A 72,089-nucleotide genomic window follows, 5' to 3' on the forward strand; every position below is an offset into this window, starting at 1 on the left:
TTCTTGAAAAGGCCTGAAAGATATTGGTTGAAATTACAGTCATCTGCACTACTTTACGATAATCACCAATTCATGTTGTGTCAGTTTTCTGGCATAGAATATTTCAGTCCAAATTGTTCAGTTTTAGAAAAGACTTATTCTATTGAAAATAGGACCTTGGTGAGTAATGAGAAAAGGCAGTGCTAGCAGTCCTGCCAATAATATGATTAAAAGTATTAGAACTAAAAGAGGTTTAGAAAATTGAATTCGCTTTACTGAGGTAGGTTATAAAAACTTGCAATTCTGTTGATATATTGCAATGGTACCTTGAAATGTTTCTCAGGACATGTTGTAGTGGCTTCTTTCAAACAAAAAGTGGCGAAGAAAGCATTTGGGTTGAAAAAGCTTTAAAATAACTACCCTTTTGAGGAAAATACTGGAGCCAGGAAGAATAGATCAAGAACAAAAATTGTTCTGCTGCTTTAATTTAAAATAATTAATTTTATGTTCAGGTTTACTTCCTGCTATTGGACATTTGAAATAATTGAGGTAATTTCTTCCCTCCAACTAGACTCTTTGTAGGAGCAATTCTAGTTATACCTTAAACTTTATAAATAAAGAGATGGTCTGGTATTTTTTACTATAAAAAGTAAGATTTGAAAGGTAGAGATTAAGAAAACAAGAAAAAACTTACTCCCAAAACATGAAGATTTTGATAGCATTTTTTTAAAATATTTTTTTCCACATACTCTGGCGTTGTCAGAAGGTGAAACCCCTTGACTGTTGGAAAAATGGCAAGAAGGATAATGATGAGCATTTGACTTTCCTGATCTGCTTTGCTACTAGGCTTCATGTGCTAACTCTGAGTCTGATCTAGAACAGGAAATCATTTCAAAAAATTTGAGAAAACAACCTTCTGTCATCCTCAGAGCAGTGGTAAAGAATATAAAGTACTTAGTACGCATAACCCCAAGGTTTCATAAGACTCTTCTTGCACTCATGAGTGCTCTGTGGGAGACTGTGGTCAGTCTTTCTGCAGCTCATGACCAGAAGAGTGGAACATATGTGCTAATTCACATTATTTAATGTTTCACAGGGAAAAGCAAGTTGCTAACTCCCTACATCCCTCCCACACTCAGAGTGGACTCCTTGCCTCTGTTATTTCACACCATCACATCCCAGTGCTGCAGCTGCTGACTGGCAGTCCAGAATTTCTTTCCCACAGTCTTCAACAGGATCAACATTCATCCCGGTTAAAATATTAAAACTTGCTTCAGATCACAAAGGAGCTGAAGACTTAGTGGCAGGTGGCGGGATTGTGCCTGCCTAATCCCAGCTTGATGCTGTTGTCAGGAATATTGCATAAAGGAAGGACTTCAGCATATTTTAGGGAGGAATTCACTGAAGCTTGTTCGGGAATACTACTGTTGTTATTTTTCATGCCAGTGGACCTCCTACTATCTATGAAACGTCTGTCCATGATTTTCACCCAAATATGCTATCTTATTTATCAGCAATCACATACCCTAACATTTCTCAGTAGCAAATGCAATATCAGGGCTGGAGTTCCAAAGGCCTCCTTCTGCTTTTTCTGTATAGCATATTTCTTGACTGCCAGGAGTTAGGTTGGTATAAATACAGTATAGGTATAAACCTCACAGGCTAAGGTCACGCAGGGCTTGTTTCATGATTGTGAGCTGTGAGGAAAGGTGACCTTCCAAGATGTATTTTCATGCTTATCCCCACTGATTTATTTTACCAGCCATCTTCATCAGAGGGGTGCTCCTGGGCAAGAGGAAAAGTCCACGCAGACATGGCAGTTCAGCAGATGAGAGGGAAAATTTTAAAAAGCTGCTTCTTTTTTGGTCAGGAAGAGTCTTTCTTTCCTGGGTCTGGCTGGAGGTGTCTCCTTCTACCAAGGTCTCCAGTGTGGTTGACGCACTGCCGCTTAAAGTTGTCCAAAGGAGCTTCCCATGTAAAGGAGGACTTTCCAAAGCACTAAGATGAGAGCACGCTGTCTTCTGGAGCCCTCTCTGAACAGGCACAGTGCCTGGGGAGATCCCAGTGATGCAGGAGGCCTGGTTTGAAGCTGGTCAAGCCAGCAAAGGCAGTGACCGAGGCTGCTCACTGTTGGAGACAAGCATGCAGGAAAAAGCAGGGGAGAGGGTTTGGGGACTCTCGCAGCTACTCAGATTAATTTGATGATTGGGTTCAAGTCGTCCTGAGGTAGTCCAGTGCCATGGCATTCCTGTTGGCTTCAAGAAAAGGATATGAATTTGATGTAGACCACCTCTTGTGTTTAAGTGTCTTTGGGGCTAAGGTAGCTGGTGAGTTTCAGGCAAGCCAAAGGGATAAGAGCATGTAGGCAGTGTGGGAGACTGGGATTGGTCATAAACTCTTTCCTCAGTGTCTCAGGGACTCCCTGGGAAACCACTGCAGCTGGAGTAATTTAAATAAGCTTTCACTCATTTTAAAGACTTTTTTACTGAGTCCATGTCATTGTCAAAACAATATTTAAAACTAATAGTTTCTAGGCTCTACCTGAAGTATTGAGCATACAATTAGCATAACCAAACATTCAGACAGCAGGAAAATATTTCCTGGCTGAAGATAGATTAGATTTTAATGGTAATGTGAACAACAACCTTGTATTATCAAATCATAATAATTCTCTGTGTGAAACCAGATACATTTTCTTATAGTTCCTGATAATAGTATTTTGTAAGCATCAATATAAACACTGATTCCACTTACTTTCTGTTCATGTAGAGGAGCGGTAGAGATTTCCAGTGCCTTCAGGGCAATGTGCTCCTGACTGCATTTTGAAATTGAGACTTTTTGTGACTGCTATCTGTAACTCAGGAATTAACCCAAAGGAAATGAAATTTCATTTATCTGCATGCTAACTGTAACAGATGTTATTCGCACTTCTTCAGAGAAGTAAACATAAAACTGACTTCTGGAAAAAAATTCTTCAAGATAACTTGTAAATTCTGTTAGAAGTTCACAGTATAGACACTGCTTATCATTCTGATAGCTGGCTTTGACAAGACTTTCTGAATTAGGAAAAAGATATAAAGAGGTGAATTTAGTGAATGGTGGGAACTTAGTTAATAAACTTGCAAAAATCTTGACCAATTCATCTAAGATGTATGGCCTCAAAGTAAAAACTGTCAGGAAAGGTGTGAAACTTTACATCTAAAAGGTAGAAAGAAATCACTTAAATGTGATAGTTTCATTCAAATATGTTGCATTTCAACAAGAAACATAACAAAAGTAATGCATTTTTAAGTGACTCTTAAGATTACATATCTGAAGGACAAATGTAAAGATTAATTTCGTTTCTTTTTGGGGTGGGAGGTTTTGTATTTACATCATGCACTGTAATGACAGGTATAAGAAAATTAAAAGGCTTTACAAATATTATAGTCTTTAAAAATGCAAAAATTCAAAGGAAAAATCTGCTACAAGTTATACAGAATTTTATTAGAAGTGTATGTATTTGGTCGGTGAGAATGTTTGGGGTTTTTTTTCTGGAGAAAGATAGAGAATGATTTTGCACTTAAAGAGAACAACTTGTAAATTACTTCACTTTTCCCAGATATCTGATGGTTTGAAAGTATTTTAGCAACACTCAGCATTTGAACAAATTGCCCATACAATGCATTTTACGCCTTCTGAGTGCTCTGGGACATCACAGCTGCCCCGCAATATGTAACACTCATTGTCCTTAACTCTGGTTACAGACTTACCCCCTCCTCTCCAGAGACCTATCCTGAGGTCTAACATGGCACATTTGAGAAACCTGGACTGCAAAAGATAGAAGCTATAGAGAGGATAGGATCGTTGAGATGAGAGCATCCATAGCTCAAGCAGCCATATGCTTTCACCCACTGAGCATTGAAAGCAAGTAAACAAGAGGGAAAAAGGAAAGTCCAGAAGTCTGTCTGTTTACCAGAATACATTCTTAACAAGATAAATAAAAGAACCCTTAAGGAAAATCACCTCATGGTAAGCTGTAATGAATTCTGTGATGGCAAGCCCACAAGAGAACCAAATCTGCTGGTTTAAGATAACACAGTCTTGGAAAATGAACAGGAAACTTCAATAAAAATGATATCGGGGTAACAGAAGCTGGGTTCTCTGAAGCATGAATATAAGGACCTACCTCATATTTCAGAAACCCATATGCATTTTTCACAGTGCCTCCTTTATTTATGACAGTATTGCACAATGCAATGAATCCAAAGAATCTTTCCTACATACAGTTCTTTGCAGACTTTGCATAGGTAAAGCCAGTGCCAAATGGAATTTTTTGTTCATTTAACAATTTAGAGCATTGTCCACATTTTGCATGTTATAGCAGAAGCAGTTAGAATCTGGCATGAATTTACAAAAATAAATATAACATGTAGCCCACATAGAGAAACAATACGAAGGACAATCTTGCAAAGCTTTGAAATCATTCTACAGGCTTGTTAAATCAGTACAATTGACATATACGTAGTGTGGTCATCTTGTGTCTCGAGTTGTCAGCTGAGGTGTGCAGGCTCTTCACAGTGCTCAGTGGAGATTCTCAAGGGAGTTGTCTACCGTGTGTACGAGCAATGACTTCAAATCTTTATTGTGATTTGGGGCTTACCAAAACTGAACTTTTAGGAGTCAGATATTGAGTAAGGAAAAGAAACAATGGGGAAAAGATTAGTATAGCAACTTTTAGATAACTAAACAGATGCAACTATTTTTATAGAAAAAGCCTAACTACAGATTCAAAGACATTTTGTAAGGTAATCAGCATTGAGAATAGAACATCTGTTTTAAAATTCTGAAATTTACATCAGGTACAGTTGTCTGTCCTGCCAGCACAATAAAACTGTTCTGAGAACATTGTTAGCATCAGTAAAAAAAAAAAAAAAAAAAAAACCACGGGAAAAGAAAGTTAATAGGTTAAGAGGTTTAATAAGCCCATGTATATTAGAAATCGCACCATATTATCTTTACCTTATTTAAACTTCCCAGTGTATTTGTATTCCGCTATTATAGACTTGCCTGAATGCAGTAGTCGGTAGAGGAACTTCCTTCTGGTGGAAAAGAACTGTTTGGTTTGAAATCTACTGATGCTCTTATGAATCAGTCACAATGCTCTTTCAACATAATGATTTGGAGTAATTTTCTGTTTTCTTATTTAGGAACAGCTCCTTATGTTTGCCTTTCACAGATTCCACTAGAGATTTTTATTTGGTAATAAGAAAAGGAACAGTCCCCCTAATGCCATATTTAATGAGGATGCCACCATTTCTGTTGCTGAAGGATTTTTCTTTTATTGTGCTCTAATCTAGTTGACGGTCCCTTCTGCATTTGTACATGATCCAAAAGATAAATAAGTCTGGCAGACAACCAGGCCTTAAAAGAGACCTAGACACCTTACTGGGATTGAAATATACAGGATCAGATTCCATCCTGGACACAACGTACCATACATCAGTTTTATCTCCACCTCTACTATTTTGTCCTTGAAGCCAATGTACTTCTGCATCTGCTTTGTCTCCCAGCATTTCTATAGAACTTGTCCTTTCTTATGACCTGAGTTTTCATTTTAGCTTGAAGGGCTGCTCCAGTTTCAGGATGCATTTGTGACTTTCTAATTACCAACAGGATCAAAAATATCAATTGTCCTTTCTGCATGCTCTCAATTTGCCTTCAGCAACCTCACAAGATAATTTCATCCTCAAATCTAGTTCCTTCATTAAAGACAACTTCCTTCCCTTCATCTTATTTTTCAGCTGAACAGGTAAAGATTTGGGTCAGTAACCTAAGTAAATGACCAAGAAAAACATCACAGCACAAGTCTGTGATTTTGGAATCTCTGTTTTAGTATCTCTGTATCTATACTTGTGCAAACCTAACAATCAGAGGAAATTCATATTCTCCTTCTCTTTTTTTTCCCCTTCATTCACTAAAAGAAGATAAACAGTTTGGTGTTTTTTTCTGGTACACTTCAATAGAGTACTAATGGAAGCAAAAAGGGAGGAATGAGATTTAGGGCTTTCAAAGCAGTGTCATTTCTTCAGGAATTGTGAGTTGGACAAAGGGATGAAAAAGATTTTTTCGTCAAAGATACTAGTGTATCTAAACAGAGCAAATGAGGTGAAGGATCTGTTATCACTAGTTCCGATCTCAGAAAACTTCAACAGTTGTTGCATACGTGTTTCTGAAATCATGGCACTGAAAATGTGAAATATACATTACTGCTTACTCAGCATCATATATGAGACCACTTAAACACTTCTCATTTATGCTATCCACCTGTCCATAGCTCAAAAATCTATCTGTGTCTGCTTTGAAAGGAGAGATCTTAGCTACAACCCCAGAAGAGTTTCAGCATTTCAGAGCACCAGCATAGGAGCACAGCAGAGCACCACATCAGGCTGAAGTATGGGCTTATTTCATTAAGCATAATGTAGTCATCTGCAATAGTTAGTCTGGTCACACAATGCTAGGGAACCTCGGGCACCAAAGAAATAGCAAAATGTTCAGATGCTGCCTGTTTCAAGGTCAATTAATATACAAATGGGGACATTTCAGGGAAAGAGTTCAAAGTTAAGCCAGAAATCCCCAAATCAATGTTTTGTACAACAGCCTTGGCATCATGTCAGTTATGTGTCCATCTTGTCAAATTTTAATCTGCCAAAAAAAATCTATTTAATCAATCTTGAATAGATAAACCCCCTGGAGGTCTTGTGGGCTTTTGTTGATAATTCCTTCCTGATCCTAAACTGCGTTATCAGAATAACTTCGAGTGCCTAATTAGACCCATCAGTCAAGCACCTTCAAGCACTGTGCCACCTCAGAATATGGGTACCCCTCACTCAATAGACAGCTGCAGTCAATTGCTAGTACTTCAAAAGAAAAGATGCATGTGTGGAGGAAGAAGAGAATTTACAAGTCAAATTATGGCTCTGACTCTTACAGCTGATCAGCTGAAGCCCTGAAGAATGAGATCTGATTATAATCACAGTCCTAATGCAAGACTGGAAGTGTGATGAGGGCATACTCAGGGCAATGAAATCTATCCTGTCCTGTTTGGGCGCAGTGGATGAAAAAGGAAATAGGATGACTCAGTCCCCATGTGTTTTGGATGCAGGCAGAAGAAAGCCTCCCCATAGTAAGGTTAAAGAATAACGTTGAACAAAACGTTGCCTTGCTTTACTGTTCTGATTTTAATATACACGTCTTTCTGTAGATGAAAAAAAGAGATAGGATTTTAATGTTAATTGTCTAAGTATGTCTTTTGCTTTTTTCCCTTTAACTGGAAATGGGGACAGAGTGAAGGAAGGAGGGAAAGATAGAGGTGTATTCTGAAAATGTGTGATGTACTTGAGTTTGAAGTTAGAAATCCCTGATATTTCAGAACAGGCTTGTCCATTTAGTTCTGGCTTTCTTTGTTGCTTGAACACTGCATGTTTTGTGTTGCTGCACGTCTGTGACTCTGTTCCTGATCTGTTCTGTTTGTTAGTTCTATTTAGACACATCTCTCCAACTGGCACAGTACAGATGAAGATTTTACTGCAGGTAATTATTAATTAGGCAATTATTGATTGCTTTATTGCAGTAAATGAAAGACATTTGATCTGGACCAGCACTAGGAATTGTTAGCCTTATATTGAGGCACAACATGTAATTTAGCCCTGCTCCAGAAGGTTTGGAGTCCAGTCATGAGACGAGAAACAAGCAACAGCAGATGAATAACAGAGACAGTTAAATTAATGCTCATGCAGTTCATTGTGCAGAAAGCACTGTTTATCTGTTGTCAAGAGTTTTTTAGGCATCCTGGCAAAATGGATTTTTCATGTGTTTCAAGGCTATTTGCTCTTGGAATTAATGCCTGTTCAGAAGAACTGTGTCTAATGGAGGCCAGATATAAACAGAACGTGACGTTTTCCCATCTTTCTCTTAAATGTATTTTTCCAGAAAAAGATATTCTTCTTTTACTGCTCTCCTTTAAGTAATATTTGTGCCAATATTTATAATAATGGGAGATCATGTATTTTTTGAAAGCTCCAACAAGAGATGCATATGTTCTTCCTACTATTTATCACATAAATTACATTCATCTTTTGTCAGCCTTTTGCCAGTCTGATGTTCAAAATGTGCCAGGCAGATTTTAATGCCAACTGACAGCCAACTTTTGAAATTATTTAACCAGGAAAATATTCTGTGACACACAGGAATACATACCAGCTGTCAATCAACCACCTACGGTGCTAAGTCTATATCAAAACCATTAGGAATGGAGAGTCTACCTAACAGACTTTGCACTGTGCTACTTGTCTTCAGGGGAGTGATAACCGAGGACAGCCGCAAGCTTGTAAAATTACAAGTCATGTTAGGCCCAAAATAGTGTCAGAATAGCATTGTCTTCCTTCAAGAAACATCTTAATGCACTCTGGATGTGGTGTTAAAACAGTAATAAGTTTCTGTGAGCCTTCAAGGTCCTTAACCAACCATGACTTGTCTGCTTAAGCTCTATGTATGTACTTCAGAAGAAACTTTCCAAGAAGTACGTTCAAATGTATGAAATAAAGACATAGGATTTGTTGCTAATTTGCTAGTAACCTAATAAAACTATAGAAGTAGCAATGACCAAATGGGAAAGGATCCTGGTCCAACCTTCTGCTTGCTTTTTCTTTTGGGATACTGAATCACAGTTACCACAGAGCGGCTGAAGTGGGAAGGCCCCTCTGGAGACTGTCTGGTCCAGCTCTCTGCTCAAGGATCACATACAGTAGGTTGATCAGGCCCATATCCAGTCAGAGTTTTAACATCTTCAAGGATGGAGACTCCACAATGTCTCTGGCAGATAGCCTCTTCCAGTGTTCAATCACCCAATAAGAAAGTATTATCTTGTGTTCAGACTGAATTTCCTGGGTTTTAATTTGTACCCATTGCCTCTTGTCCTTTCACTGGGAACTGCTAAGAAGCCTCTGATTCCCTCATCTTCATTCCCTTCCATCAAATATTTGTACACATTGATGAGATCCCCTCGAGCCTACTCTTCTTTGAGTTGAGCAGTTCCACTGTCTTAGCTTTTCTTCATAGGAGAGATGCTCCAATCCCTCCATCTTCTGTGTGGTCCTTTGTCAGGCTGCCACCATTATGTCTGGGTCTCTCTTGTACTGTAGTGCCCAGAACTGCAGACAGCACTCCAGGTGTGGAGTACAATCATTCCAGTACATTCGTGCCTTTCCTCCATTCAAAGTGCTCTAAGGATTGTGCTAATTTTTAAAAAGCTTTGCTATTAAAAAAATTCTCACCTGAAAATAGTAAAATAATTCCATGGTGAGGTCTGGGTAAAGACTGTCTATAGGATGATTACAGCATGCTTTCAAAATAGTGGCACTCATTTTTTACAGGGTGTTCTAAGAAAAATCAGTTTGCTTATTGATAGTTTGGGTATTATCAATCCACCCATAATAGTCATATTTCCTATGTTTATTTTTGTGACAAACTCCAAGGGAATGATTCATCCAGGTTTTGCTATATAAATTACTAGCTGTTATTAACTGTTAGTCTGACTTTTCCGTCAAGTAATGAAGCCATCGATTGGAAGTTAAGAAAAATACCTGTGCACGAATTCTAGATCTCCTGCAGCAAATCTTAACCACAGAAAGCTGAGGTTCAGGCAGGAACAATCAATAACTCAGTTTGGACAAACAACCACATTTACAAAACTCCTTTTCACTGTTCTGCTTGAGGATGTCAGACAAGGTGTCTGTGGCCTTCTACAAAAGTCCTTGCAAATGCCAATAATAGCTGAAGTTGTAATAAGAAATGGTTAATCAATGACAGAGAGATGTTTCTCAGTTATGCTCCCACTCCCAATGCCAAGGCAAAGTAATAAAAGAGCACACATAAAAAGCCATGCATTCATTTTCTCCAGACCAATGGATTTTTATTCAGCTTTTCATTTTTTGCACAATGTATAATGAGAAATCAGATCAAACAATAAAGCTCAGAATTTTTTATTTTATTAAATGTATTTTGGTTGTTTGCATCTAGATAACTTGTCAAGTGCAATAATTTGATTATTTGAATGGTAACTCTCAGCTGTTCCTTTTTTCTTGCACCATCCAGATCTGCACGCTATATATTTGGTTACCCGCAATACATTTGATCAAAAAACTTTTAAACTTCCTGGATATATTTCATTATATAAAACTTGCACTCCTTCCTGTTGCTTTTTTTTCCCTCTGTCAGGTGAAGATTGTCCATATAACTGTTAATTTTAGCACAACCCAAACCAAGACAATCTCATGCTCACATAGGTATTTCAAAACAAAGTTCTCAAACAGTCGATTTTATGTCTCTTTGGCATAAGCATAGTCATCCTCTCCTTAGTCTTTGGGTTAGTGCCAAGCATGGAAACTGTTGATTTAATGAGTCTGACAGTATATACTGAGATTGTATTAGGATGGCCGGGGAGAGAACATTTGGATTTATTTGGCAAATTAGTGCTAGAATAGGAGCAGATTAGGGACAGATAGATAAGGTGATCAGGGATTGAACAGATATTATAAAATTTGTACCTGAGACACAGGACAAGAATAGATGTCAAAGGAAAGGTTTATTTATTTTAGCTAAATTCACAGCAAATTTAGCTTGCAGACAAATGGAGAAAATATAACTCGATAAACAAAATGAAACTGTACAGAAAGCAAAATGCTTGGCTTAAAAAGAAGAAGCTATTACCTGATTTTTAAAAACATCTCAAAAGAATATTCCAGTATTACAAAATATCGTATTCTTCTAGACCTAAACAACGTTTTGAGGAGATAGAGTCCTGAAGTTTTCTTGGAGAATTAATCCGAGTTCTAAATGTCTCACACACTTTTACAATCCAAAAGAATGCATCAAATAGCAAATGCAAACTGTTACCTGTGCAGAACAAAACAATGATTTATCTACTGTATGATTTATCTACTTATATACACTTAATGCTCTGAAGACAAAATAACAAAGCTCAAATACATGTAATGGAATGCTAAAGCTTACTGTCGGTCCTTGAACAGATCCTAATCATTGATGTCAGTGGATGCTCTCAGAGCTCACAGGTCTTTCAAGAAGGCATTTATTCTTCCATACCAGATTAATAAACAGTTTTGCTGTTCTGTGTTTCTTTTTTTCCTGCTGGTTTTGTAAACTCAGTATTAGTGACTTTGAACCTGGCCTTTTTCTTCAGAAAAGTCATTATGTACTTTACCAGCTCTTTTGAAAGAGTTTACCATATGAAGACATACTGTGAAATTCTTCTGGGATTTGAGGAAGCCTCAGTTCTCAGCTCTTCATTCACTTTGTTTTGATCTTAGTTGCTTATGGTCATACAGTCTTAATTAGAAATTTTCTTCCCAAGATTGGTTTATCATTTTCTTTTCAAAGCATAAAAACTATGTGCAGTGGCTCTCTACCTCATCCCTGCTCTCCTGGACTGTTTTCACCCCACCAGTAAAGCATGATTTCTGGTAACTGCAAGAGTTGATATTTCATTAAACAAAAATGTAGAAGCAAGCAATCTACAGCTAAAGTCACTCATCTTATTTGAACAATTTTCTCAGTGTGGAATCCTTGTGATTTCTCTCCTGCCTATAGGAGGAATACACAATCATAAAGCATTTCCTGACTGCATTTCTCTGCTGGGTCCAGGAATGAAATTATGAGAAATTTGAAACAAACGCCATATGTATGCATGTACTATGTTAGTATTGTACAAGCTGGTACTACAACTCTATCAATTCCCAGGGTGGCTTTATATTTTGAAAGCCTGCACATCAAAATTTTGTTGATTATAACAGTTGATCAATACTAGTTTCATCTGCTGTGTTTTTAATATGAAATGCTGGCGTTCTTTAAAATGCCTTTTACTTATGAAAACACCAAAACACCCAGAGCAAGTTTTGTTGCCTAATGAGAAATCATAGTATATTATACATTTACATAGATAATTTTACTTTGAAAAAAAAAGCTGATTTAGAGGAAGAATTTTGAGGCAGATCTAAAAGAATACATGTAATCTTGTTCTTTTTTATTATAATTTATGGTAATATTACAAAGTATCATTCTTCAGGCATTGAATTTATATTTATTTATATTTATATTTTACTTGTGTGGTTTTCTGTGTGGTAACTCTGCATTGTGGTAACTCAACAATTCCCATAATAAACAGGACTGGACTTTTTCTTTGTTAGATCTGATACTTGCTACATATGTTAGCTTTGTGATATACCAGAAATAATTGGCTTGTATGTCTGAATGCCTGCTGGTAAATGCAAGAGTAGAATTATTGTTCTTACACTCTCTTTTCTTTTTTTTTCTTTCCTTTTGCAAGGTAAGGAATATATATATCGCAAGACCTTTTACCACCTTGGTCACTCTTCACTGGACATGCTCTTATAGTCTGACGACCAAGGCATCCAAAACTACACATATTAGTCAAGGTGAGGCCGCACCAGTACAGTGCAGAGTGGGATAACTAACTCCCTTGACCAAGTATCTACGCTGTGGTTGATGCATCCTAGGATACAGTGGACCCTTTTGGCTGCCAGGGCACGAGGTTCACTGATATTCGTCTCACTATCAATCCAAACCCCTGGATCTCATTCTGCAGGTCTGCTCTCTAGCCTTTCGTCCTCAAGCTTGTACATACAACCAGGACTGCCCTGTGTCAGGTGGAGAATCCAGCACTTGCTCTTGTTAAATTTCATATGGTTGATGATTGTCCACCTCTCTCACTTATCCAGATCTCTCTCTAAGGCCTCTCTATCCTCAAGGAACTCCACAGCACCTGCTAGTTTAGTATCATCAGTAAACTTTATTGCAAAGAAGGTTCAGGACTTGCAATTAAAATGATGAATGTATATAATCCATTTAAGATATAAGTTTCTCTAGTCGGAGTATTTGAAGCTTTACAAATTTTCAGAGATCATGGTATTTTTTTCAACAGACCTGTGGGTGTCAGTCCAGTATCCCACAATCTGTCAGCTTTGCATTGATTTAAGAAATATTTATGTAAAAAATATTTCTCCTTGTAATAAGAGTTCTCTGAGCTACCAAGAATATATTCATCATTATCTGTCAAGCTCTGCTTTAAGTATTAAATAAACAATGAAATAATCCAGAGGGAAAAATTGCAAAAAAACTATGATTTGCTTTTTTAGGCAAAATAACCTTCAATAATGTCTCTCTTCATGTACAAGAAAGCAAAAAATCAACTTACATTCTGAAATGATGGTTTTGGAATTATCTGAGCAGAACAACATTTTCTAGTGTGGAAATTCCTACTATCTAGGCTTATAATTGTTATTTAGTATGAAAATTATTTACATTCTCTGTAGTGAGGACTGGGAAGCTGATCTGTGCCTGAATCAGCAAGTAAATCCATACCTACTCAGGTTTGGCAAGCCAGGTTTATAACAAAATATAATTCTGGGGAAGGAGAAGGAGGATGAGAGAGGCAGGTTCAGCATTATATAGTAGAAAGTGGAGGAGAAAAGAACAGAGAGCAGGAGAGCCACAGTAGATGGAGTGGAATGAAACAGGCCAGAGGTAGAAGAGGATCAATATTTTCAATGTGCCACTGAAATAGAGTTGAAAAAAAGTTGATGTCTATTGGTAAGCACTGTTTGAAGTGTTTTTCTGATGACAGCTTGTACTGTCAGTAGTTAACAAAAATGCAGAATAATCCCACTTATATTGTGAGAAGGTCACTATGATATTCACCATAAAAAAAGAAAATCTGTGCATGGCAGATTACTCTGGGTTGACAATGCTTTTTGCAAAAGTGTCTGGAGGCAAACAGTTATGTATCTGCACAACTCTAAGCAGTAATAAGTGAGTACCTGTATTTAAAGAACAAAGCTTGACATTTATCTTCTGTGAAAAATAAAAAGATTGAACGCAAGTAGTTTTTCTTGACAGCATTGAAAACTCTTCATGATTACCTGGAAAATGAAATTAAATATCATTAAAAGGTCGTAAGAACTTGTGTTGTCTGAGAACTAGGGGAGCACAAGTTTGATAAAGAGTCTTGGAGAAAAATATTTTACAACTAGATGTGTTAGCAGGTGAGATTCTTCTTGGAAGGCAGGCACTGATATATATGAGGAAGCATAAATTGCCTTTTGTTTTATTTTGAAAAAATCTTTATATAGAAAAAAATCTATCATGAATCATGAAGTACCTTTAAAGTAATGTGAATAGCTGCACTGAATATCAAATCAGCCTTCATTTTGTTAAAAGTGACATTTCTTAAATAATAAATCAACACTTCATAAAATCTCCATCTCCATGTAGTGCCTCGGTTGTCCACAAATTACAGAAGATATTTATATTTTAAACTGTCTAAGGATAATTTCATGGGGTTGGCTCTACATAAGCCTTCTTTGTATAAATATAAGCTCAACAACTTAGTATTTTCATTGTATATACAAAAATGTTTTGACACTTTATTCTCTACAATTTAATTCAGGTTCATTTAATAGAAAAAATATATTTTTTCAGAGATTCTCAGTATTTTCTGGCTTATTAAAAAAGTCTTTCAGAGACAGGGGAAATATCTTTCTTTTTCAGATTTAGGAGGAAGCAAAAATAACTCTAAGGACCCTCAGTTGCTGGAAATTTAAAACCTTTATAGTAAATACTGTTAACACAGAATAAGTTAAAAGTAACTTGATTCAGGTTGGTAGAAACATTTTGTTGAAATAAATGTGTTAATTCAGAATTTATAATTCAGTTAGACTGCAAAAGTATCAAAAGCCTTCAAATAAAATTTTTAAACATATTTGTCAGTGGATTTCCCAAGAAAATGTGAAGCATTAAGAAACTTTTATAAGTCTATAATAAGTTAGAAAGCAAGATTTCCCCACGGCATGAGTCTTTAAAGTTTTTAACTCAAGACCTTCTGAAATAGTTTCTTTTTGTTTTCTTTAATGAAAAGTCTTAACAGATCTCCATAAATACCAGAGCGTGTCTCCATTAAAACAAAGAACAAAAAAGCATGGGCTCAGAACAGCAAATTATCTAATGACTAAATGCTTTGCTGACAATAAATTTGTCTAGCTCTTTTCTGAACCTGAAAAAACTGTCTCTTTCCATAAACTCCCATGACAGTAAATTTCAGTTGTCATGAAGTATTGTGCAAAATTATACTTTCTTTTGCCTGTGGTTCAAATGTCACCTTATACAACATCTTCATGGGTCTGGAAATCGCTTATCATATATTTCTTCAGGCTTTTCCTCTTATTACACATGAATGATCTGAGGTTTTCCTGAATTTCTTCTCCAACTTGCAACAAGCAGCCACCAAATGTAGTGGAGCATCATCTGAAAGAGACCTTTCATTGTACTCCTCCCTCTCCAAGTGACTGTAGAAGATGCTAAACAATGCAGCCCTTCCCAGCATGCATCCCTTGTGGATGCAAACGACAGCGCCTAAGCTTATAGACAGGTTAAAAATGGCTAAGTAAAGAAAAATAAAGAATATGCTAAGACGTGACTTTGGAGCAGTGGTAAAGATCCTTTCTCAGGCACTTTATAGTGCATTTCACTGCGGTTAAAGCCATAAGCTATCTGTCAGTTGGCATGAACTCGATTTTACAAGGAACCATGAGGAATAAGTTTCCAATACTAAACTTTTTTAATGGAAAACACCTCTGGAAAGAGTGACAAAAAAGGAGTTCAACAGCTAATCAACACAAACCTGTTTCCTCATTTGCTTACACATTTGGAAACAAAAATAAAGAAAGAAAAAAAGAAATGTAAAGGAAAATTTCCTGAAACAAACTTGTTTTAATTTTTATCACCCCTCTCCCTTTGAAGCCTTAACTGACTGGACAGACCTGTCTGCCTGCTTTTGTCTTCTAAATATTCACTACAAGTCTTGTTTCTACGGAGGAGTCTGAAATTACTCTGTAATTGCATCTGCTCACTTTGAAGAGGGTTTACATTCAGTTAAAGTTATACATGTTAATGTACATTTCTGAGTGTCTTTTTATTTCTTTGTATTGTATTCAATCTATGAGGTTTTCTGCTAGCTGACATGATCTTGATGATAACTGTTAGTTTTATGCATGCACAGCTGGTGAAAATTCCCCAGTAGTATGTAAAACTGATCATGACTTGAAAATACTAATCCCTGATAGTCTTGATTAATTTTTCTACAGGCTAAAAAACATTTTGCTAAATTATTTTTGCAGAATTGGTTGACTTTCATGAAGTGTTTTTCTTTTGCATAACATCAGTAAGACATCAATTAGTTCAAAGGACTCTTGCAAACTGGTTTGGAAAATGTTATCTCTCTTTTTCAGATGGAGAAACCAAGAAGTTCAAGAGGCTTCCTAAGGCAATAGGGCAAGATGAGGACAGACCTGGCAATTTGGATCTCTAGTGCCTGGCTCGTAGTCTAGAATTACAAGTGCCAAATAAGCTACATAGTTAGCACATAGTTCATAGTTTGGGTAATACTAGGTATGGTTTTTCTCATGGAGAAAATTTAAAATTAATACAAAGTCTACAGAATTTTATGTCAATCAGTTACTATGTCTGACATTTTGAGCAGATACTCAAAGTGTGGGAGGAGAAGAAGAAGGGTCATTTTCATCTTCTTGCCAGCTTATAGTCAAATAGCTTTTTTTTCACTGTTGGCAGTCTTAGATACTGTACAGAGTTCAGCTGTAAGGGAAATTTTGTTCCTGATTTCTTATAATTCATATTCAAACTTTTACATTATTTCATTATAGTTCTCAAGTGTTAACTTACACGTTATTGAAAAGTATCAGAATAACAACCCTGGAGAATGAAGTTTCATATTTATACCTAGATTAGATGTAGTGCAGCTTTTTCAAAAGGTGGTTAGCTACAGGCTTAAAAATGACCTAGATCAAGAAGAAAAGCAGTGATCAAAAGACTAATTGTCTTGGATGTCAGACATTCTTCTTAATTTTGAAATGAGGTACTAAGGGTTAATTTCCCTGTAATACTTGTGTTTGAAAGTATTAGCTTTTCCAGAAAGACATGAAGTAGTAAAATTTAGCTAAAGTACTCAGAACCACCTTTTATGTAGAAAATTAGGAACTGCTAGAGTCGTTAAGTCAAAGTTCCTTCAACAGAAGCATGGCTTACTGTCGCTCCAGGGTTCACATCTGACCAAAGTTTACCTTAGGAAAACCATTAATCATTAATAATCTTTATAACAATAAGCAATTATTATAGTATATTATAAAATTATTACTCAAATATCATAACTTGAGTGTTATTGTTTCCTAAGATCTAATTAGTTCCACATATTGAGAATGAAAAAACCAGGAAAAAAATCACTGCCTACAGGAAAAAAAATACTTGCATAAATGAGCACAGAGGCAATGTTTACCATCTCTGGAAACAGATAGAAACTGAACGACTGTATATAGAGAATAATATTAAACCCAAGTATAAGAACAGAGGAAAAAACATGGAAAAATAAAAGAAGTGAACTCATTCTACTTCAGCTTCTGGTCAATGCAAAATGAACACTTAATTGTTCTACTTGTTGTGAAAGAGGAATCACATTTTAGTATATGTATAGGAAAAAAAGGTGATGGTAAAACATGGTTCTACTTATTATTCATAGCTGCAGGCTCTTAAAAGGCGAAACTGAAAGAGAGAGGAACATGGATCATTGAGTTCCATGCAAGTATGCTCATGCTTTGTCAGAAACATTGTGAGTGTGGAAGTATTGCGTACAATTTATCAGCTACTGAAATAGGTGCTGGATGGTATTTCTTTTTCCTTTCTTTTGGACACACTGAGGAGGGTTTGTCATATGAAGTCCGTAAGAGAACTGTTTTTACAGAAAAGCATATTCATATTCTTCTTAAGAAGTCTTAAAAACCAACCTCTTTTGAAACAACTCTTTTTAACTAGTAAGGAGGATGCCAGCATTGATCTTTGTACAGCATTATACAAGCTCTCCACTTGTCTACCATTTCACAAATGCAAATTGGCACGCCCAGAGCCACAGATTAATACATTCCTCTAAAGAATTTTCCTGTGGATAAAATGGTCATTATGGTCAAAGTCCAGCCACTAAATTGTACCAAGAGTTTTCATATAGGCAAGTCAGAGACAGAAGCTGCTGCTGCTTCTGGTGGCCCCACTGCAACTTCATTGTGCCCTATAGGCCTGTGCAGAGCAGCACGGGCTTCCCAGGTGTGCTCTTGTGCCTTGCCTTTACCAGGTGGTTAGTTAGTTGCACAGGAGCTGATACACCAGACTGCTTCTCAGCGGCCATAAATGTGCAAGAATTTGAAAGAATGAAAAAGCAAGACTAGTCATGAAAGAGTGGGTACGATGCAAGAGTGCAGGATATAAAGGATAAAATCCTAAAAACTGCACCACTGGAAATCACTTCTGTTGCTGAATTATTACCATGTGATATGATATCATTATAAGCTTTCATTAAGGACTTGTCTGTGAGCATGAGTGAGACTTGGTCTTGCTTACTCTGCTGTACTTGATGTTCATTTCTTGTATCAGAGTCTATTAAGAGAGAAAAATAAAGTATTGGTTGTCTAAATTGCAGTGGCCTACATAGGGAACCCCATGCACCTACAGTCTGAGTTAATTTGTGGTCATCAGTAACATTGACAACATCTGCCTCCTAGATTTTGCCATGTGACATGTTCGTTCTGGATGTAGAATATAAGGCTTATAGTGAATCTCATATTAATGTACCAACTATTTTTTCTTATTATTGACAAAAATCACTTATTTTGTCTTGTTCTTGTTGCATATGTATATATTCATATTCTACACTTGAGGATGATTCCTTCTCCTGATGAAAATAACTGTTATATTCCTGAAACAATATCCTCCATAGGTAAGAAAAACAAATTAATCACCTTACTTAGATGTCAATGAAAGCAGAATTTAGCATTTCTTTTATTTTAGGCAGATGTACATGGTGTTTTCCATATGGTATTACACATAGGTTTTGCAGGTTATTATAAAGCAAACTGAGAGTGCTTAATGATAGCATAAAGACCTAGAACATTCACTGCATATAACCACTGCATGTCTTTTTATTAAAACTGGTGCGCTGTCATCACAACATTTCTGTTCAGGTTACCAACACCAGAAGCTTTTGCCCACAACAAATATTTAGCTAGTGGTATGTAGGTGAGTTCAAAGCAATAGTTGCTCTTTGATCAAGACACAAATTTTGAAAGACGTAATTCATATTAAGGCCAATTAGAATCTTTTCAGTATGCAGTACGTAACGTGTTCTAACAACACCAATACTTTCATCTATTTAATCAGAGGCATGAATCTCAGAATTAATTATTCTACTTAAATAGTGTAAAGGACCTTAAGATCAAAGAATACAATAAAATTCAGAATAATACTTTGCATCGTTAGCAAATGTCAATCTGTGATTAAGACATATTTTTGATTACTAACACTTGATCTAGAAATTATTTTGGCATTATGATAGGTGGATAATTAGCCCAAAGATTTTTTGCTGTACATAACATACTGTTACTCTCTGAGTGCTGGCACAATTGCTACTACCTTATGAGTAATTAACCTATGCAATGTATGACTTTCTTCTCTGCTCTCATCCTTATCTTTCATCTACTTTTAACTCAGTCTCATTTTACCAGAAAAGCAACAATTCATTGGTAAGTTCAGCTAAATAAATCTTACTTTTTTCAAATAAAACTAGGGAATGCCTTGGTAAGCTTTCCTATTAAGTTAGTCCCTCAAAACAAACACAATCACATCATCTTCTTGATCATAAGACTTTGACTGGAGAGAAATCCTTAACCCTATGTAGGCATACAGAGGCCATCTGCTGAACTGAATCATTTTCTGTAGTCATTTCACATGGATATATAGTATTCGGACTTTGTAACATACCAAGGGTGTGCACCTATTCTTCAATCACCATGAAGGGAAAACTGTATGCTAAGTTAGAGCCTTCTGATCATTTGAGCATGTCCTGTGATTAGGAGATCAGCGTTATTTAAACATTTATTTTTATTGGCTTTTAATGATAGAGGAGCTTGAGTAATTAGATACAGTAGGCTGTAGTAAATCAGAAATTAAACAGAAGATATAGCTTTCTTGGGCATTTGACTCTCAGTTCCAGAATTAAGTCTCTGTGAAAAGGTTTGGAGGACATTTTCTGCTTGGAGAACTGCAGAACTGGTAAGAAAGAGCTTGCATTTCTTCCTACAGAAAACACGCCAGAGGAAGGTAGAAATGACTGGAATCACATTTACCTTTCTGCAGGAATGTCTCTTCATCTATGTAAAAGCAGTCAGTTAGGCAGAAAACTGTATACTGGCATTTTGTGCTTTCACCTGGAAGAAATGGAAGAGTAAAGGCAAGTGATTAGAAAACGCAGCTTGGGGGTTAAAGAAGGGTGGGGAAGACAAGACTCAGATAATTTCATTTGCAGCCCTTGAGATAAAACAGATGACTTAAGTTGCAAATACATTCACTAAATGGACTTGTCTCCAAACCAAAAACATCCATGACATTTGCAGGTAAATTGCTCAGAATAAAAATTAGACAAGGAAGATTCCCAAGAAGATCAGAACTGATAAAGTTTGCATATCCCATGCCTTTCTAGTCCTGTATCATATTTTATTGCCTGGGAAATACTAAGCAATGATGTCTGGAAATATACTTTCTCTCCTACATTGTCTATTTACTGTGAACAGCCAGTGCCAGAAGTATAATTAGCCTTATTTGGAAAGTGAAAGCTACAATGGTAGCTATCCATGTATATGTTTTGTATGGGAAAATAAAATACTGGTAAAATAATCTAAAAAGGTTTTGGAAAAATAATGTATTTCTTATAGTACTTTAAAGAACTCTTTATATTACTAAGTATATAAATATAATATACCATTCTCTTGTAACTAAATTTAAGAAATCTACTTTTTTGGAGTTTCTAAGATGGGTTTAAATGAAGATCTCAGAAGAAAAGGCAGTTTAGCTGATGTTAATAGCTTTCTCTTCATGTTTAAATATAATTCTGACTATATATAGTTTTCTTCTCTAATAATTTTTATTTTTCAAAAATCCCTCAGATTATATGGCATCAGATATAGTATAAACAAGATGTACCTCTTTTGCATTATTTTAATACTGGAGCACTAGCAAAGAGTTCAAATAACAAGAAAATATCAAAAAAACTTCACAAAACAACAGAACATCTATAGGCTTTCAGTATTAGAACACCAAATTGGCCAGACTCATTTTGATTCTTTTTTATTTTTGTGCTTTAATATGCTCAAATACGGTCACATGCCCACAATTGTTTCATATCCCATTGTCTCTGCAACAGTTACCTGTGACAGTCTCATTTTATGGTTCTGGAACACAGTGTTTTGTAATTTAGAGCAGACAGCAAGAAAATCCACTACAGTCAAGAAGAAGAAAGATGAGGTAGCTTTTTCAATCATGTTTCCCGCTTTAATATTTGGTCTTTCCAGCGTGTTTCTTGTTTTACTCTCTCTTCTTATATGACTCTATCACTTGGCATAGCTTATATTACACAAACTCAATACACTAACATACAATGCCAGTTCAAGATCCGAATAATTACATCCTCTGCAGATATATCTCATCATTCTGAACTTGAATTGTCCAAAAGGTATGTATAATCAGTGTTGTTTGAACAAGGTTTGAAAAACCTTGAAACCTCTAAGGTCCAGGGACATGCCATCTGCTTTTTTTGGCCCAATGATGAAAAGATTAATGTGGCTGTGAAATTTTCAGCTTTCCTATTGCACAACTCTCTCTCCCAGTTGTTAGAATAATCCTGGTAAATTTACTAAAGAAAAGACTTTAGTATGCATCTTTTCTAATGATGTCCGAAAGTTGAAATAGTGGATTTTCATAAAGCAAATTACACAATATGCCATAGTTGTCCTTCATTTACTAATGTCGTTTCATTCCAAGAATACTATGCCAACTGTGCTACCAAAAATTTACATGCACCGAACTAGCACCATGGTAACCACTATACTATGTCTTTGCTGTTTCCCTGAACACAAAGTCTAATAACTCTGCAGATACTATTTTCATTTTGTACCCCATTATATTTTTACCCTTTGCAGATGAATTAATCTGTGGGTTTTCTCCCAGAAAGACTATATCTTTTGTCTTGCGTATGACATTACATTGTCAGCATATATATTATTGCTTTGCTGTGTTGTTTATGCTAAATCCACTTTATTCATTTTATAACAGTTGTCTCCTTCATGAAGAACTTTGATTAGCTGAAAATCCTTAGAGGATTTCAGTTTTTCTCTATTGGCTATCTCATATCAGCAATCTAGTATGCTGATAGTTTTACTGAGAAAACTCAGGAGAAAAAATGTCAGGTTTTCCTGAGCCATTAGAACTTGTGCATGTTGAGCACTCTGTGTCGTAATTAATATTGGTATAAAAAAAAATGCCAAGACAACTTGATGGAAGTCTTGGAGAAGTAAATTCTCTCTGAATATATATTCCATTAAATTGCTTCCATTTAAGCATAAGAAATCATTTTCCTATTTTATGGATGGTGAAACACTAGCACAGGTTATCCAGAGAGGTTGTAGAGTCTCAGTCTTGGAGGTAATAAAAATTTCCCTGACGTAGATCTTGTGCCATCTTCTGTAGGTCACTGTGCTTTGTGCAGGGGGATTGGACTAGGTGACCTCCAGGAGAGCTTTCTCACTTCAGTTACTCTGTGCTTTGGGAACTACAGTTTCTCTGCAAATGCTCTGATTTCTGTCACCAGTGGACAATATTATATTGCCTCAGGAGCACCTCTCAAGCCAGTTTTGGTGCTGACTACGTTGAAGAGAGTCATTGCTTCAAAGCAACTATCTTTGTTCAAGAATAAACCACCTATCCAAAGGGAGAGAAGTTAGACTGAAAGATATGTTAAAAAAAAAAAAAAAAAAAGCTAAGATTTAAATCGACTCTCAGTGTGTTTAATACTGAAAAAAATGCAAAAATTCCTCATGAAAACATTTTGTGTCTTCTTCCCGGTAACTCATGTATTCTTTTTTTCCTAGGAGGCAATGTTTTTGTCATTTAGGCAAGCATAATGGAAGAAATCCACAGACTAGAGACAGAAAACAGGTGAAAAAATACATATTCATATCTGGAATAAAAGAAAACAACCTTTGTCTCCTAAGTTCTTGTTTTGTCTTCTTATCTTTCTTTTTCAGGCTTTGCATAGTAAAAAGCCCAATCTGAATTCTGGCTAAGTCACAGTAGAAAGGCAGAGATAAGAGACAGTTGATCATTAGGTTATCCAGAGTTGAAGGATGCCTCTATATAACAGGATGTGCTACTTTCAGGAATAGGAGTCATCTTGTGCTATTCGAGTTCAGTATAGTATAAAGCAAAATAGTGTGAAAATTGGCTATGAAGGTGGAAGTTCACTTCTCTGTGGCTCACTGTTAATGCAGAACACAAGGAGAAATGAGCTAAGAAGGAAAATGTCAGAAAATGCAGAGGAAGAAGATACAGAGAAAGGTCATAATTTTTCACCTGCTAAGATCAGAGCGTCATGCTAGTGGAAATCACTCTCACATTAGAAATTTACCTTAATCTCCTGTGGTCAAATGCTTTACTCTGCTCCTCCTAATCAGCTTTTAACGTCATCGCATCTCTGGATAAACTTTCACTGTCTGTATAGAACAGGCAGGTGCTGCTGCCCTGTTGCATGTTTGTAAGGGAAAAGATTTGGTCGTATTTATTTATCTCTGTAGGGGCCCAAGGAAAGCAATCTAAGTGACTTTGTTAATTTGTGTTTATCTGATCTTGTTCTCCATAACAGGCTATATAGCTTCCTCAAAATCTCCAAGGCACAGTGGGACTCAGTGTAGAAAGAGAGAAAAAGTAAGTCCACAGAGGCAGGCAGCAGTCTGAGGCTACCCTCACATGTAATAGTATTTTCTTTGGCTCATTTTACAGGTTTTCAGGGTATTTACAGTTGCAGTAGATATGACTCAAGACTGAAATTGGAAAGAAAGGTGATTCTAAGCTGAGTGTGATGTGGGAGAACACAACAGAAAGTACAAGTTTAGTTAAGGCACCATATGTGGTAGGAGGAACACGGGAGTAAGAGAAGGGAAACAAGTGCAATGCTGCATCCTTTCTTTAATAGATAGACTATGTTGTAATAGTCCCAAAATCATGCTGGGGCTATTAAACCATCAGAAAATGTTCTTTCCACTGAAAATAAAACCAAACAAGACACAACTTTTAGTCTGCACCTTTAGCCTTTATCCAGTCAAATCATACTTCAGACAGTTCTTGAGTAGAAAAATTTTGGTGTAAAACTTCACATTTAATGACGGGTGTTTGAGCAGCTTATAATTGCATTAGTAGACACTGAATCAGCTTAGCAATTGACACTACAATATCAACTTTTCTAAGCCAACCTTTTTCTAAATCAGACAGAGAGACACAAGAAGAAAATGTCTGCTGAAAAATACTGACAGAGAAATTGCCTGTCAACCTGGCTGCTGAGAGCCTGTAAGCCAGTCCTGGGAATCAGAAACATCCTTAAAAATTGCAGCTATCCTCTTTGTAATACAGCTAACATACAGACAATCAAGATGCATCCTGAGCTACCATCAAGAAGGGTAAAATTAAGGAACTATAATGGCAGCCTAACATTTGAAAAAGTAGAAACCGTCTGGGAAAATAAAATTAATCTGAAAGAACCGAAAACCCTGTCATTTATTTATTGACTCTTACAGGTGCAAAATCAAAATTAATGGCATCTATTGGCTGCATGAAGTGGTGGTATCCTACACTCTATTATGTTTCTAGGATATAAAAAGGACTTGATTTTTACCCAAAATGTAGCTTATGTCTGTGACATCTTCCCTTGTTACATGTAATTCTACTTTCCTAATCAGACTGGATTCTGCGTGAACTTTCTACACAATCTTGGACTCTCACCAGGGATGTGCAGCTGACTTCAGACTCTATAGCAGACTTTCTTTGAACTGAGACTCTGTCTGCTATCTTATTGGCCCTATTTTGGTCTGTCATACTTTGAGGCCAGTTTAGTTTGTCCTCCCACCTCTGCAATGTTTGATTCCCACTCTGGGATGGATTTGTCCATCCTTTAGGATGCTTTGGCTTCTTCTGAAATCTGTCTAATTCACTTGATACAGGTATTAAATATCCATGTAAGTAAACTATCATAAACATATCTGCTCTTATATTGTTGATAAGTTGCTTCACTAATAAGTTTGTAGTAACCTTTAATATATCTACTCTGTTGTTGTTGTTATATTGATTGTTACTATATCATTGACTGCTGTTTGCTTGCTTACTGATAACTACCATATTATTGATTGATATTGTATTATTGATTGCTGGTAGTAATTTGTAATAGCTTGAGATAGATAGATAGATTTACTTTTTTACCCATAGGTATACTTGCTAGTTTAAATTTGTGTAATATCTATAATAATCTGTAATAAAGTAGACAAATTTAGAGGATAAAAGCCTCCATGTCTTTGTGTATTACAGAATCCTATGAGCCCACAGTTACAATCTCTACACACCCACAATCTTTGATACCCCTTTAAGTTGTGAGAGTTGTCTGCATAACTATCCACATAATATATGCACACACACAATATGACTTTTTCCTCTGTTTTGTTAAGTCTTTCTCTGCTCTTGGTAAAAAGTAATAGGAATGTTTTGATAGAAACTCACAAATCTGAACGGTGAAGCTGCATCAGTGAAACTGATATTTAGACTCCAAATTTGAATTTCACAGGCAAAGACTTTGATTCAACATATTACAGTCACACTGTGCTTTTCAGAACCATAATTCCGTAAGCCCTTCTATTCTATCATTTTGTTTGCTCTTACAAACAGATGTCTGATTTGAGATCAACCTGTTTCTATCCAGTAATTAAGTGTAATTATGTGGAAAAAGGAGCCATTGAAAAACATATATCTGCAAACCTGGGTTTTTAATAGACCTGCATGACATTTAAAATATAGCTTCCCTGACCCTTGTCTTCTCCAAGCACAACACAATATTGCAATGTAGGCTATTTAGTTCATTGCAGCAGATCTCAGGGTAGCTGTAATAAGTGATGATGTTTTCTGTGCAGTCACATTCATCTTTGAATCAGTTTTTCAACTAGCAATTCAAAAATGGATGCGTTCATTGCATGGAGAAACTGGCTTGCAGGCTGTAGGGCTAAAATCATGCAGCCATGAAGTCATAATTTGTCATGTGGATTCTTTGTTTCACCTTATCTATTCCACTTCAGAAGTCACTTATTCAGGAATTTTGTTAGCAGGAATGTTCTGTCCCTATGGCTGTGCCATAGGGAAAAAATATTTCTTCAGCATATTTCTCTGTATAGGCGATTACCTATGGTTTATCTTTTGAGTACTAATAAAACCTTCCTATATGAACTTAGGTAGGTAGGTATCTTTCTACACAAACAATGAGAAGAAACAGTTTATCTAAACTGCGCTATATTTAAGAAAGAATCTTCTATTTGATATTTATGAAGTTTAAGTTTTACTGCTATAGAGGAAATAACTCTGAAGAGAAAATGACCGTAATTTCATATTGTGATTAAATAGGAATTCCATATACACTGAAAACATAGAAGAGAGTTTTGTCTACTCTCCTGATGTTAACCTTTGAGATCACAATAAAGTAGCAATGGGCAAAAGTGAACATGTTCAGAACTGGTTTCTTTGTGGCTCCTTTGAATGTTTCTGCCCTTCAAGGAATTTAAGAAGAAAAAAAAAAAAAAACAAAAGATTTTTGAGTACTATACATCAAACTTGAAATAACCTTGCAGCACCTCTTTCCATTGTGTATAATTAAATCCATTTCAAGAAGGAAATCATAAGTTTGGTTTTGCTCTAGGGGAACATTTTTTAATATTTCCAAGCTCAAATATTTCTTTTGCAGACAAAAAAGACAGTTCCTTCTGGTTGAAGATAAAGTTACAACATACTTACAAATTAGCTGAATCATTTTACAAATTCCAATTATAATCCTATATATAATAAATACTATAAATTTACATATGATAAAAGAAATTAATTCTGATTAAATATGTGGAAGTACAAAAAGAACACCTGAGATGTAAATACTAGTAGCATACTTATTCATGTTTGTGTGTCCTTTCAACAAGCTATTGCCTGTTACTCTAAGCTATCTCTTATGTCCTTATAAAAATGGCTATAGAGTTCGGTCCAGTACTGTGAACCTCTTCAGAGTGGAATCAACTTGTGATCAAAGTCTTCAAATATGCATCATTTAAATATAACATACTTCAATCTATAAAGTAGTAATTTAAATAGACAATTACTATGAAATGCTAGAAGCTGTACAAAAAGAGTGCAAATTGTCGTCAATTCATTTCTCAATTTTTTTTTAATCTCCAAATTAGAGAATATTATCTATTGAAAATCTGCCCTTGGTTCCCTTATTTTCAAACTAACATACTGGCAACAGCTGCAATAAAAGATTCTATTTACTTTGTGTTTTGGGAGAGTGCTGGCATTGGTATTCTATTCCTTCTTGTTCTGGGACTCTATCATCAAATAAATATATCTGAAAATATCACTGTTTATCTCTCTGTAAAGGTCTTAGTCACTTTGACCGTGTTTGCTGTAGAAAATGAAAACCATTCATGATGTAATAAAAATATTTATGTATGTTTTCCATATCTCTTTGTGTTCCTTGAGGGAACATGTTTTAAAAACCAAATCCGCTTGCTGAGTAACTTGATAAAAGAGAAACTGAGAGGGCATTTCTCAGCGATTTTATACATGCAGTCAATTTGTCAATATTGAAGAAACAGCACAATATTATTCTATTTGATGCTACTGTTAAAGCAGCAACATAATATTTATGTTCTGTGTTATGAAATATTCTGCCAGTAACCAAGGAATTAAAGAAAAGGAGTGAAACAGCCAAGTAGATTGTGTTAACTGCAGAAATGCTACCTAGATTGGACAGTGAACTATCCTAAATGCTCAGAAAGAAGTTGTCTAAAGAATTTATTGAAATGTATAGCTTACGTGGAACATATGTTTCTTCCAGGGTAATATCAATGACATGGACATATGTTCATATGGTTTACATTATTAAGAAGAGATTGAGAGGCAATATAGTTTATGTCTGAGAACTGACAGAACTTTTTCTTTCCTGTTATATTCAAGATTACACCGTCTACAATGGAAATAGGATAAGCATCGTAAAATAATTTTGAGTCCTAGTCTATAGAATCAATCCTAAGCAATCAGTTGAAAGTATTTCAATCTCTTTGATAGATGCATTTTGGGAAGTGAGACATAATCAAGTAACACTGCTGTCAAAGTACTCTGAGGTGTCTCTTCTGATTCCTTGTACTTTCTGGTTACTATGGAGATAGGTCAGGGACACAGGTCAGACTTTTACAGAGACATTCTTGGTTTTATCTTCTTTCCTTGGCTGTGTGGATAGATGACTGCAGACAGCAAAAAACTTACATAAACCAATATGCCCCTTTCTTGCCACTATTGACTGCTGTACTTTTAGTGTAGGCCTGCTTCACTTTGCACCCGTCTTTGTCACTCAGCAGAAAAGTTGTGTTGCTAAATAAGCTTTAAGACTCAGCCTGTGCATGGTCAAATATTTTTCTATGACTGAACATCCCACCTACACTTTAATCAAGGGAAAGAAGACACTCCGCAAAAGAATGTCTGACTTGACAGTGGGGTGGGAAATCTCGTATGTGCACATGCTAGGAGTGTAAGGGAGTCTAGATCAATGTAAGCTAAAGAGTTGGCAAGAAATGTTATTAAGACAATAGTACAATAACTGTGGGAGAAAGGAAAGAATGAGGAAAACTTCGGGAGTGGAAAACGGAAATCTGTGAGGAAAAGAGGGCGACTAGGTGGTCAGACTCATTTAGGCAAGAGTTTAGAAATAGAATCAAGTTGCAAAAAACTTGAAGGTTTTTGTTAAGTGTGAGAAATTTGGCTACTAGTGTGCAGGTCCTTGGAAATTACAATATTCCAACAACAAATTAATATAGTATCTATCAATACAGCAGAGCACTGCTTGTCATAGTTTAAATGTATTCAGTCTGAGATTGCTGAGAACTGGGAAGAGTTATGAGTATTTTATGCGAAATATCTTCCACCACAGTGAAGTATACATGATGTGAAAGATGCTGATTAGATCGTTTAACGTAACACGGAAAGGTACTATGATGCTACCCTTAAGAGGGTGACACAAGGCCAACATAGATTGATGTAAAAGGAACCAGTGTTCTTCCCCAAAGTCAAAGAGTAGAATTTACAGCTCAGGAGAGCTGTCTCTAACAATAGCTTTCAGTCTGAGGTTCAACTTCTACAAAGAGAAACTGCCAAGAGTTAAGCTGATGAGAAGTTACTTGTGCTATATAGTTCAAGCAGAAAAATAATACTAACTCTGACTAACATAAAGTTTTGTCTGCAGACATCCCTAAATCTTTTTCAACATATTAAGTCTTCATGGGTCCTTAGACAAGCATATTAAATCCCTTTTAAAGAGTAAGCTTAAATAATGTACTGGACTTTATTAGTTTTTCAGACTAGAGTAATTCTTTCATTAAAAGAATCACCCATGTAAAACTTCTCATCTGTCAAAGTAGGCTGTTTCCATGTATGACAAAAAAACCTCAACCCTACAAGTGAGAAAAGTTTTATTGACAGAAGACGTTTCTGTACAATTTTTTTACTGCTTAAAATAATAAGGTTTTGAAAATCCATATTCTTCTTACCAGGCATTTGAAAGACTGGAAGGACTCAAATTAAGGCTGTGGAGACCCCACCAGTACTGACTGTTGCTGCCCAGCGCCAGAGCTCCTCTACAGTCCAGGGCCCCACATCGTCCCCCAGGGCTGTCAGCCTCTGCCCCAGTGGTGCCACAGCAAAGTCAGTCTCCAGCTCCCCACAACCATGCCCTGCCTACCCTTGGGCCCTGCCAAGACAAACCCTCCTGTGGCCCCATGTCTTGTCAATGGCCTTGGTGGGACCTTAACAGTTGGTTCTGGCAGACCGAATAGTCACAATTTTTCCTTCTTATAAAAAAGACAGCAGGGGTACAAACATGCCCACAGAGGATGTTCAGAGATCTGAAGGGAAGTGATGCTCTGGAAACCGCATCTCTGTGTTGTGTACTACTGAAATGATTTTAAGAGGAACATTAAATACAATTTTGCTTATGTTAGGAAAACATAAACCAAGAAAACAGGAGAAATCATTGTGATTTTGTAACAGATTTTATCCTAAAAACACCTTAAGAAATAGTTTCAGTAGAAAAATAGCTGCTGCTAAGGTCTCTACTTGTGCTTGTGAGACCACACCTGATGTTCAGTCCTGGAGTCCTCAGCACAGGAAGGACATGGATCTGTTAGAACAAGTCCAGAGGAGGTCCACAAAAATGATCAGAAGGGTGAAGCACAAAAACAGGCTGAGAGACCTGGGCTTGTTCAGCCAAGAGAAGTGAAGGCTCCAGGTAGACCTTATAGCAGCCCTCTAGAACTTAAAGAGAGGTTATAGGAAAGATGGGGCGGGACTCCTTATCAGGGATTGCAGTGTCAGGATGAGGGGTAATGCTTTTAGGATGAAAGAGGGTCGATTTAGATTAGATATTGAGAAGAATTTTTTTACAGTGAGAGTGGTAAGGTACTGGAACAGGTTGCCCAGAGAAGTCACGAAAGCCCCATCCCTGGAGGTGTTCAAGACCAGGTTGGATGAGGCTTTGAGCAACCTCAGTGAGCCTCGGGTGTCCCTGACCACGGCATGAGGGTTGGAAATAAGTGATTCTTAAGGTCCCTTCCAACTCAAACCATTCTATGATTTTGCTAACTTTTTGATTGCAGTTTAGGGTGCGTAGTGTTTCTGCACGTGCAAGATCTTCAAAGCTACCATCATGGTTAGGAGTTAGGGTTTTCTTGTCACCACAGTGGTCATCAGTCATGAGAGCACATGCTAGAAAATGCAGAATTATCTGTGTTATTCTGGTCTGAATTACTGGAAACACGAGGCTTTGAATACATATTTCTAAACTAAGTTGTCTGTCTTCAGTTTCTAGGTTAGCATTCACTCAACTACTTCATTTAAGGACATTTGAAATCAGTGTGTGAGGATCTGAGTATCAGTACTTTAGGTTTTCTGACATTATCAGTCACATTAAAATATATCCAGCTATGAAAGGTGGCTTTTCATAATGAATCATCTGCCTAAACCCATCTGTCTAGAGCCATCTCAGCATAGGTGAGATTATTTTAATGTTTAAAATTAGATTGGACATGTACATTTTAAAACTTTACTCTAATTGATATAATGTATTAGTCATTATATTAATGTAGCTAATAAAGTTAAATATCAGCAAGTGTAGTAAAATGGAATGGGTTATAAATCTTAGTTAATAGTCCCTTGAAATATTAAGATTCAGCTTATACATTTTTCTCAGTACAAGTTAATTCTAACCATTTTACTTTCTTCGTAGCCAATATTCTTCTAGAGCTAAGCAGAAAATAAAATTTTCATCTCATGGAAGCAGATAGTTTCCAAATTTCCTGTTGTTTTGACATGGAATAAAGAAAATAAACGTATAGTAAAATTAAACTGCTAAGTAATTTCAGTGTAAATGGATTAACTTTTCAAAATGCAGCCTTAACATTGAATCATTTGCTTTAAATATTTCATTAAATCTATATACACACAATCTCTGTTAATGTATTAATTCTTTGAAATATTTCCATTGCCAAGATATTATTGAGAACACTTCATTATGTTTATTCAAACAGGGGTTTTATTTCCACAGAAAATGCTCCTTAACATGAATGGTAAAGAATGAAACATGCTGAAATTTCAAGATGCAGTAGATTAAAAATAGTATTTGGACATATTATTGAAAGGATGAGTCTGTAAATACTGCAGTACCTGAAACTGATCTAAAACATAGACACAAAGAAAAACCTTGGGCATAAACATCATATTTCCTTGAAAATATATGAGATCATTGTAGTATTTTCACATTTGCCATTCAAACATGATATATTATTGAAAATACAATAAGTTTAGCATTTATATAAAACAGTACTTTACTGTTACTCTTCACAATGTTAACTAAACGAAGAGTTATAACTAGCACTCCTGATCTTACATAGGTATCCATCATGGAAAATAATTTATTGGGAAAAAGAAAATAAAGAATAAAAGATGTCAAGAGTTAGATTCTTGCCTTCCAAATTAAGGTACTAAAATACATTCTATAACACAACAAAGTAGCATTCTGGAACAGACATGCCAGGATGGGCAAGCTCCCATGAGATATTTGCCTTTCTTAGATGTTTTATTTAAGTCGTTGCAACTAGGTGGTATGAAACAAAAGCACAGAGTTGTGTATGCCCTTCCTTTACAGTGACTAGAATAGTGCATTTAGGAAGGCACTACTCATGATTCAGTTTGGGAATACATGCAACTGTTGGAATACCAGACTTTACAAGAACCTCCCCTTCCTAGTTAGCACTTTCCATGAAGTTATTGGGTGTAAGTGCCATACATTAATGCAGGTCAAAGAATTCAAGGTAAGAACTGAGGATTAGTTGTGATCTCCATCCTAAATGTCACTTCTGATTTCTTATATTTTTTTTTCATTTTTGCATGTTTACTTACCATGATAGTCCTCATTAGTTCATATATGCTGAAAACAGCAAGAATTGTTAAATGAAAATATAAAATAGGCTATTTTTGTGTCTTTGATATGAAACTTGCTTGATGAAGGTTAGAGGGGCAGGATTAGGTCATGACTGCAGGGTTCGAGCCAAGAGTGACAGTAGAGCATGGGAGGAAATAGAGTTTGGATGCATGGAGCAGTAGGTTTGTTCTACCACCACAGGCAAAGACTTAAGCTGCAAGGCAAGGCCAGCCCTTCCCAAACAACAACTGCTCTTTCCATGAACGCATGGCTTCTCTCCCCAGTGTGACAACGAGACAGCCCTGCTGGGTTCTGCTATAGATGGAGTACACAGTGATTGATAGTTATTTTGCTATAACGCAATAATGAGATTCCCTTGGAAGCTGTCCATTTTAGCAATTTCTAGGACTGATCCTGCCTGCCATTACTTAAAAGTCATTTTAGTGCCATTACTAAATGCTCATAGCAACAAGAAGCTTCTCAGAGATGAGTACAGCATTCAAACTTATTCTGACTTTGAACTAAAGTTTAAAGTAGAAACAGCATTTCAATATTTCTAATAATTTCCAAATTTTTTTCTTAAAAATATTAATTCCTGAACTAAGCATCAAAACTTTTTTTCCTTCTGAAGATAGCTCATTCAGCCACAGCATTTTATACTTAAAATGAATAACAGAAAATTACTTATCCACTCACTAGACTAAGAAAAAATTAAATCATAGCACAAATTCACCTAAGTACTTTTTATATTTCATTTCAAATTCTCAGCAGAAATGAGAAGGAAATGTCTGGGGAAAATCCTTTGAAAATACACAGATACATTAAAAGAAAGAAATATGTTAAAGTTATGTTCATAGTACTGACTTTTGCCCTAGAAAAAGAGATTGAAGTGAATAATGAAATGCGAAGGGCATATTGCAGAATGTTTGGCTCCACAGACAGCCATCTGTGAAAATGGAGACTCCCTCATTTGAACTGGGAACTTTTATTTCTATCCAAATTCACTTGGCTCTAACTTCCAAATATTGGCTCCTTGCCAGAATAAACTGCCTTTCAGGGTTTTATAATTTCTCCCTGTGAAGAATTGAATAAACTGTAATTGTGTTTCATTAATCTGCCCTTAGATAATCTAAATTATACCAAACTCATTAATTCTTTCTGTAATAAATTTTAAGATTTTTCTTCTCCTCTTCTTTTCAAAGTCCTTTAAAAATGTGGACATCCATGCTGAATGCACCATTGCACAATTATTCTCATCATCACAACAAACACAAGTCATGCAAACTTTTAATTAAATCTTTCCTGTTTGTGTGGTGAAGAATCACATTATTTTTGCAATGAAGCTTATTAAGTGGTTTGTCTTTCATGATCCAGGATCTTCACGAGAGTCCCTTTTTTCCAGTTTTTCTTTCCTTTCATTGCTATGATTCATTCTTCTCATTCCTAAATGTGTAACATCATATTTTGTGCAACTAAATCAGTTTTTTGAGTGGGCACAGCTTATGAAGAATGGTCTGTGTAATTAACTCATCGTAATCATGTTTCCTGTTCTGGTAATTTTATGCCACTGATAATTATATTTCTGCAGCAATTTCACATACAATTCTTCTCTTCTTCAAACTAACCTGATCGCCTTCTGTGACAAAGTGACCCATCTACTGGATGAGGAAAAGGCTGTGGATGTAGTGTTCTTGGACTTCAGTAAATCCTTTGACACAGTTTCTCACGCCATTCTGCTTAGGAAATTGGCTGCCTCTGGCCTGGACAGGCGCACACTCTCCTGGGTTGAAAACTGGATGGATGGCCGGGCCCAGAGAGTGGTGGTCAATGGAGTTAACTCCAGCTGGAGGCCAGTCACAAGTGGAGTTCCTCAGGGCTCAGTACTGGGTGCAGCTCTGTTCAATGTCTTTATCAATGACCTGGATGAAGGCATTGAGTGCACCCTCAGCAAGTTTGCAGATGACACTAAGCTGGGTGGAAGCGTCGATCTGCTGGAGGGTAGGGAGGCTCTGCAAAGGGATCTGAACAGGCTGGACTGCTGGGCCGAGACCAATGGGATGAGGTTTAATAAGACCAAATGCTGGGTCCTGCACCTGGGGCACAACAACCCTATGCAGTGCTACAGACTAGGAGAAGTCTGGCTAGAAAGCTGCCTGGAGGAGAAGGACCTGGGAGTGTTGATTGACAGCCGACTGAACATGAGCCAGCAGTGTGCCCAGGTGGTCAAGAAGGCCAATGGCATCTTGGCTTGTATCAGAAATGGCGTGACCAGCAGGTCCAGGGACGTTATTCTCCCTCTGTACTCAGCACTGGTGAGACCACACCTTGAATACTGTGTTCAGTTCTGGGCCCCTCCCCACAAGAAGGATGTTGAGGCTCTGAAGCGTGTCCAGAGAAGAGCAACGAAGCTGGTGAAGGGGCTGAAGAACAAGTCTTATGAGGAGCAGCTGAGGGAACTGGAGTTGTTTAGCCTTGAGAAGAGGAGGCTGAGGGGAGACCTTATTACTCTCTGCAACTACCTGAAAGGAGGTTGTGGAGAGGAGGGAGCTGGCCTCTCCTCCCAGGTGACAGGGGACAGGACAAAAGGGAATGGCCTCAAGCTCCACCAGGGGAGCTTCAGGCTGGACATCAGAAAAAAAAAATTCACAGAAAGGGTTACTGGGTACTGGCAGAGGCTGCCCAGGGAGGTGGTCGAGTCACCATCCCTGGAGGTGTTTAAAAGACAGGTAGACGAGATGCTCAGGGACATGGTTTAGTGATTGATAGGAATGGTTGGACTTAATGATCCTAGAGTCTTTTCCAATCTAGTGATTCTATGATTCTGTGAGTCTTCATTTTGCTATGATAATTATTCTTTATAGCTCAAGAACACAAGCCTTCCATTTTGCTCTAGGTTCATCTTCAATTTTTTCACATCCTTATCTCTACTCTTAACACCTTTACAGTGGAGAATTGTGAATCACAGAAAAATCAAGTGCTGGAAGATAAGAGAAAAAACAATGTTTAATGAAAACAACATTAAGATATTGCTCATCCTGGCAAACAGGGTGGGATTTGGGATTGAAGACCAGGCATTCTAGTTCTCACTGGGCAAATATCACCCAAAGGAAAGTTAAAAGAAAAAGGACAGTTCCATCAAAGCTACTAAAGTGAAGTTCTGAGGCTGAGACACTAGCAAATGCTATTTGACGGTTGAGGAAACTACTGAGAGAATTTATACCTCCACCTCACAAAAGAGACCAATGATATATTTGTTCTAGTCATCAGTGTGGTCAGCCATGTTGATACATAGCCATTAAATCTTACTGGAAAGGCATTTGATATGGCTCATTTTTAGCACAACAAGTTCTGATTACACTCACATTGCAACTGCTGCAGTCTTTCCAGCCACCTGTGCCCTTTATGTGGCTTCATCACACAAAATAAACCATGTGCAACGGAGCAAAAGGTAAGAAGGTACTGAAACAATTGTGGGGCCATTTTCTTTTGTAAATTCTTCCTTTTTCTACCTCTTTTCATTCTTTTCAAGTGTTCAGCTCATTGTGAAGTTAATTCTTTTTCAGAGATCTCATTACTTTATGTTCAGCCTTGATAGTTTTTTTAATTGAAAACAGACCCTGATGTTGAAGAAATATATGAGTTTTAGATCATTTACTGAATCAAATACGTAGACCAAACCCAGTAACTAGTAGTTTTAATATATAATAAAATAAATATATAATTAAAGAGGAAAAGGGTTTAAAACTCCTGCACTTCCCCTTTATTTGCATTTTATGTAAACCCAAACAGAAAAAGCAGAAGAAGGCATGACTCTCTTCTGTTCCTCTCTCTGCTGTAAGACACTAACTGTAGACTTGAGTGTCAAATTGTAGCACAAAAGAACTGCAACTTTTGGCAATGTTTTATTGGATCAGCTTGCCATACACGGATGGAGTGAAACAGAAGTCTTCTCTTATTTTAAAATATCGCATAGTGATAAAGTCTCTGAATTGCCTGACAAACACAGAAGAGTTCATGCTTTGGGAGTGGTATTTCCTCAGTGGGCATCCTTAGCAAAGCTCAGTCAGTCACATGAACAACAGGTTTCTTCAAAGCTAGAGCACGTGCTTTCGAATGATCCATGAAAGCTGGGGTCTGGAATGGTGGTATCATGTGTCAAAAGCAACCTGAGGTTTCTCTCGGAGTAAACGTTAATAGTGCCTTTTCAGCACACCATAAGAGTGGAGCAGGAAGCTTGAATGAAAGCAATATTCGTGCCCATGGAACCTATATTCAGTTTTTACTCTTCTGACCTATAATAACTCTACAGGGAGAAAGAATATGAACTGTTAAAAGATGCTATATTTTCACACTGTTGGACCTATTGTACTGTATTTTTTTTTCTGTGTTACTCTCCTGATATAAGTGATTCAGACACAGCAACTATAATGGTGGTATAGCTTCAAAGATGCTCTCATCTGACCTGCTCGTGTTCCTGAATGCAAATAACTGAAACAGTACGGGGAATATTTTCTTTATTACATTTTCTCTAGGTACAGGAAGCAAACAATAATTATGGAGCAGCAACAAACCTTTGTCTCTCACACAAATACAACATTGACAGGAAGACAGCATGGTATGCCCTGGATCCACAAGCTACACACTCAAGTCTGGATCTTCTTTTGACCTGCACAGTCAAAGAAAGTGGTTAGGTTATCTGTGTGGTGATCCAGAGGCCAACAAGGTCACTGTCAGAGTGAAAATTAAAAGCAAAATTTATTCTGGCTTCAACCAAAATAAACAGACCAAAATACTCAGGTGTGAAATGGTGATTTGTAAATGATGAGATGGAATGTCAACTGCAATGTGTTAAAACAAGATTAACGACTAAGGTAATGATAACGACCATTATCTTCTTGTTGCCCAGAGTTGCTAAGACTACCTGCTCATATGTGGCCAAGCTTCAACAACTCTGGATGAAATTAATTTTAACACCTTGGATATGCAATGAAGTTCCAGGAATAAGCTGCGTTTGTCATTTAGTGGAAAAACTGTGAGTATGAAGACACCTCTATGTATATAAAGCTCTCTGAGATCACTGTTGGGTAGAAGCACTCTGAGTACAAATCGCACTTCCAGCACTAAATAAAAAGAATACCTAATTAATAACCACATTGGTTATTGAGTGCAAATTTCTTTGTTTCAGGTGCACAGCTGAGATACGGGGGTGCAAATTCCCAGAGTGGCAGAAAACAGATTTCAATCTGTTCAGGTTGCAATCTGACCCCTGAACACAACCAGTCTCTCAGATTTGATCCGACACACACCAATACCAGTAAAGAAAACTCAGTAAGGTAAATTAGAGAGAGAGAGAGAGAGAAGGGAAAAAGAAAGCCACCGCTTCAATGGGTACAGATTCTTACTCATAAACACTCAACCTTATTGTCACCATCATTGAGCTCTAAATAATCAAACACAACCTAAAAAAGAGAGCTATGGCACCACATCCCTTTCCTTGTCTGTCCTTCCTGAAGAGTTTGTAACCATCCTTTGCAACACTCTAGTTGTGCGAGTCATCCCACTATGCTTCAGTGATGGCAACTATATCATGGTTTTCCTGTTGCACAATGGCTTCTAGGTCCTCTTATTTGTTGTCCACGCGGTGTGCATTGCCACCTTCTTAGAGGCACACTCCTTAATTCCTTTGAGCTGTTTCACTGATCTTTCCCTCTTGGCTCCTATTACCTCAGTAGTCCATGGCTCATCTCTGTACAACTTTAACTGTGCTCCGTTGCACCTAGCATGTCTCAGAGACATAGTATGAGCGCCCTCACTAGCACCCTGTTCCTATAACCTTGCCATGTCATTTGTCCTCCATTTGTCTCAGGCAAGCCTGATATTAAGCCCCTCCTCCTTCATGTCTAGTTTAAAGCCCTGTCACTGACCCCAGCAAACTCCTGCACAAAGATCCTGTTTCCTCTTTGAGAAAGGTGAACCTCATCTTATGGCAGTGAGCCTCATGCTGTGTAAGACACCCCATTACTGAAGAACCCAAAATTGGGCTGATGACACCAGCCAGGGAGCCATGTGTTAATAGACTGTCTGCATCTGTTTTTCCAGTGTCACTTCCCAAAACTGGAAGATTCAGATTACAGATTCTCTTCCTAGTCATCCCAAGGCCCTGACATCTCTTTTGATTGCCCTTGGGCTATGCATTGCAGTATTATTTCTTTCCACGTGGAAAAGAATTAATGGATAATAGACCAATGTCCATAGTAGGTTAGGAAGTTTCCTAGCAACGTCCTTAACCCAGACCCAAGGGAGGCAGCATATTTCCCTAAATGGAGGGTCAAAGTGTTTTTCAGCAATTTTTAGGACTGTCATTGACTCTGGAAAATCCTTTCATGGCAAAAGAGATCTTCCTTTCTACTATATGTGGGAGTTTAAGTAGGAATTTTTGCAGAAGAAAGACCATCCACTATTCTTTGGATTTTTAGATGAACTGTTATGCATTTCTCCCCCTCCATGTATGAATATTGGTACTTTGTTTCTGCAAAGTCACACTTTGGGATATAAACAAAAAAGTTGCCACTGATATATAGTGAACTCTGAAATAAATCACAGCACTTTTAAAGTATTGAGAAGCACAAGACATGCATTCTCTCATCTGCTGATTTTTGTGACCTCTATATGGTGGGATCAAATCATTCTATTTCACTCCAGCTCTTGTGAGTGTGCCAAAATGCAATACATAGGCACTTCGGTAGGGACTTCTTTACAATCCTCCTATTTCATAAACCGTTTTCCTTTGGAAACACCAGAGCCACTTCTCCTTCTAAGTTCTGTCTAACCATTGCTCTGGGACCAGCCAGGGTGCTGGATTCCTGAAGGGAAGGCAGCAGGTTAGAGCAGCAAGAAACATTGCAGAACCTGAGACTACTACTACACATTCTTTCTTCCAAGCTCATGATACAGCCAACTGTGTCCAAAGTGGTGTGAGAGGGAGCTTTGCCAACCTGCCTTCTGCAGCTGCTGCTGGGCTTGGTTTCAGCAGCCTGGGGACTAAAAGGATACATGGCTGTCCATGCTAATGACATTTTTTTTTTCCATCTATCCTGTCCTCAAGCTGAGCATCTATCAACCCACGCTGTGCTGATTATCACTCCTAAATCACAAATCACCAGGAACCCTTTTCACCATAAACTCTATGCATTATTAGGCTCATTTCAGACCATCTGCCTTGTCCCTATACTGGGAGCTGGTAGCAAAGTTGCCAGTGTGGTAAATAAATTCAAACTGATTTGAATTTTATTGTATCTAAGTAAACACATTGCTGAGAGGTATTAACTGCAATCAAATCGGCAGAACAGTGGATTCCTTTCTCATTGTACATCCCAGTCTGTATCTGCAATGTGCACATACTAAGCTTAATCAACTGCTGGTAGCACATGCCTACAACACAAGAGGTGTATTAGGCCTGTTTTTCTCTATGCTTTCTGGACTCTTAATGATTTGGAAGGATTGTAGCAGCAGACCTCATTCCTGTTCCTCTTGAAACGAAGAAAATCAATACAAGCTTTAGTTCCCTTGCATTCCAATGGGACCAAGATTTACCACTCTGTCCTAGAAGGGTAATTGACTACTTCAAATTTTGATAGCCTTGCAAAAATAACAATAAAATTCCATACGTTCTTAGAAAAAAAAAACCTAGTACTTATTAGGAAATGTGGAAAAAATGCTATTTTTCTGTTTAAATTCATTAACATCCCACATCCCCCCAAATCATATTCTTAAACATTCAGATAAGGTCAATGAAAATAGATTATTCAAGTCAGTTTTAAAATCTTTCTTTTGTTTCCAAATAATTTTGATAAAATATCAATTTTGTTACTTGTTTACCTTAGTGCTAAAATTATTTTTAAATTAAAAATTATTCATTTTTTTTCAAAATTGCAAGTAGAAAATAACATTACTTCAGGAAAACAGTCTGAAAAGTTTCTCATAAGCTTTTATTTTCAATACTCCAAATAGTTTTATTTTCCTATCTATTTATCATGGTAAAAATAAGCCCTTTTCTTCCAAACAGGGATAAATAGGGATAAATACTTTGATGCAAGCTTAGAAATGTCATTCTGATATAAGTTCTGTCCTCAAAGTCATGACATATTGAATATGGGTATTGTTTTAATGACATAAAACATTCTGCTATTAATACAACTGTCAGATATTTACAGAATGTTTCATTTTCAAAATTAATTTTTAATCAACTATTTTAACAGGTAATACATGAGAAGCATATAAAGGAAAGAATATCACTTTTCAAGAAATCAGTGTTTGCAGATTAGCACACTTCAGCTTTGCTTCACTACCTTGTCTTTCATAGCTGACAGACTGTTAAATCTTTGTTGCAAAATTATAGGCAATGTCAAGAATTTTTGGGTTTGTTATTTTGTTTTTTTTTTCAGGAAGAGTGACTGAATAATTAGTAAAAAAATAAGAACAATGCTTGATCAGAACAATTTTTTTAAGATAATGACATATCTTACTCTTAAAACTTTCTTCTAAACATTTTCAACTCTTTAGTTATTTTTATTTCAAAGTTTTCTAATTTCTCCTTCAGTATTTTTAGCTTTGTTGGTTAGAAAGAGACATGGATTGCCATCCTTTCATGTTCTCAAGTATAAAGATTTTCTGTGTGGAGGGTTTTACAGTCCATCATTTGCCCCTCTGGATGACCCGAGTTTAAAGAGACCTGCTCATCTCATAGAACACCACTGTAGTCACTTCTGTGCGGGGAACTTTGTCATAAGCTGACCTTTCTAGTGACAAAAATATTCAATTATTATGATAATTTTATAAAATCCATTTCCTAAAGTGGAAATTTTGAGTCATACCAGCGGGTGAATTCCACTATGTATTTTTTCTTTGCTGACCTAAAAATAGTTATGCCATATAAGACGGTGGGAAATGCAACACTCAGAAAGGAGAAAGGATTGATGATTTTTGGTTTTGTTTGCCTCTTTCAGATAATAAAGGTGTTCTAGCTATTACTTTCTGCATGCTTATTCTAAACAGAAACAACCTTGTTATTTTATAATGAAAGTGTAGTAAATTGTGCATTACAGAAGAAAAAGAGCATCTTTTAGAGAGGACAGGGGTCACTGAAATCTTTTCAGACAAATATTTTGAGGACACAGTTGTAGCTAGATAGTGGCACTGATAAACCAAGTAATCATTACCAATCAGAAATTCAATTGCCAATTATCATTAGTAAAGTTTAACAGATGAAATTTCAGAATGAAACTCATGGCATCTGAAATGCCATGGTTTTTAAAGGTAGTCTCTCATGTTTAGCTGTATCATCATATAGGACTTTAACCAAGTCCAGAGAAATCTGTTCTCAAGGGAAGGGATGGACTTTAAGAAATCATATTGTACTACAGCATGAATTTTAATTCTAATGGACACCTGGAAGAGCATGTGAGAGGGAGAGAAGGAGTTTTCTAAGATGCATTTCCACACAGCAAAGCTTAGAATCTGTAAAAAAAAAAAAAAGTGTTTAGAAAAGAAACCTAATTAGCTTTATTTAAAATAAAAGAGTACAGCATCTCCATGTAATTTTGTGAATAGTTAAATCCAGGGCCTAATTATGTTATTGCTTTGCAGTTCCAGTCGCATCCCTCATTAATGTCTATATTATAGCTAGCTATTAATTGAACAGAAACGAGATGGAAGGCCTCAAGAAATCTCTTGCACTAATTCAGGCAGTGATCTCAGTGTTGTTTACCCCTGTGAAGTGCCTGTGCTTTGCAAAGACTGTCTCTCAGTGAGTTTTTCCACTCTTGAAGAGCTAACTAACTGCAGCTCTAAATTGTTCAGAGCATTAATTTTCTCTCAGTCTGTTGAAAGACAAGGAGGAATAAACTTTAGCCCAGTAAAGGGCTGCAACTGATTTGCCAAAAGTCTGCAATTCTGCCTCTAGAAACCCGGCCCATCACTGAAATTATGAGGCTTTTATACAAACAGCTGTATTGATATTGTCTTATTTGCCAATTTATACTTCAGTCTCTTTGATTCACATACATGTAGCGTAGTGCATAAATCAATATTTAAGAGCTGACAGGGTGGGTGTTTTAAAACATAAAGGTAATCACAGAATCACAGAATGGATATGGTTGGAAGGAATCTTTAAAGATCACCTAGTTCTGTCATGAATGATGCCTTTAGAGCTAAAACTCATGTTTAAATGAAAGTGTAACCGAGTTTGATGGTAAGGTCACTTTATTGCATACTGAAAAGAGGAAATATATGAGTAGATAATCAGGTTATAATCAATGTGAAATGTTTTACACAGAAACTGGAGATGCAAAAAGGTAAGGGAGACCCTCTCATTGAGTCACAAGGTTCAGAATGGATTTCTTTGCTTTCTAAATTCCTTCTGAGAGAGGAGTCTAGGTGTGGCTGGATCCAAACCTAGTCTCAAACTTGGTTGACAGTTTATGGCTAAAAGATACAAAGGGTAAGGATTATATGTGTTTATAGCTAGAGGATCGTATGTGCATGCTAAATTCTCTGTATCACTTAGCTAAGATTTAGAAGTTTTATAGTGATTCCTCACTTCACTTACCTTCTGTCTGAGTTTCCTGCTGACTGCTGCCAGGTGTCAGTTTGCTCCCAAGTCCAGATCCAAGGTTTCATGAAGCAGACTCTTAGGCATCAGATTTCATAAAATAAATAATATCATAGAAGGATACATCATCATGGTCAGCTCCAGAGAGAGAAGCTGACATGAACAAAGAAATTCATGGGCTATTATGCCCTTACAGACTATTTGGCTGTACCTCTCGCAATGGTTCCATCCAGTAGTAACATTCCATTCTGGGGTCTTCTTGTTCTTTGGATTCCTTCACTGTCTTTCAGATCTTGTCTTAGTGAGCTGGTGTTGATGATCTGTACTCTTGAAGCCTTTGTGTTTTCTGGTTTTTCTCACTCTGGAGGTTGTGTTTTGACTAAATGGGTTGTATGCACTGGAAAAGATTTTAACAAGATATTCCCAGCTTGTGACCTGCTGCTTCAGGAAGTCTTGTTCTGCTTTCTAAGCTAAGCAAAACAAAGCAAACAGCATACTAAATCACACAATATTATAACTCTAAGTGATTTATTCTATTTAGAATCTTACTTATTGAAGCTAAACAATTAATCCCTGTTAAAGAGGAGAATTGCCTGGTATGCAGTCCAGCTGCCATCTAGGGAGGATTCAAATGGGGCACACCAGAAATCTGTAATCAGTAAAAGATATCATTACTTGAGTAGCACCCTTAAAGGGTTTCTCAGCATAAGGGGAGATCATCATCATGCAGCCACATTGCCTAGCAGGGACAGCTCAAGAAAGGCTTGCTTAGGCTCTCATATTTTGAGGGCAAAAATGATGGACTCGTACTCATATTGCATGTAATAGGAGAGGTATGCACGAGGCTCCTTAAGCCCACAGTTTATTGGTATTCACTGTGTCACTCTGCTTCTTGTGGGGTTCCTGGAGGAGTTCTTGGCATGGCTACAGGCAGCCCTTTACCTCCTGCCTAAACCAAACTGCTGCTGGTTTGGCTAAGACAGAAGGGGAGGGAGTGCATCCATCGTAAGTTCTACAGTTCCACAGTTGCTGTGGGCAGGAACTTTCACGTTGCCCAAAGCTGCATCCAAACTGACCTTGAACACTTCCAGGGATGGGACAGTCACAGCTTTTCTGGGCAACTTATTCCAGTACCTCACCCTCTCATCATAAGAATGTCTTCTTTAGAAGTTGTTTATCTAGAAGTCCGATAGACAACTTCAAGTGACAAAATGTAAATTTCATTTTAGGACTTAAACTAAAATGATTGTGATGTCCATTGTTTTTGTAATTGCATCTGAACGTATACACGTACATATCTGAAACAGTCACCTTATGAATTTCCAAAAAACAGGATAAAATAAGAATGTTCGGACAACCTCAAAATTTCTGGTTTTCATTTAAAAAAAAATTGCATAGGAAAATCATTGTGAGAACTGGTTAACCATTTCCTTCTTAAATATTATTCCTTGTAGTTGCCTGATTCCACACTGAGTCTGCTTAGGACCAGTTGCAACAGACCTATGTTTCATTTCCCAAGCATTCATGTCTATCCCAGGAAATTCATGTTTGAGAAGGAATATTCCTGCATCCAAAACCAAAACTTCCCTTATTCTAGGAAGCCTGAAATACAAGGTGCTTCCTGGTCCATGTCTATGGTGATGTACAGAAGACAACATGCCTGAAGATCCGTCTTCACACTGCCTTCTGTGCATGGAGAGATATATTATAAATCAGCAATATCGCTGGTGCATAAAGTTCTTTTTTGCCAGCTCTTGTTTGCCAGAACATTGTAAGGATATTGCAGAATGTAGAGATAAGTCTTCCCTACCTTTTCTTCCCTCTTTTGCTCAATTATCTTGCTCTCCATTGGTAGTGGAGAGGAGCAAATAATGGTTTGTACACCTCCCAGATCTTTAAAAAATCTTTGATTTTACAGAAAAGAAGAGGCAAAAAACTTTTGCAAGTTCTTGGAAGCCAAAGGCAAAGCACAGTATAACATGACATAAATATACCAGGAGTTTCATAGATTTTAAAACAGGCTGACATCCCCTGATTTCCCATTGGCATATTACACAATTCTATCTCCTTGGAAAATGTTATGTCTACTTTAAAAAAACCCACAACTTTTATTAGTTCAAACCTTTCCCACCTCGAAATTCTGCCTTTCTTGGTTATAAGCCACTAAATAAATCCTTTACATACTTCCTATCATCCATGTGGCTGTCAGGATGGAAACCTCACTGACACTAGAATTCATGTTCCAGATTAGAACCAGAGCCTATCTAGTCATTGATCCAACAAACGTTAGTATCAGATGCACTAAACTAAAGGTGTAATAACTCCTTGTGTAATTAAGACAGAATTCCTTATTGCTCTGGAAATTCTTTCTTTTATATTCATTTTTTTTTTTTCTTTCTTTCTTCTTAAAGGAAAATTTAGTGGAGATGCGATTTTTTTTCTGTGCCTAGGTCACAGCATGCATCAAAACAGAAACTATACTAAGAGTTCTTTCTTTGCTAACATCACTCATCTGAGCAAGGTGGCTGTTATGGAAACTTTGTCCTGGTTGGGCTGCTAACAAACTTGCAGTTGGGCTTGTGAATTACACTTACTTCTTATGCATGGGCCTTTCCCCTATGACAAATGTAATTCTATGACGTTTATCTAATTTTTGGACATGATCTCAGAAAAAGTCTCTCAGATTCTGGAAAGAGCCACAAAAAGGGAACAAACATAATCGCAGTAGAGGATGAAAATTAAATGAACTAGAGAAGCTGGAAAAAACCACAACAATAAGTCTTACCACTTGAAGACTTGTCCAAAAGAATTCAGTGACATACAAGTAGCTTTCTGGATACTGAGACTTGAATTTCCTTAACTTGAAGACAACATTGAAAACCAAAATGGCATCACAACAATGAAACAGCACAGTGAAAGTAAGGGGAACTTTCTTTTCCTCTGAATTTTTGTTTTCACATTTTACATACATGGGATCACATATTGTACATAATCATATTTTGTTAAATAAATATGCATTTCTTACATTTTAGCTGTCGTCACTTGATAACAATTCTGCTAAAAAATCCCTTCCCTAGAGGCCATTTGTTGTTTCCACATTTGAAAAGGTGCTACAGGGAACTGTATGAAAGATGATATTTCTGTTATAGTACATATTAAGCAGCTGCCTGCACTGAAGATTTCTTTAGCAAGCCCTGACTGTTATATATGAAGGCAGAAAAATCTGTGCTTAAAAACTTGAGATATCAAGTGTTAAATTAGGTGGCCATTCGACTGTTTCTCAATAGAAGCTGATAAAATACTTGTCGTTTACTTCTTATCCAAATAAATGACAGCAGTTCAAGAACACACAGAATGTACGAGAAATCTTTAGAAAGATGCAAAAAAGGCCAGCTATGTGTGCAAGGAAATAGATGAAAAATAATCTAATTAAAATGTTAGTTAAATGGAAACAATGTAAGGTTAATATGCATAAACTGAAGAACAAAAGCATTGATATTTTATGTGTCAAGATTGACTTAAGCATTTGGATTAGAAAGAGCAAATCTGTCAGAATAGAAATGAAAATACTCCCCCTGAGAATACATTAAGGGTATTTCAAGTCCTCTGTATCACTGAGATTGCTTTTTTGCTAGTTTAATACAGTGGAAGATATGTACAAGTTCTCATGTTAAGGTGGTCCTTTCAAGGGAGACTATATATATCATAAATTAGAAATGAATTGACAAAAATTATAAAGATGTCTCATTCACCTCTGTTTTTCATCCATTTCTATTTTGCCATAAACTCTTGTCCCATATTTACAATGAAGGATATATTTCTTAATCCACTAAGAAATATAGTGTTCCATATCACACAGTGGAGATTCTGCTGAAAAAAATGCCAAGTGAATATTACCTTTATAGACAAAGGAGATTATTTCCTTATAGGTACATAGCTTTTTTTTTTTTTTTTTTTTTTTTTTATTCAAGTGAAACATAACTTCAAAAAACACCTACTCCATTTTTCAGGTAATTTAGAAGAATTCTGTGAGAACTGGAAGATCTGAAAATGTACTTCTCTGTTAATTCAGTAAGATTCCTAGTTACATTCCTCTTATAATATTCAGTGAAATTATCACATTTGTGCTTCTTTGAACCAGTGCAGGATTAATTGCATTTGATAGAGCTACTCTCACATTTTCTTAGGCTTTATGCTACCAATAAGGTTATAGTTCAGTTCCTTGTGTTCATGAGTTATCACAAAAAAACAAGTGCCAAGATTTCAAAAGACCTAAAAGCCAGCTTTGGCCTCTAGGATGGTATTTTGAGAAGGGTTGTATAACAGGGAAATTAAAATAATCATAAGAGGATGGTTTACTTAAGACTGAAATTTAATTTCACTTTTTCAGTATATTCCAGACTAAAGTTATTTCTTTTTTGGAAAATCTGAGTCTAATTTCAGTTCACCTGAGGTGGTCAGACAACTACAGTGAAAGCAATTTTAATAACCTCCATTTTTTCAGACTAAATTGTAGAAGTTAAGCCCTGATTAAGCCTCATTGCATTACAGAGTTCAGTCATCTTATAATCTTAGATCCACGTTCCTTCGTTCCTTAGATAGAGATGCAAAGAAGAAAGTATGCTTTCAGGCTTCTACATAGATAGAAGTGGCCATGTAACCTTCCTGTTTAATCATGAAATATTAAATCATGAAATATTAAAATGAACACTGAGATACATTTCCATTTGTCTCTTGCCATTAGCAACACAACATGGACATGTCGTAACTAGTGAGAAGCAAATAAACCTGGACAGCAAAAGCTATCTGGCTACAGTAGTAAATCCAGACTAATTTAATCTCGTACTGGAGATGAGGACTCTTCCTTCCAGAACTTGAGATCTATTACTAAATTGCTTTGTGTACACAGACAAATTCCACTATGATTTTGTTATCTCTATTTTGTAATGCAGTGATTATCAAAACCACACTAAGAAAACACACAAAAAAAAGGGGCAATGGTTACTGTTTGAAATAGAATCCTCTTTCATGCAAATGTTTCTGAGTGACTGTAATGGCTTGAGACATCTCATTATCAGTAACGTGTAGAGCATACTCTCTCATTAATCTGAAGCATGGCTGCTGGTTTATTGACACCAAGTGTCTGAAATCAACTGGAAGGGATGTGTTTTGGGGGTATATAGAATTAATTGCACATCAATTCCTTTATACAGTTGTTCTTGTCCCATTAAACAGCAATTGTGGGGACATTGAATGATCATAAAGGCTTATTTATGAATGTCATAAAATTCCAAAGTGTAGCAATCTTAAAAATAGCAAAAGCATAATCCTGTCACCATGGTCCTCGAGGCAATTGGCCCATTTGTCTGCACTTCAAGTTTTGTTTTGTGAGAGTTGAGAAGAGCTACCTAGAGTTTAAGATAAGTACTTCTTTCATCTCAGAAATTCTTTTCAAGGCACCTAACACTACTGAAGCTTGATGTTCCCCAGTGATAAGCAGAATGAAAAAACCACACATGAGTTTTAACATGTGATCTGGGCTGACATTTCACAGAATGATTTATAAGAAAATAAGTCTCATTCCACATTAAATAAAACCCACATATCTTGTGTATGACCAGATGGAAAGGCTGACAAGACCAAGAATTGAATCTGCATCTCAGAGAGGAAATGAAAGTTTTATAAAGGTTTGTGGCAAATTCTAATATCTCTCTGTTCAGGATATGTCTTAATTAGGATTAGCAGAACTGATTTTTGCGTTACCCCTTGTGGTTAAGCTGTTTGGAGTTAAAAATAGCAAAAGCCTCTTTTTATGGCAACAGGAAAAGAAAAAAAAAAGCACATTTGGTAATTTGAGTGGCTGACAGAAGCAGAAACAGAAACAAAGTTCTGCTTTCTATTAGTAGATAAATAGTAGTGTGTTACCTGTATACCCAGAATGAGATTTAGATATAAATTATATAGGTAATACAGATCATTTACTTGATCTACATGGTATACTTAATACACATTATACAGAAGATATAGATACAAAAAGAATTAAACCAAGACTTTTCTAGAATTCATTTTGTTTTCATAAAAATGTGCAAGTTTGCTTGCCAGAAAAAAATGAAACAAAAAATTAAGTACCAAAGACAGGATATTATGCAGGACAGAACTGTAGTCAAAGAAAGTATAGCCTTTATTATGTCTAGTTCTACTATGAACTCACAAAACACAGTAAGAAAATGTTATAGTCTTCCACAGATCAGGCTATTTTGAGAACCTTTTCTATATACAAAATAGTGTTGGTATCCGAGGACAGACTGTCAGGGTGACAGCTTCTCCATGCTTCAGCATTTCCCACTTTGACACTTGGAGAGCAGCAAAACTCCTGGCAAACTATTACTAGAACATGGAAATCTCATCTGTGAAGCTGCTTAGTGCATCAGACTTTAAATAATTAGCATGCTTGTTTACAGTTCTGCGAGCTTTCAGAAAACTGCTTCTTTTTAGTAGAAGAGACAGGAAGCGTGTTTATCTGTGTGCAAATACATGCAGTTGTATTCAAAATTTTATAAAAATGCTGAAAACAACCAGAAAGCCACACAAAATATTTGGCAGTGAAGTTGACATATTGCATCATGTAAATGCTGCAAAAAAACTCTCCCAACAAAAAGATTCAACAACCACCAATTCTTTCATTACTAAAGGAAAAGTAGCCATACTTAAGTCTGATATATGAGATACATACTAAATATAAGAAAAAATAGTTGGGATTTTCTAGCAGTCTGATGGCTTTTACGTTCCTGTGGTTTTTAACTCTTCATTTGCAGTGTCTGTAAAGGGGTCTAATTTCCAGAAGCTCAACATCATTCTGAGGATTAGATATGACTCTGGGCACTCAGAGCGGTCCCAGCTCAGAAGATTCTGAAAATTATGCTCCTTACCTTTATCATAAAAGAGGGAAAAAGAGATAGCATTTCCTCAGCTTATTTATCTTTTACGTTGTGCTCCCAAAAGCTTTTGCATTCCTCTCACTGAAGCAGATACTATCCTGCAGGAACTACTCACTTTCACCAAGAGACACATCTAGTGAACAAACTACACACTACAAAGACTAGATAATTCTTCCTGAACATCAAGTACTCAATAACTCTTTCTAAAAATGAGTAGAAAATTAATTTGTAATTTCAATGAAAAATGTATAAACAATTTTCAGAGGGACTCTAGTCAACAGTTCTGCATTTACAATATGACCTTACTTCATGGTTACCTCTTGAGGACACTTTGAGAGATAAGGCAAGATTAATACTTGACAGTATTGGTGTGGTCATGTTTTATGAGTGGATGAACAGATTATGATTAGAACAACCTGAAGAATTGACAGGTCAAATGCTCCCAACCAGCTTGCAAACTACTCAGCCAGCAGTCTTCAGCTGAAGAGTGGCTGTTATAGATAGGGCTGATAAGCAAACAGTGTTGTCCTTCCTTCTATAATAGATATTTTTTAGCTTTTTATCTTAAAAATTATCTCTATAAAACAGAAACTCCATGTCTAGCTTGTGTTCTGTTTTGTTTTAAGTAGAATTTGGATATTCCTTAGAAAGCAGACAGACTAGTAGAATGCCTTGGTTGGAGAAAAGCTTTGAGATCATTAAGTCCAACTGTACCTGTCCACTACTAAATCACATCCCTAAGCACTTCCTCTACCCATCTTTTAAATAAGCTAAATCACTTCTCTGGGCAACTTGTTCCAGTGCTTGATAACCCTTGCCATGAAGTTTTTCCTAATGTCCTATCTGAACCTCCCCTGGCACAGCTTGAGGCTATTCCCTCTCGTCCTATCACCTATCACTTAAGTGAAGAAATCAACGCGCATACTTTCTATATGCAGTGCTCTGGTTGAAACCAATTTCCCAAGAAACAGTACAACATAGGCTTTTAGCTAGTCACACTTACAGAGCCACCCCTTGAAAAATTCAGTCAAAATTAGATTCACAAATATAATATGCAGTAGGAACATTGGTGTCTGTTTCCCACTTAGCAAAATAAGCCAAACAAAATTCTCAGGAAAAGAAACTTAAAGCCTCCAGTATAACAGATTTGCCAAGGGTGTCTGCCAAAAGACCAGATGCTCCGGCTGAGAAACAGATATGATTTACAATATTTGCCAGTATTTTCTGGTTGACTTTCTTTCCACCTAACAGTAAAGAGTGAGATTTCAAATATTTGCTTGTGTTGGAATAGAAGATTTTAAAAACAGTCATAAAAATATTTAGAACACAATCAAGGAGGCTCATATTAACAATTAGCAAATCCTTTGGAGTTTATATAGACAGCTGTCAAAAGGATGAAGATATTTGTGTTTTCAAAATAGTGACATTTTAAGCAAACCATTTATGACACATCAAAGTATGCTTATTTGGCACCACTTTCTGTATTCTGTAATTCTGGCTTCTCATTTAAAAGACAGAAAAGCATTACTCTAATGTATCTCTTACAAGGCATAGTGATTAAATGCAGAGTAGAGTTATGCTATGTTTAATTTTCCTCATTCAAAACTTTCGTGGAAGCAAATCTTGAGTAGACTTATTCTATGTACAATTCTGTCGTAGGAAGACTTATTCTACAGGGAAATATGTCTGCAGAATGATTACAGAGATCAGTAACAAAAATAGCGAAAGAAGAAATGTTTTCTTGTATATATCTTCTTTGATATAAATTTCTGGCATTGCAAATCAAATGCTATTCAAATTAAAGAGCAAAATTTACTAGACTAAGCATGTAAAGAGAAATTGCAGAGTATGTCCAATGTGATATATTCATCCCACTGCTTAATCAGAGAATACGTAGGCAATCCAGTTAAAGTTGCCATAGCAACACAATAGAAGAGCTCATGCTATAAAGTGTCAAATATAATTGATTGGAAACAAATCCTTCAAGCATTTGGAAGTCCTTTTGTGTTGTATATGAATTAGGCTTTGGCATGTTTCCCCTTTAAGTTCAGTAAAGGTCCTCAGTAATTTGCCTGCTAAACACAGTAGAGATATTTCTCTATAAAGAAAGGCAATGCAATTCCTAATCCAAAAAAAAAGCCGGAAAATGTTTCATCCTTAATATGTTCTTTAAGATTATAAAGAAATAAATAAATGGCTCATACTTAGTAGAAAAAAAGCTGCCTCACAAAAATTGCTGCTTGTGCTTGGAAGAGTACAACCTTCCTGTTTTAGAAAGGATGAGAAACAGGAATGGTTAATTAAGGAGAAATACATCCAACTCCAAAGGAAGTGTTGGGAACACAATAATCTTTTAGTTCTTACAAAGCGTGCATAGCCTGGCTTTTCTTAAAACAATCATTTAGGTTATGTGATCTTTTCTGATAGCCTATGTATGTGAGCTTGCTGAATGGAATGCCTCTAGGTTCTCCCTTAAAACTGAACATGATATGATTGTGAGAAGAAAGAGAGCATCTGGCGTTGGGGTGTCTCTTCACCTTACTGCGTAAAACAAATCACATCTTTGGCTTCCTCAAAACAAAACCACAGGCAGTTATCCTTCTTCCCTTAGCCTATCTCACTTCATTATTGTAAAGAGTTATTAAAGAGTAGCACCTTCCAAGAGCCTTCAGCATCTTACCAAGAGTGACTTTCAGAGAGATTTTCCTTCAGCCTGAAGACAGCAGACACAACACCCAATGCCTTGCCAGATCCAGGCCTGTTTGTCTTGCTGGACATCAGAAACCCTAGCAGAAGGCTTTCAATGTCTACAAACAGTTGGCAGATGTGGAGGAAAGGCACTCAGGCAAATGTCTCTGATGCATGTCTGAGGGCTTAAGCTACGTGGCAGCCACTGTGCATAAACTGGCTATGCCTTAGCAGTGACAGATGCTTTTACTGATTTCTTCATGAGGACCTCCTCACACTTGCATGAAGCATAAACCCCTTACCTAGTTCCTCTGTTACATAAATCTGGTAAAAACAGCATTGAAGACTATAGCAGCAGCAGTTTTACAAGGGATGATTAGGGTAGTGTTCAGGGATGAAAAGGAGAAGGATCTTATGAAGAAATAGTCAATATTGGTCCCTAAATGACCAAACTTTTTCACTTGTCTGGAGGCTGAGCTTAAAAATAACCCTTGGATATCTTTCTGAGAACCACAGTTACCAAGATGTAGCCTCTTTCAGAGCATTTTTTTATTTATTTCAGTAATTACAGACATTTTACTTGATCACAAAATGGTTGCTGAATATTTTTTATACACTTAATTAGATATTAATGAGAAATTTTTAATGGACCTGCTTTTGCTTAAGTATTTAAGTTTATCATAACTCTCCTCGTCAAAAATAGGATAAGAATAAATTAAATATTCTGAGTAATTTAGTTCAAGTGTGCACTTGATTTCAAATATAGGCAGGACTACAGATGAACTGATGAATTTTTGATCAAATAAATTCTACCATCTTAATTATTTGCAGCATAATTTTTACTGAACAGTTCCCTTTGAATATAAAGAGTGTCTGTTAATAATCGTGATTAGCAGAACATAATTTCAACTGCAAAATTGTTACTTCTCAAAATACAACACCTAGAGCTTCAATGAGCCACTTGTGATTTCAATGGAATCAGAGTAAGTAAACACATCTAAGAATCAGTATCTTGTATCAGTAGAAATAAAAAAAGCCTCAAGATTTTTTATGAGGTGTCAATACTGTAAATAAAGTAATTACTGGCTATCTTTATGAAATCATACTTAGTCAAGCAACAATATTATAATAAAAAAACCCTCACTATATGATATATCATATGATATATATTATAAACCTCATTATAGCATGATGATATTATCTAGACAATTTTATTGTTCAACCTCAACTTACTGTAAGAAGATTCTGTCATAAGGGCAGAGATTTAATGATGCAAACTGGCTATATTGCAAAAGCAGAGCAAAATGTCAATTTCATGTGGCTTGTAACTGCAAAACTTCTTTGGCAAGAAAAATGTTTGCTATTTTTCCAGCTGGCAGAATGTATCAGACATTGTTTGTCCTAGAGTGTTGATTTACAAGACAATAATTGAGTGGCATAGCAACCTTATATTCTACACCACCACCACCCTTTATTTCATTTCTTTCTGTGAAGATCAGAAGCTCAAGAACTGCAATGAGTGAAGCTTCAGAATTACAGAGTATATTTTATTTTTTATCAGGAAAAAAAAGATGTGGTTTTCATTAGCTCTGACTGGAGTGTTATGGTTTTACTAATATACACTATGAATAATACACTCAATGAGGATTTGAAATACATTTTCTCCTTAGGGATTTGAAGACTGCTCCACACGACATTGTAGATGTCAAGCCCATGAGAATAACTATTTTATATTTGAAGTATGACTGTACATGCTTTTTAGATTAACATTTTTGTACAGATTTTGAAATCTCATTATTTTACTAGTAATATATTAAGCAGAGCTCATATGAGTGGAGTTACTTTAGTTTACACTTGAGAATAATATTTTGTATTGTAGCTATTATTCCTAGAAATTGACATGTTGATGAAGCCAGAAATATTTGAATATATATATTTGATTTTAAAAGATCATTTTCTTCTTAAGTAGAAAATTGACTGAATACTAGTCATGAACACCTGAATAATCTTTTCACAATATTTCAGTTTATATTCAGGGACAGAGATTGTTTACCTGCACCTCATCTCCATATTATTTAAACTGTGTACAGCACTTCCACGAAACTATTTTTTATATTCAAAATCCTCACATAAAAATCTGCCATATCATTTAACCAACTTGTTACTTCTGAACCTATCTTGACAAAATAGTTGAGTTTTACTATACATCTTCCAAAGATCAGAAGAGGGCATAACCCACTAAAACGGAGCAAAGGAGGAAAAGACTGGAAATGTCAAAATCAAAGAACGAAAGGCAGGCTCTGTCAAAATCACTCAGTCATGTTTTCTTCATAATATGATGGAGAAGAAGAATACTGCTAGGTAGATTTTATGTGTGAAAATTGCAAAGAGAGGAAAGAAGTTTTAAAATGGTTATTGCACTGTCAGAGGAATACATGTAGAAGGAAGAGAGGAGGAACTGCAAAGTGAAATACCTCCTGATGGAGGCCAAAATCAGAAAGGAAAGTCAGAATAGGAAATATTACAGGATATAGTCTTCTTGAATTTCTAAGCCTTGAAACACCTACTTGCAATATGTTAAAGGAGCATGTCAGACAGGTGTCTTTTGCAGGTTTGGACTGAAGAGCAATACTTACATCTATGGATACAGATAGCAAGACTCTGCATGTTGGATCTAGCTTTTAGAGAGAGAAGCGGATTCTAGGGAAGCGTTGCTAAAACTGTTAATGAGAAAAGGTGTTGCCAAATGTATTTTAGGATTACCTTTCCTTTTTTTTTTTTCCTGGCTCTGTAGTCGTATTTATAATCCAAAACCTAGAATCTAGTTTTCCATCTTGCTAAAGGCAATCTTTGTCTGTCTTGTTTTGGAGGAAAGGCAATTTGAAAATAATAACTTAGTGTCCACGCTCCCATGCGGTTAACAAATACTCCAAATAAAACAAGATGAACAAGCATTAAAATAAAACTGGTCCCAAGATCCTCTGGTGGATCTAGAGACTGGAGAGTGCCACCTCTAGACACCACTGAGGTAGATGGTGCCACCAATTGTAATTTTCAGTTGTTTAAAACACTCCTGTAAAATCATAACAGCTCTAAGCACCTGGGCTAAGGAATTTTCTCCATAGGTGATTTGTATGCTTAAGACACTGACATTTCTGCGGTGAAAACCAGTTCTGGCATTTTATTTACATGGACACCAATTCTGGTGGCCATGAAAAAGGATTACAGATTATTTTGAGCACATAATTCCAGGAGAGCAATGAAATATAAAAAATACTTCCCAATATATGGTGTCTTGTTCATCATCACGATGCTGTACTGCTTCCAGTTGTCAATGTTAATTTTAAATGTTTTATACCTTCATGGTACGATTTAAATGAAATTGAAATACAATATTAGAATTAAAACACACATTACCTCTGGTGACAGTATTGAAGTGTTCCTTATATTTTTATTTCTTCTTTGATCTACCCAAATATTTCCTCAAAGTATTTAAAATAGTCCATTCTTGTTCACTCACAATGCTGAGATCTTAACCTGGCCTGATTACAGAGTTTGGCACTTGCCAGCCAATTATTAATACTTATTTGTGTACTATCTCATGTTTGTTGTTTGTTTTCCTTTCCTTAATGTTTTGAAGTAATTTTCATTGTCTAGACCTAATAGCCAAGGATCTGATTCTTTTAAATTCCTTTCTTGCCTCTTTTTCATGACCTTGTCAAATTACTTGCCCAGACAATGTTTTGTTTACAAGTCCTAAGGATTATAACATCTACTTAGCACAGTAAGCTAACACATTTCCCGTAAGAGTATTAGGCTTACATAGATAAAAGACATCGTATAAATACTATCACTGTCTTTGGAGAAGAGCCTTAGGAGGGATATTTTTCCTAAAGATTTTGGAACTATCAAATACATAAATAATATCTATAAAATAACCTTATCATTTTTAAAAGATAATTTAGCATTTACAACTGCAAAGGTTTTGTCTATGTTGTATTATTCTTCCCTTTCTTTGTTTATTTTCCTAAGATTTCATCCGCTGAAGGCATGTAGCTGATTTATGCTGAAATGCTTCTTGGAAAAACAATATAGCACACTAGAAAATGTGGGGGAGTCCTTTTTAAATTACATATTCTGGTGAGCAACTTGGATATATAAAACAGATTTGGTTTCAACTGGCTTATATAGGTGTTTCCACCTATACGTTTATCAGGGTTCAGTGTGTGAAATTCTGTTTCCTTCTTTGACACATTCATGTCTTCCTTTACCTGAAAGAAGCTTAAATTTGACCTTGAAGTAGACATAATGTTTACTCACATTCTTCCTAGTGATAAGACTCTGTGTAAAGAACTAATTTAGGAACAATTCTTTATTTTTATGGCGTCTGAGGGTTTGACTCCCGTGTATATAACACTTGCTTGTTTACACCTACAGATTCATTCTGCTGCTCTAGTAAAGATACTGTGTCTTAGAACTGACCTTTCTTTCTTCGGTAATCATCTATACTACTGTCATTTATTTTAAGCATGTCAGAAAGAGTCCGCAAGTTTACATTAAATTTGTTTTATTCCCAGCATTTTCTTTCTTAGAAACTGTATGATGCCCCAGTTCTGGATAGCACAACTACTGTCAAATTTAGAAGATGATTGGCTGAGATTTATCCTCCATATTATGAGTATTCAATGTTCAACAACTTAATGAAGTTTAAGTGAAGTCTTTAGTTAGCTATGGGCTTAGATCAGGCAAAAGTAGAGTTATATTTATTATACAAAAGTGTATTTGAATAAATGAAAGAAGTGTTAAATATCTTTGTGAAATACTCAGATTAGCACTCATGAAATCAGGTTTTCATAAGTTAGGAAAAAAGGAATACTGGAACAGATGCAATGTCATTTTTGAGAACAGTTTTGAGAAGTCTTTTCACCAATTTTCATGTTCATTACTAGCTACAATTATTCAGTATATACAACATATGTTTTAAAATAACCTCTAGACACCATAGTCTATTGGTTACTCTCACTTCATTTGCAGAGCAGAAATGCATCCCATTTACTTAACCACAATGCTAACATGTCCTTATTACAAAGCACTCCTCTTCATGCAAGTTATATCTTCATGCAAGTTATATCTTTTGATCTCCTACCTGAACTAGAACTTTATAACAGCTTATCTATTACAAAGTTGGGGTTTTTTACCTTTTATCATCTCAAACAAACTCTGGTTTGACTTACAGCCCTACATCCTACTACTTTTGCTTTCTAGGATTTCTTATCCTGTATCTTAGCCAATAGGGATAATTCACCTTTCTTATTTATTGCTCATAAAAGCTTGATTTTAGCTCTCCTGAATAAGCAAACATTTGTCACTGGCTTCATTTTCACCAAATCTTATAGACAAAAGCAACAAAACAATTGCTTCACAAACAGAGCTCAATTTGTAGCAACAGACATCTGGTACATCAATCAGAGTGACAGTTAAGATAGAAAACCAAAAGTTCCCTGAAGAAAGAATATTAACACTCTACCTTTCCATATGCCAATGTGTTCTTTTCATCACAAAACAGGTTTAAACACATTTATTTTGTTTCACCATCCTTGCTATTGAATTCTAAGTGAAGACACTCATATTTTCAAAGGGATTTATACTATTAGAGTCAATCATTTCATTTGGGAAAGTGATATTTGGGTGACATTTAAAGCTACTGAGTAAATAGACAGGCTTTTTTCTTTTCCTCAGAATGGAATTTTGTAAAACGACTAAGTGGGGGGAAAAAAGGAAAAATATAGACTTTTTCCAGTTAATTTGCAAGAATCCTTTATTATTGCTATCAGAAAGTTTAATTTTGTTGTATTTTCATAGCAGCTTTAGTTCATAATACTTCGGTCCAAATTCAGGGTTGACAGAATAGGATATTGTCACACTAACAGCAATAAATTTGATCAGCAAACTTTAAAGCCTTTTTGTTTGATCTTCTCAGGTTACCTGACACAATACCAAACAGACCTTTTAATGAGACTGAGATAGAAGATGTTTGCTAACTGGTAGGTAGGAGACCAGTGATGCAAAGCTTCCAGAGAGACTACCTTATAAGTTCAGGCTTTATTGTTTATGAGTCTCCATGAAATTAAGTCCTAGGCAGCTGCCCTCTGGGTGTTCAAGCCCATAATTCCAAAAGCGCCAGCTTTCTGCTTAACATTGGAAGCACGTAATTCTTCATCTTAAATTATTTTAATATCTACAATCAGTTTTTTGCACACACTCAAGAGACTGACAGCTTGATAAGCCCTGATAGCACTTAGAAAAGAAGAGTCATCCATTGCCTTCCATCTGCAGTGGCAGCCATGCTGGGTGTCTTGCAACATACCAAACCAAGTGAAACCTCATGGGGCAGGGCTCTCCTTCCTTCTCTACTCTTTATCATATCCTTGAGACTGGACGTCCCATTTCCTGGGAAGGTGTAAAAGCTGCAGTCTTTCTTCCTTGGGAGTGTTGTAACGTCAGGGTATCTTGGTGCATGGGATTATTCTGTACCTTCTCTTTCAACTGAATCATTTTGATCTGTTCATAAAGTAAAAAACTTCAGCCAAACGGTCATGACATTCTGTGAAGGGGAGAGGATGAATCAGGTCTTGCTCCAGTTAAAAATCTAAGGAATTACAACACCAGGAACTGTCTTAGTCTTCTTCGGTGGAAAATAACAAAGCAAAGAAGTGCAGAACACTAAATTAGGATGTCATTGCACACAAAAAGAAAATCATGCCAACGTTACTTGGAATGTCACTTTTTGAAAGGACTTGTTAAAACTGTTCTTCTAACTGCAAGCTTCAAATCCAGCTACAGCTTAGGAGAGAAGATTTTATATTTTTTTTCATATCTCTGTCCTCCTCCTGTTTGAGTTTTATTAGGTTGAAATGCCAGTATTTTCTAGACTAACCGTTTATCTTATGTTATTGTGGATGAAAGTCAGCTAGTTGTTGCCAGAAATATAAGTCTGCTGAAAAAATCACTATTTTAATTCAGAAGGATGAGGAAATACATGTTTTCTTGCCTTTTCCACTTCTACTAAATGACAGGGAACATCAAGCAGTGGATAGGAAAGGGTGTCAGCACTTTTGCGTCTTGATTTTCCAGTATTTAACAGCATGCTGCATTTGACCTGATTTCAGATGCTACTTTCAATTATTTTAGATTTTAATGTACATTTAAATTTAGGATATTGATAAAGTTTATTATCTTAATAAATTAGTTGCAGTGTCTACAGCTGGGTTGCCAAGAAAGATAATCTCTCTTACTGTTGGATTGTCATTAGAAAATAGATGTGTATGTAAAATAAGTTGTGTTATAAACACCACCGGTGAGACTATGGCACAGACAGAAAGGAGATAGAACTCATAATGTATATCTTCTACTATGAATTCTCTGAGATTATTAAAACCAGAAGCAACGAATAAAGTACCCTCAAAGTTAGTATCAAGCCACTTACCTTCCTCTCAGTCGTGACCATCTGAATATCCCCAATAACCTTCTCCAGTTCCTAACATCCCTAGTTTGGACACAGTTATTCCTACTTCTTTGAAGTAATGAAGCAGTGTATATATGTGGCAGTAATTATAATCTAAAATGTGGGACTGATGATAGAGAGCTAAATGAAAGACCATGGGGAACACTGAGGTTTGAAACTAATGTTTTTACCAGAACCTCATTATCGGCTGCAGTAATTGCCTATACATCAACTTGAAGCAAGACTTTAATTTTCCAACAAATAACCTGCACTCACTGTGTCATATATATATACACACACACACACACACACACACACAAATATTTGACATATTCATATTTCTGTAGAGTAAGAAAAACAGGTTTATTTAGACAGAAACTGAAAATTCCATGGAGGTATAATATTATTAAGGTTTTTTTATTACTTTAAAGCACTTTATTTCTGTTTTGTACAATTTGACATTTGTAAATGGCAGAAAAGTTAAAAAAAACCCACTACTTTCAATTTCACTATATTTTCAAGCTGCAAACTAACAATTAAGGACAAAAAGCTGTAGACTGCAGGCAGGACTGAATGATTTATTCATTGACAGGCAATGTACTTGCTAAGAAGCATTTCAGGTAAACAAAAATCTCTTCAGAAACTACAATCTCCTCCTTTTTCTTTTTTCTTCCCCCAAAAGTGGATGAAAAAGAGTGACAGAAGATGGGAAGAAGGTGGCAGGCCTGCATAAGTTGGTATTGCAGCCGAAATCTTTTCAAATTCTGGCCTAGGTGGGAAAGATAAGAGCAAGATGAGAACCAGACTTGAATCTAACTCCACAGACAAAGCAGCAGCCTTGTTGGAAAACAGATCTTTCAAACCTTGTCAAAATAGTGATAGATTTTGACACTGAGGTTCGTCATTGTTAGAAAAAGATGTCAGATTGTACACTAAACAATAAAAGGGTTTTATGGCATTGCTCTTCCATAAATAATGGCAAATAGAAATTTAGGAATTATTTGGGGTTTAGGAATAGTTACAGCTTTGTCCAGCTGCAACCTCATAGGTATGTCTAAGTCAATGTTAGAGCTAGCATCTTTCCATATAACTGATTTCTGAAGGACAATAAGTCTCTGTATGGAAGGAGCAAGTTGTAAATATTAATGTCATTCAATAAGGACATCATAACTCCGCATCTGCTTCGGTTTACATTGTGCACCAGCACAGGCCTGGAGGGAACTCAATATCCTCAGATGAATCAGTCAAGTACAGACCTAATGATTCGTATGGTTTATTATGTCTTATGCACCAATTTTAAGCAGCCTTCTTACTTCCTTAGCACATTCCCCTTTTTAAATCCTGGATTTTCACTCTTAAGAGTTCCAGGCAGGCATTTTAAGTCATTTTTCCAGTTGTTAGAAGCATTCTCCTCACCAACTGCAAGTGAACAGACAGGGATCAACAGCTACATAGGTCTGTTGGGAATATCATCTTTAGTCAAGATTCAGTATATAGGAGAATATCCTGTGACTGAGAGTTGGGAAGGTTTGCTCAGGTCTAGAACTGTCTCTTGCAGCTTGCCTTTATCTCTTACGGAGACATATAGGAGTTAATTGGGAAGTAAATTCTGAAATGTCCACTAAACTCTTGATGATAAAGGTAAATAGCATCCTTTGTTTCTTTAGTTACTTGATTTGAAATAATAAAAAATATTAGCTGTCTGATCTGCAAATTTAGTCTTTTTACAGAAAATGTAGAGTAGGCTAGTGCAGTAATTATAAGGTAATTAAAAAATATGGAAATAACTTTATTACTAACTCCCTTTATCTGAGTCAGAGGAGAAAGAGTAATGCAACAACTAGATGTCTTTGGGCCCTGCAGGGTAAACATTCTGCAAAAATAATTGCTGTCTTTCCTCTGCTGCTAAAATTGAGACCAGCAGTAATGTCCATGGTAATTATAAGTGGGTTAGTCATCCAGAAAACACCTCTGGCAATCAGAGCTGAATTTCCTAAGAAACAGTTTGAATCTCCCTTGGCTCCTTTCTTCTAGCTGGGGAAGCAGCTGCTCAAATTGCTCAAACATTTCCAGAGATCCACTGATAAGTGAATAGGAGAAAATTCAGCTTCCAAACCTAGACAGACAGTGAGGACAACTTGATCTTCTCCACTGAAGAACCTGGCAGCTATGTTTATTCACTTCCAGTCACTACTTGTGGGCAACTCAGCACAAGATCCCTTCCTGCCTCTACCTGGAAACAGGGGGCCTTTCCCAGCCATGCCCCCTCCTAACTTCAGAAGACACAACTTGATTTGTACTGAGCTTAGTTTGAGTTCAACGACCCTTTATACGAAGTTCATGCTCTAGAGTATTGTGTATCGTTGTCTAAAGTTAAAAGTGATTCTTTGTGACAGATTAATAAAACATTTATACCAAGTTGATTACACTCAACTCAGTGCCAAAACCTTACCTCATAAAGCAACCAAGATTGTTCACATGCAAAGTGCATTCCGGCTTCAGTTGCAGAACACTAGAAGGCTGATATACAAAACAAAGGAAGAGAAGATTCATAAATCACTGGAAAATAAACCTCTGGGAAATCATTACTGTTTAAACTATGTGTCTGTCTTTTTTTTTCTTTTCTGGTAGCCATGATAAATTCTGTATACATAAAAGAATTAGATATTTTAAGTGATGTGGATTTTTAATTTATTATTGTGAGAATGACTAAAGCTTAAACAGATGATAGAATTGACCAAATCTTTACTGGTGGGATTTATGGTAGAATCAAAACTTTAAACAGTGACTCATTGTTTTAAAACACTTAATTGGAACAAATAAAATATTTTAAGTTTAATTTTCTTGTTTTAATTGCTCACATAAATATTTCATAGTTACATGTGAAATGCCACACTCTGAAAGATCTACACGAAGATTTTCCAGAAATCTATTGCACAGGAAATGATGGTTCCTCTTTTTGTTTTGAAACGTGTCACAGAGTAAAACTTTACCAAGTTCTTCAGCTACCACTAGTTCTAGCTGCAAGGAATAGCAGTCACAGTACTTTTTAAACTACTGATTAACCATTTATGGAAATGATTGTTTGAAATAGTCAAGCAATGTTTTTTATGCAAATTGCATGCATGTAGACCAGTGTATCTGTATGAAGCATCTTCACTCAACTAAATCATGTTGTTTAAGACAGCGGCACTGGTCACTGGGAACACGACAATCTTCAGGAAAATTAGTTGTATTGTCTGGAAACGTTGATGCTGACAGATCCTAAGACTGCTTCAAAGCCCATTTGAGTTAATAAACCAACTAAACCTTCTGTTATACTTGAAAAGACAGGATAGAACTGTGTTTACTTTTGCAAGGGCTATGTTTTTAAATCTGTGAGGCATAACAGGAATTTGGTTTCTGAATCCAAAATTATAATATTCTAGTACCTATTTGTTATATATCCAGCACTAGAGGTTATTAGGTTTATCCTAAATCCCTGCATCTGGCTGCAAACATCCACATTTTACAGTGAAAGACTGGGATGAAGAGCAAGTAATCACCCTTCACTGGGGACCTGAACCTCAATTGTTCATAGAATCATAGAATCATAGAATAGAATGATAGAATAGCTAGGGTTGGAAGCGGCCTTAAAGATCACCTAGTTCCAACCCTCCTGCCATGGGCAGGGACATCCCACTGAATCAGGCTGCCCAAGGAGGCAGGGGCATCCCACTAAAGCGGGCTGCCCAAGGCTGTTCCTGGAGAGTCTTCCTGTTCTCATCCTGACTTTCCCACAGTGCTCCGAGCCTGGACATTGCATTTCTTGTGAGACTAAAAAAAACAACATATTTCTGAAACTGGAATAATCAGTGCTCTTTTGAAGACATTAGATGACTTCTAGAAAAAAAACAAAAAACAAACAAAAAAAAAAAACAAACAAAAAAAAAACCAAAAAAACCAAAACCCCAACTTTCTTAAATATTTTTACATAAAGCTTTGAAAAGACATTTGCTTGTTTAGGGCTAAAGGTAACTTTTACTTTATAGAGCAAACTAAAGAAATTTCTTCTATGCTGTTCAAAACAAGATATGTAGTCCGAGTCTCATGATAAAGCATAGCTAGCAAAAATCACCTGAAAAAAAAGTTTTTAAGTTCCACAACTGGGGAAAAATAACCAATTAGAAAGAACCCCACGCTTGATCTCTTCATGAGATAAACACATCAAAAGAAAGACCTTATCTTTGTACTCTTCTGCAAGATATGGAAATCTCATCTTGGTCAGTATTGTGCTCAGAAATAAGGGCAATATGATCAGAGAAAACTGACTCCTGATGCCTTCTGAGCAGGCACAGCCTCCTGCATGCAGGCGCCAGCAGCATGTGCCAGCTGCAAATGTCCTTAGAGTTCCTGGGCATTTATAGGCTCTGTCGCACCCCGACAAGGCACAAACATAACACCTTTGTGCTCTCACTCTGCTACTACCTGTGCAAACATCTCACACAAGAGCAGAACTGTGCCCTAAGCAAGCAATATGTCTGGTTTTTTTCTGATTTTGCACTTTGTCTAAAATAACTCTTTTTTCTTTTCATGTCAGATCAATTTTCTAAGCTGCCTTCCCATTTCTCTTTCCTTAATGTAGCTCAGAGGAGGTATAAAAAAGCAATTTTTCTTTTGTGAAACTAATTTTTGACAGTTCATGAGAAAAAACTGCATGTTAAAACAGAGTGCTGAGTAAACTAGGGCAATTGGCTTGTTCCTTGGTTTTAAAGAGAGTTTATTCTCCAAGCAGAGAAGGAAAATAAAATTTGTAGCTCTGCTGTAGTGACAAAGGCAGACTGCAATACAGGATATCAGCATTTAACTCTAGGTTTTACTGCCAGCTTCCTCTGTGAGTCTGTGTAAATGATTTGAATCATACAGTGGTTTGAATTGGAAGGGACCTTAAAGATCATCTAACTCCAACCTCCCTGCCGTGGGAAGGGAAACCTCCCACAAGATCAGGCTGCTTAAGGCCCCATCCAGCCTGGCCTTGAACACCTCCAGGGATGGGCCATCCACAGCTTCCCTGGGCAACCTGTGCCAGTGCCTCACCACCCTCATTGTGAAGAAATACCTCCTTATGTCTAGTCTAAATATGTCCCTTTATTTATAGCCATTGTCCCTAGTCCTATCACTACATGCCTTTATAAAAAGTCCCTCCCCAGCTTTCTTGTAGCCCCTTCAGGTACTGGAAGGTCTCTATAAGGTCTCCTTGGGGGCTTCTCTTCTCCAGGCTGAACAACCCCAACTCTCTTAGCCTGACCTCGTATGGAAGGTGCTCCAGCCCTCTTATCATCTTTGTAGACTTCCTCTAGACCTGCTCCAACAGTCCCATATCCTTCTTATGTTGAACTGAACTTATGTTCCAGAACTGGACACAATATTCCAAGTGAGGTCTCTCAAGAGAGGAATAGAGGGGCAGAATCACTTCCCTCGACCTGCTGGTAACGCTTTCTTTGATGCAGCCCAGGATATGGTTGGCCTTCTGGGCTACAAGCGCACATTGCCGGCTCATGTCAAGTTTCTCGTTGCCCTGGCCCAGCTGTAGGACCTTGTAGTTGGCCCTGTTGAACCTCATGAGATTTGCACAGGCCTACTTCTCCTGATTCTCCAGGGCCCTCTGGATGACATCCCATCCTTCCGGCGTGGCAACTGGACCACTCAGCTTGGTGCCATCTGCAAACTTGCTGATGGTGCACTCAATCTCACTGTCTATATTATCGATGAAGATATCAAATAGCACTGGTCCCAGTACAGACCCCTGAGGAACACCACTTGTCAGGGATCTCCATCTGGACATTGAGCTGTTGACCACTACTTTCTGAATACAACCACCCAACCAATTTCTTATCCACAGAACATCAAATCCATATTTCTCCAATTTAAAAAGAAGGCTGTTGAAGGATGTTGTGTCAAAGGCTTTACACAATTCCAGATAGATCATATCCATTGTTTTTCCCATGTCCACTTCTGTGGCTACCCCACCATAGAAAGCCACTAGTTTCGTCATACAGGACGTGTGCTTGGTGAAGCCACGCTGGCTACCTTTAATCACCTCCCCGTCCTCGATGTGCTTTAGCATAGCTTCCAGGAGGATCTGTTCTATGATCTTCCCAGGCACCGAGGTGAAGCTGACAGGTGGATGACAGAAGGCTGACAGACGGTAGGGTAAAATGGAATTGACTTAAAATAACAGAGGTTTGGTTTATGTATAATAAGGAAAAGATTTTTAACTACAAAGAAGGCTAACCAATGACATAAATCATCCAGAAAATCTGTAATTCTGGTCACTAACATTCTTTATAGGTAAACCTTGCCACTGTCTGTGAGAGAGGATCTAATGTGCTTCATCTCTGTTGGAGCAAAGTAGGTACTTACTAAGGCCTCTTCCAGCTCTTTTTGCCCTAACTATCCTTATACTTCCTCATATTTATATAAGTACTTTCTCTATTCGTTTCTCAATTTGTCTTTACAGGACATGTTTAGGGAGGAGCATAATTCAGATTGTATGCATTCAGATTACAGTCATTATTCTAAACAATGTTTTAGTATGAAATTTTCAAGGGAAGGTGCAAGTTCCAACTTTTTGTAGGGAGCAGGCATACATTTCTGTTTCAGTTGTTCTTTGTGTGGATTCAGGTTATTTCCAGTAGAGAATCCCTCTAACAACATCTGTGTGACAGAACAATTTGAGGAGTCATAGGATAGTTCTCTGACGCAGCTTGCCAGCGAAATGCAAACTGCACCTTTTAAGTGCAGAAAATTATCTCTTTTGTGTTGGATTGACAGATATATTCAACCCAGTTCTCTCTATTCAGTAGAGGACTTTGCTGTTATCAGAAGAAAGGGAATGGCTTCTGTAAATCATTTTCTCCTAGAAGTCATGCTTCTAGGAGTCAGATAATGCTACAAGATGTTTTTGAGTTAGGAAAGTGTATCAAAGCCCAATCTAACTGCAGATCACAAAATTACTTATTCAGCAAAATTAGTTATTCAGCAAAATTACCAACTGTAAGACAAGTAAATACCTTGTCCATTGATGAAGACTGTCTCTAGGTGCGACAGCTCTCATGAAAGCTGATTTCCAGCCGGGAGCACTACAGGTAGAGCCTGGTGACTGGCTGTTCCCCTCTCTGTGTCTTAGAACTGAGAATCTGTAACTTGGCTGCCCTCCAGCAATCATGTCTTCCCAGGTCTACAAGTTGTTCATGTTTCATACTTTACTGGAGACAAGGGATTGCTGACTCCTGCCAGAACCAGACAGTTCTTGAGAACACGTATAAAGTAGTGCTGTAGGTTTCCTGCATTACTCCTTCCCTCTACCATCAAGAGATTTGACTTCCCTACCCTTTATCCCTTGCTATTCCTATAGGGAATGACTGGATCATAGTTCACTTTGATTAAATTACCTTATAGAGCTCTTTATTTCCAATATCTTACCTGTGCAGTGACACAAGACTAAAGGCAGATACTTGGCTACAATTCATTGTTTGATTTAATCACCAGTATATAGAAAACCTAAGTGATTTCTCAGCAGAGTATAAGGACCTCAGTGCCAGCTCCTGGTGCCGTTCATTTCATCCAAGTGTTTCAAGGGCTGAGCCCCTATCATCTGGTCAAAAAATGGATAATACTGCAGACAGAAATTTTACTATGGCTGCCAGCTCTTGCTTTAAATTCTTAGGCATTAAAATAATGCATCAAATCTTTGTTACTATCACCTTACCACCTTTGTTAGGTAATCACATTTAAACCAGAGCCACAAAAATTACATTCAGATTGGTTTTGTTGTAAAGTCTTCAAAGCAAACAATAAAAGCAAATGCATCATGTAAGACATTGGTTATCTATTTGGTCTGCTCAAAAATATTTTTTTTAAATGCATTTTATGTGTGGACAACAGCATATCTTTAATTTGACACTGCATATAATTCATGGTTCAAAACAAGACTTTAGTCTTTTTAGCAATCTTAAAAGCTGCCCTATTACACTATCTTCTCTGTCATTTGTAGGGTATAATGCAGGATTTTTCAGAACACGTCATATCATAAAGAGGAGAACTGACAAAATCCAAAGTCAAAACAATGAGGTAATTGCTTCAAGTAGAAAAAGACAAATTCCCTCTCTCTCAGCTTTTATGTGGCATATCACATTGCATCACACAGATTGTTGGAGCTATTTCCAATGCATTAACTCCTACAAATACCTCAAAGTTTCAGTTTCAGTGTGCCATAATGCCAATCTAATTATTAAAGTCAAAACAGGAAAATGTATTCTCTGAACACTCTAGTGTGTCTCTGGTTCCTGTGCCACACTGTATGCCACACTTTCCAGCCCTGACTAAAACTAACACATACAGAACTCTAAGTTTTAATTCAAGGGGATTTTTTACATCGTCAGTCTGGTACAGAAACTTGACTGCTAGTCTCTCTCACCTCCTTAACACAGTTTCTTCCAAGTTTTTGTAGCTTGACATTTCTAGCTTAATCAAACATCAATTTTCTGAAGCCTCTGCTCTGACCCCAGTGCTGGATGTTTCTCTAAAGTCTCCCATTGGTTTTAATGAGATGAAAACCCGTTTCTTACACATAACAAATACAGACAACTCTATCTCAGTTTTAAACTCCTTATTATAGGCTCACAGTAGCTTCCATTTGTTACAAAACAAAGCTTATCTCATACGATGCTGCTTTATCTAAGTGACTGAGATCAGAACTAGAATTGATAATATGAAAAGTCCTAGATACATTTAAAAAAAATGAGTACATCCTACTTTTATAATTAATTTTATGGCAGTTGATTTGAGCCCTAGGTTAAAGATATTAATGCAAAATTTGACTGACAGTCATGTAGAGACTAAAAACCCAAAGTTTTCAACACCTGAATTTCTGTCAGGCTTTTGCTGAATTTGTAGGCTCAGAGAAAACTTCTTCAGCAGGGACATGTATCAACAGAGGTATTCAAAGCTATCAGAGCTGTTCAAAACTTGATTGGGTATGATCCTGAGCGACCTGCTCTAGCCGGCCAGACTCTGAGCAGTGGAGCTGGACTATATGGTCTGCAGAGGTGACTTTCCTTCTCAGGCACCCTGTGAAATCTTTCACTTTCTGCCATGATCGTGCATTGTCATAGCTGTTGCATGGCTGTAGGGAAGGAGAAGTAGCTTTGCAGAGAACTCTTTCTCCCAGATCAGATCCAGATTCTATATGGAGCATAGAATACAGGCCTTTTGTGCATATTTGAGTTAGCTTGCTGAAAACTAAGTCTACATTCTTAGACCTATTTACCTTGGGAAGATACCACTAAATTCTAGTTATTAATTTTTTTGACAGAGTATGAACGGGGGATACAGACCGGGGGATACAGACCGGGTGTTTCCAATTGTTAATCTTTCTATAGTAGATGCCTAAAACCAGAATCAGCAAAGAGTTTACCGTTGTCTTTCAGAGATGCAAAGACCTGATGAAGAGAGCTCTTTCTCCAGAAGTCTCTGCTGCTGACACTGCAAATTCACTGCCATATCAAGGACTTAAGTTTAATATTACTACTTGCATTAATAAGAGTCTCATGAATAGGTCATGTTCAGGAACTTGATACACAAGTGTAGCACTGCTGCAACAAACTTACATTCTGATTGAGGAGATTATTTTCCTCAACAGGAACCAAGCAAAGAATGATTTTCTTTTTTTTCTTCTTTAATACTTTCCCACTCTTATTCTGATTTATCGTTTTGCTTTTACTCTAAGTTTTTGCCTTCCAGTGTTGCAGTGGGAATTGGACTGACACAGCTGTTTTGTGGCAGTAGATTATGCACCTCATATATACATTCAGTTTGCACATATATAAGCGGGTAGCAAAGCATATTGCCTGGGGAACACAGACATTCAGAGATGAGAAAGAGTGATTCTCGTAAATTAGTTTTCTGTCTTTGGATTATATTACTGTTTTCTCCTTTACAATAAACCAAGTAATTTCTTTTTCTTATTAAAAGCAAAACCAGTGCAGTTTGTGCAAGAATTTGGTGCTCACAGGGAGAGGACTAAGAAAGAAAACCAAACAAAAAAGCAAACCCCCAAAAATCTCTTATCACTTCCTCTTTTACCAATACATAACTCTCTGTCTCCCTTTTGCTACCTGAATATTTCTTAGTGAAAATGTGACTCTATGATTATGTGATTCTGTGCTTGACCCAGGCAGCTCTGTAGCATTCAGCACTATTTGCTTGCTGAGATTCGTGAAACTCTGCCTGCACTGTAAGCAAGACCTGAAGTAGATATTTTGTCAATTATTTTGACAGCTGTCGAACACAATACTCAGAGACATTACGTGGTTTTGAAAATGTTACAAGGAGGCTATAAAGTTAAAGAGAGAGAAGATCTGAAGAAATTAGAGCCCTACTCTTTCTGAGCTTCCTGTGAACAACTTGGCTCTCTCTAAAGGGACTCTGAGCTTATGAGGTTGCGCTCGTTGCTGCACAACATAAATGTTGGGCAAACCCCCTGCAGTAAAATCTAGCATGGATGCTGCTCTTCTCCAGCAAATTTTCTGCTTCAGTGACCTCAGGCAGCAAAAAAACCTTTGAAAAATTTCACAGGTTAAAAACAAAGGTGATTTCTTGGAGTAGATATTAGTATTGATCTTGTATCAAAGCCTTGCTCCTTGCATTCAGCTTCCCCATATGATACTGGTTTGTGTGAAACCCACCCAGAACTTCTGATCTACTCTTCATTTTACATATAAATCTAGCAAATAGATTTTCTCTTCTGTTTTTTCAACCAATCAGTGTATTGATTATCTAAGGCAGGGTTAATTGAATCTCCTGACTACAATATCTGGTTTGGTAATAAAATTTCCAGTACAACTTGAAGAAATGAGGCACTATATGTATTTTTTCAGAACTCTGGCACTGTGCTGCTGTGTGCAGTTAGAAAGATGCCACACTATCCTGGCAGGTGCACTGCTGCAGTTCAACAACTGGCAAACAGGTTAATTTTTAGACAGAAGAGCGAATTGGGTGAACAGGTCAAGTAGTTTGAGACTGGCATAGACAAATCATCCTCATCATCATAAACATTTAAAGAAGCTACTATGCTAAAATTATAATCCTATGTCCTTGCTTGGTAACAGCAGTTCTTGCTTAAGAAGTCACCTCCCCCTCCTTCACTGGTGGGTGCTCTTTTCTATCAGACCCTCTAGTCAGTCTACTCATGCAAAATGCTCCCTAAGATACATCCCAATGAACTAGATAAGCAGTAACAAGTTAGACATGCAAGCAATTTATTGTGAGCAGAGTGGTACAATTCACTTTAATATCACGTAGGCGGCCAGTTGTTGAGAAGAGCTGCCTCTAGAAGGGAGTTGGGAAGAACAACTCAGGGCTGTAACTTCAGCTGGTACACCTGCAACTGGAAAATGTACATTTGCAAACTGGTAATTTTCCTGAGCTTTCAGAAATAACTTCCTTGAATTCAAATTTTTTAGCACATTGTACCTGAGATCAGAGCTGAGCCTGATGCATTCAGCGAGGAATTAGAGATTATCTTGTAGGTAATCTGTGTTTTATTACTGT

The 72,089-nt window shown here is 36.8% G+C and overlaps 1 long non-coding RNA gene across 1 annotated transcript; it reads left to right on the top strand.

Moving 5' to 3' along the window:
- Positions 1–23,026: 23,026 nt before the first annotated feature.
- On the top strand, positions 23,027–25,127 carry LOC128851821 (uncharacterized). The gene is made up of 3 exons (XR_008449315.1): positions 23,027–23,154; positions 23,858–23,919; positions 24,480–25,127. It is a non-coding gene; the product is annotated as an uncharacterized LOC128851821 (long non-coding RNA).
- Positions 25,128–72,089: the final 46,962 nt, after the last annotated feature.

This window comes from Cuculus canorus, chromosome 3, assembly GCF_017976375.1.
Source record: "Cuculus canorus isolate bCucCan1 chromosome 3, bCucCan1.pri, whole genome shotgun sequence".
NCBI classification, from domain to species: domain Eukaryota; kingdom Metazoa; phylum Chordata; class Aves; order Cuculiformes; family Cuculidae; genus Cuculus; species Cuculus canorus.